This window comes from Macaca thibetana, chromosome 9, assembly GCF_024542745.1.
Source record: "Macaca thibetana thibetana isolate TM-01 chromosome 9, ASM2454274v1, whole genome shotgun sequence".
NCBI classification, from domain to species: Eukaryota; Metazoa; Chordata; class Mammalia; order Primates; family Cercopithecidae; genus Macaca; species Macaca thibetana.
In genome coordinates, this window is record NC_065586.1 from 72208714 (window position 1) to 72280802 (window position 72089).

Sequence of the window (72089 nt, forward strand, 5' to 3'; positions counted from 1 at the left end):
GACTCCTCCGTCTCAAAAAAAAAAAAAAAAAAAAAAAAAAAAGAGAAAGAAACAACTCCTGACTGCAAGCAAGTGGTCTGGCATCATTAGCCAGGCATTGGCATCCTCCTCTTGAATATACAAGTTTTACACAACATCAGGTAAGGCCACTCTGAGATCATGGTGGATCAAATAGGACCTCTCCAAAATTACATCTGAACATGAATATTGTACAAACCACAAACATCCCTTTCTATATTAGATTTATCTACATGCCCAACATAAAATTAACCCCACTTCCTAATAGCATTCCATCTAGAGTAAAGCCTCACTTCCCTAAGCCCCAAAATCACATAGGTCAAGCCCAAATCATGTCTAATGTTATCTCCAATGCTTTTTAACCTTTCTAACACTTTCATACTGAGATGCTCCACAGTGGCCCATGGAGTGTGCCCCCTCGCTAAAAAAGTAATAAACTCAACTTGTTCAGTTCCAGACCTGTTCATCTGGGGTTTTTCGACAGGAATGTCATGTACCTCCACTCCAATCCTGTTATTACTTGTCTCAGATCATCGAAGAGCAGCTCCCCTGGCATAACTTTCTTGGTCCTCCCAATAATCGCTGATGTCTACCAAGCATTTATCACTTGCCAGGCACTTCATATGGATTAACTCATTTGATCCCCACAATGACCCTGTGAGTAGATAGATTGAGTACCAAATTTACAGAAGGACAAAGGCACAATACAACTAAGTGACTTAGTGAGTAGTCTAAGTCAGCTGGTTGGTGGATACAGGGCTCTAACCACCACAGCACACCGCTTCCTTCCATGGCATTCGTCTGCCACACTATGCTTTTCCACTTCACTGAATAGCCTGTGGTCACTGTGTCATCAGCCAACATTGAAGGACACTAGAAACTAGACTAAACAGCACCGGTAAATCACTGCTGGATTTCCTGTAAGATGTGGGAGAATGCTGACCCACAGGAGGAAACAAAAGTTCTCTCAGATCTCAGTATCGGAAATCACTTCTAAGCTTCTTGTGAGCAATCAGAGATTTCTCACCTAATGGAGGCATTAATCATCTAACTCGCAGTTTTTCAACTTGATTTTAAGAAAAGTATGACATGATTTTAACTTGACTACACCTCATCAGAAAGATATTCCCTATGCACTTTTCTTTCAATGTTACTAATGTGGTCAAGGGAGCATTCCTGCTTGGTTGGTATTATAGTAATATGACTAATTAATTCTATATCTTCCTTTATAACAAAGAAAGAGGGAGTTTGAGGCACAAAGCTTTGGAAGGCACTAATTAATATCTAGAGAGATTTCAATAACTTAGTTTATTATATTTTAGCTATTTTTGTAATTACCTTCCAACTATAGACAACTCTACAGGCTTTCCATTTACAAGTGATACAAGTTTCTTTTTAAAATAAATTTATTTGAGTAAAAATTTGAGGACATTTAAAGAAAAATGTTAAGTCAATAGTAGTACAGGTGGTAGGACACCAAACAAGGAAACAAAAACGACGAAGGTGTTTTGGGAAACCCTGACTTCATTTCTTGTGTTGGATGCTGGAAGAAGGAGAGTTTAATTCATGGTCGTTGATCTCAAGAGCACAGGTCCTTGAATTTGGGAGTGCATGCATTTTACCTTCTAATCGCATTCCTGGCTTTATCATCCGTCGTCTCCTCCTCCACTTTCCCCTCTGCAGTCTTATCTTGCTACCCCTATATTTTTTCAGGAAAAACAAAACAGAAAACAAAACAAAACAGGGGTGTGGTGTGGTGGGAGATGGCACAACAAGGAAGTAAAAGTGACCAGGGCTACCCACTGGCCCAGGGAGGTGTGCTAAGCTCACGGAAAGCCCGGAGGGTCTGACTGCCTCTGATCCTAGGAAGTTTTAATTCTTCAAGCTGGGCAGTAACCGGGTTTCTAAAACTGCTTGGATTCTTTGGCCCTCCTGCGTCCCGGCTTCGGGTCACCATGACAGCGTGAAACGTGGGAGTGAATTAAGTAAGGAGGAAAAGTAAGGAGGAGCTGCCAGAGATGCGCTCCTCCTCCGCCTTTCTGGCTGTGCTGCACCTTGACCTTCAGTCCTCCTCCCTTCTCTTTCCGCCCCCTCGTGATGGGGAAGTTCTTGGGGACCTCACGGAGGCCCGGGGGCGGGGATAGAGGACAGGGATGGAGACTGGCCCCGAGATTGGGAGGGGGGTGGGCAGCGCTGGAGAATAACGCCCAGGAGCCGGGGCAGCGCAGCTACACACTCCCTGGAAAGCCCAGCCGTCTGGAAAAGCTGGGTTTGGATTCGCCCCTCTTTGAAGAGTTCTCAGGAAGTTTGGGGGAGGGGCGAGCTGCGCACCAGCTCTACCGGCGTCGGGCGCTGAGGGTGAGAAGGGACCCCAAGCAGCAGCAGGTCTCAGTGCTTGTCATATTCCTGCCCACGGGTGGGCTCCGGGCGCGCCCGGCAGGGTCCTGGGGGCGCAGGCAAGGGGCCGTAGGCAGAGTGCGCGGGCCAGCATGGAGGGGCTGGTCTTCCTCAACGCCCTGGCCACTCGGCTGCTGTTCGTGCTGCACTCGCTGGTCGGGGTCTGGCGAGTGACCGAGGTGAAGAAGGAGTCGTGGTACTGGCTGCTCGCGCTGCTCAACCTCTTGCTCTTCCTGGAGACTGCGCTCACCCTGAGGTTCAAGCGCGGCAGAGGCTACAAATGGTGAGAGTGCCCCGGGAAAGCGAGGGCTCACGGGGCCCTAAGGTATTGTCCCCCACCGCACTCGCGGGCAGCCCTAGAGTCCATCTTCCCGCAACCCGCAGATTCTACTAGAATTTGGACCCCATTTGTCCTCGCTGGGAGCTTGGAAGGCACGAGATGCTTGCGCATCTCTTGGGCACGCCAGGGCTACCCAAGGGTCTCAGTGCAACACTGGGAAGGCTCGATCCGTGAGCCTAAGCAAGAGTCACCCAGTCTCAGGTTTGGAAACTTGGAAGATCAGTAAAGGGAGGAAGCGCTGGTCTGTTTTGCTGAATGTGCCCCCCAAATAGGGGAGTCATGGGACAAGGAGGTTGCCATGTAGTGTGCCTTCTGAAACTGGGGTGTGTGAGTGTGCGCGGGTTACTCTGCGTGCGTGCACGTGTGGGAATGTCCTTCGCTGGGCATCAGCGACCTTCGCAAGAGCTGAGCACACGGGCCACCCTCCTAAGACGAGAAGACCCTCGCTGCGCATCTGGGGTTTCATCCGCTTCCCTTCCCTCCAGCCGCAGGCGTTGCGCTCTCTCTGGCACAGCGCCAGCTTCAGGTGTCTGGGTTTGGTGGCTTTGGGGCTTGGCTAACGGCCTGCCTATCTTGCCAGGAACGGGTTGTAACGCTGGTGAAGGGACCAGCAGGTAGTAGTTCAGTCTTAACCTCTGTGTACAAGAACTACACGCCACGTGTGGTGCTCATTTTCTCCCCAAAAGGCTTGAATGACAATCAAATAATTGAGAAAAAGATTCTCTTGCCATTGACGAAGAGCCTCTCCTAACCCCCAGAGGAATCCGTCTAGAAGTTCATCCAGAACTTCTGCAAGTTAGGCCTCTTTCTGTATTAATTCTTAAAATGGGATGTGTTTTCATATGTATCAATACATTAAAAATACCTCATGCTATGAGAAAGGAGAAAATGGTATTAGGCAATTTGCAAATTACATACACAATGGCATTATAGTCATCGTATTCAAAAAATGAAACAACCGCTCTACAGTTTTACATATTAAACTACAAAATGCTTTGTATTTCCTGACAGTTCATGGAAGAAAACATGTTGCCTCTGAAGATGATGTGAATCTTGCTTATATTTTCTACTGTTGAAAAATTTCTAGAATTATCAATGCTCAAATTATTCAAGAACAATTCTAATTTAATACAACCAAGATGGGAATGTGACTACTCTTGCCTCCACTTCCCCACCCCCATGAAGAATTTATTAAGCATGAGACATTTGAGGTACTTTCCAGTGTGCCTTTTGGAAATCTCAAAGAAAAATGGTGTTAGCTTCCCAAATAAGCCTCAGGGTTAAAGAAACAAAAGGGGAGAAAAGTGTTTGTTCACTCAGCAGGTCATATAACATTGATTTAACTTTGACTGAGTAGGTTTAACAAACCAGAGTGGAAATATCTTTGGTCACAGAAAGATGAAGTCTGAGGCTGAAAACTGTTCCATGGAAAATAGTCTTGCCACCAACCACCAGAGATTCTAGGAGACCTTCAACCTCAGAAGAGAGGCTTGCTCTCTCCCTCCACGAGCAGACCAGAGGCCTTAACTTGCATTAAGTCAAATACTCCTGTTGTGTATAAATCCTATACAAATGGAACTTTACCTTCATTTCTATATCTTTGTTTACTGCTGATTGGGACTGACATGTAACTTACAACTGAGAGAGGAAAAATGGTTGGGATAAAAATGAGTGATGGTCAGTAAGTCAAGTAATGCAGGAAACTGGGGATATACTAGTGTTTAGAATATGCACCTCAAAATCAGACAGATAATGGGGTAAAATCTGGGTTTTCCTACTTGCTGTCAGACCTTGAGCAGGCTACTTAGTGTCTCAGCCTCAATTTCTTACCTGTGAATACTTACCTCATGGGCAATTAGAGAATTATATGAAATAATATATGTTGATTGGTGATGAATAAAAAAGCAATGATCTTTTCTAGATCCAAAGATTTTTCTTTATTTTCTTCTTATTAAAAATATTCTTGTATCAACTAGACACATTTTAGGTCTGCACATGTCAGACAAATTTACTTGAGCGACTAGCCAATACACTATTGGTTCCAGGCAAAAATGTTGAAAAAAAAAATTCTCACCTTTATTTCGGAAGAACAGACCCATTATATATACTGTGCATTATAACACTAATTCAAGGAAAATCTTGCTGACATAGTATCTACTATGCCATATTTGAAATAAGCAAATTTGAAAATAAGTAAAGAAAAAGGTTGATTGATTTGACTTAGTGTAAAATTGCAGCAACAAATGAGTCTTAGTAAATGGTCTAAAAAGGAATATGATTAGTAATGTTTTATTCTGTTGATGTTACCAAATACAACCGAGTATACAAATATGTTCATTCTTGTGGTAGACAAAGCCCACACACTATTCTGTCATAAATATGAGAGAAAAAAATCAGAACATGGGCTGCTAAAACATGTAGGAAATTATCTTTAAAACAATACGGTAACAATGAAAAAGGGCTAGATTTGGGGAACATTCCCTTTCTAGGTGAAGTATTCTGGTAAAGCAAGGTATAATTTTTGGTTTTGAGTGTTAAGAAAAAATTTCCATTAGAAAATCTAGGCTGATGGAATTAAATAGAGATGAAGCAAACACTATGACAACATCTATACCTCTATATAGAAAAATATTAATATGCATTAATCTATATAGATACATAGATAAACCTTTGTTCCATTGCTCTTATAGTCTTATATTTTGGAATCTACCCTATAGAACCAAAGGTACCCATATGTGAAGACATGAGCAAAAATATTAATATCCATCTTGTTTGTGGAAAGTAAAGCTGAAAGCATACTGATTATCCATCAAAGGAATAGTTAAGAATTGTGAAATATTCATACTATAGGCTATTTTACTGACATTAAAAATAATGAGCTAGATGTTAACCACTAAACTCGAAGAATGTCCATGATATATTATCAAGACACTAAAGTTATAGAGTTGTGTATATTATGGTTACATTTTTTTAAAATGTAAAAGAATTGCCCTTTGTATCGGTTGAAAGCATTGTTTCTACAAGTTGAAGTGAGGAGTGAAGGAGAAGGAGGAGGAGAAAGAGAAGGGGAAAAGGAAAAAAAAAACCTTTCGTATTGAAAATAAATAAAGAAGAATAGATTAGAATAGATTGAGTGATTGAATAAACCTGAATGATAGACATACACACACACACACACACACACACACACACACACACACACACACACACACGGTGGAAAAGTTCTTTTCTTTGAAAATCAGATCCATGAACCTCCTTTGGACTACTCTGGGCTACTTTGAATATTGTCCTTTTAATTTAAATTTACACTTGGACCCAAACGAGTCCAATCTATAGAAATCGTGGAACAATGAATAGATCTATAGAGAAAAATGTGAACTAAATATTTTGAAACATAGCAAACATATGACACTTATCCAGAGAATGTTTCTTTAGCTATCCTTTGGAAAGGAAACATGGAACTGGAATTGCTGAGCTCAGCTGTCCAGGGACAAGCAACATTACATCAACACTACTAACTCGCCAGTTGGAGACGTTTAATTTGTTGGAATCCTATAGAATAGAGAAGGTGAGCCAACAACACGTCCCCCGTTAAGCTAAAAAAATGTGTGCTCCTGGAGTTTGCTTTTTTTCCACCTAATATTTATCTGTTTCACCTGCGTATTTAATTACATTTCTGTAAGATGAAAATGAATATCACTTGGCTTAAGCTTTTCTTGATTTGATTTTCTATTGTCTGGGCAACAATCCAATGGATCTGTGAATTACCATTTAGGTAAAGTCAAAGAAAAGGCAACATTTCAGCTGCTTTCCAGCCAATAAAATATTCCTCAGGGATAGAAAAAAATTACTAAGATTGTGACAAGTTTGAAGCCTGTTCACTCGAAAGCAGGCATTATCTGAGAATAAGTAGAAAGCTAAGTTGAACTTACTGGCAAAAGTATACAATTTTAGGCACTGGAGCTTTCTTCCCCAGATAAATCCAAGGAAAATATCATTTGTGAGTTAATAAATAATAGCTCACCTATTTGATCACATTGCTTTGTTATCTCTCATTTCCTTTTACTTTATTAGGTTCAATCAGACAAGTATTTCTGAATTGCTTAATAAGCAAGCATGATATAGTACTATGCTAAACACTGCGTGACCAGACCAAAAAAAAAAAAAAAAAAAAAAAAAACAGAAAACAAACACGGTTGACATTTTAAAAGGTAGCATTTTGATAAAGTGCTCAAATGTGCTGCAATGAGAATAATTATGAATATTTAGCATTTCCTATGTTCCAGAACCTTCCAAGTGTTCCACACAGATGATCCCATTTCATCCTTTCAGTATCTGGTTTATTTTGTTTCTCTGTTTTCTCCCATTTTTAGATGAGGAAACTGAGGTACAGACTTATTAAGTCATCTCTTTTGGGACCAGTTAGTTGTCAGTTGAGAGAGAAGAGTGAAAACTCCAGGTTCCCAGTCTTACTCACTCCAGCAGTTCAAAGGAGAAAGGATGTGCTGCTGAATACTGGGTCGGGAACAGGAAACTTGACAGCATTTGAGCTGTCGCAGGAAGAATGGGTGAAAGCTGTATCTGGAGAGAGGTGTGCGAAGGCCATGTAGACACAGAATCTCCTGGGTGGGCAGGTGAATTAGGCAACCTTGAGCAGGTTTCTCTAGAGAGGGCACAGTGTTTACACTCTTCTTTCAACAACAATGTACGGAACATCTACTACATTGTGTCAAGTACTGACAATATGGAAGTGAATAAACAGGCAAAATTTTGCCCTCGCAAACCTCACGTTTTAGTCAAGGGGCTCAGAAAATAAAGATGTAAGTAATTAATAAACAGATGAATGAATAGGTAACAGAAAATTGAACAAATGAGTGATCAGAACTCTGAAGGCCTCAGTGGTTTGGGTGACAGAGTGAGGGGGGTGTGCAGGGGAAGGTGCCACTGGATGGTCAGAGAGTCCTAACTGGGGATGTGACCTTTGAGCTTAGGCCTTCGAGAAGAGAGGGCGCCAGCCAGGCATGAGGAGGATAAGAAAAAGGGACAATCTTCATGAGCCTTCAAATATTTCTGACATACCCTCAAATGACCGATTAATACTGTTTTTCTATTCTTCCCTTTTTCTTATTATTCCAGTGTCCTTAGACTCCATGTTAAAAACTCTTCTGAATTTCTTTAACTTTACATACCTCATGTTAAACACTGTGCATTAGATATTGTCTGGATGGCTCACAGCTGAAAACAGAAAAGACAAGTTAGGAAACAGAAAGGATTCTATCCTAAACTGATCTCAAATTCAAACCAATTTTGTAAAAAGCTCACTGAAATCTGTTTAGATCATTCAATTGCATTTGAAAAGTTCAGCAGTGAAATTGAAAACCTAGACTCAACAGATGCATACTGTGTGAAATTTGATCTTGATTTATAAGTTTTGAGCAATGCGGAAGAACTCTGTATGATGTAATTCTGTAGTATGTGATAATATGTACTTTCCTCCATCAAAAATGTTTATGAAAATGCCAGAGAGAAGGTTTGGAAATAAAATTCTTCCTTCCCCATTCCCCACTGCAATCTTTTTGGACCCCAGAGAGGATGACATAGAGGGATTTGAAAGGAGACCCTGTGACTTCCATATGGCCAACTTGGGCACTGGAAATTCTCTCAGAAGATAAACAATTTCTCTCCCTCTTCACACTTCATGTCCAACTTTCCTGAAATCTCTCTTTAGCTTTTTAGTGTATCTGAGGGTTTATACTACAGGCATACCTCATTTTACTGTGCTTTGCATATAGTGCTTTTTTTTTAAGGTTTGTTGTAGCCTTGATGGGAGCAAGTCTTGACACTGTTTTTCCAACATGTGTGTTCACTCTGTGCCTCTGTGTCAGCATTTTCTTTTTAGCAATAAAACATTTTTATTTATTTATTTATTTATTTATTTATTTATTTATTTATTGAGATGTAGTCTCACTCTGTCACCAGGCTGGAGTGCAGTGGCATGATCTTGGCTCACTGCAACCTCCGCCTCCCGGGTTCAAGCCATTCCCCTGCCTCAGCTTCCCGAGTAGCTGGGACTACAGGTGCACACCACCACGCCTGGTTAATTTTTTGTATTTTAGTAGAGACGGGGTTTCACCATGTTGGCCAGGATGGTCTCGATCTCCTGACCTCGTGAGCAGCCCACCTCAGCCTCCCAGAGTGCTGGGATTACAGGCAGGAGCCACCACACCGGGCCAGTATGTACATTTTTTAAGACATGATACTGTTGCACACTTAATAGACTAGAGTATAGTGTAAATATAATTTTTATATGGACTGGGAAACCAAAAATGTTGTGTGATCTGCTTTATTGAGATATCTGAAACCAAAGTATGCTTGTATTTGTTATCTTCCTGTATGTTTGTGGGAATGTGTGTTTTATATCCTGAGTCTTGAACTCACTGCAGAAGGATGACTTAAATGTGTATCATTTTGGGAAGCACACACTGAATGTTATTAGCAAATGGCTTTGCTTTTAGTAATCCAAGTCATGGTTTAGGAAGAAGAGTCTTCTTCAAAAATTAGTACCGTGCATTACTCCCAAGAGGTCGTATTTCCTTCTTTTGCCTCACAGAAGACTTCAGACCAATGTAATAATTATGTCTGCAAGTAGAATGGGAGCTCCAAGAAATGGAACCACTGAATGATTGCCATGCTTTCTTTATGATCATGTTCAACTGAGACACTTAGAACTGAAAATTAAGGTTACTGATATATTTTTTTTCACTTCTTGTACTTGACTGGAAAAAAAACAAAGTATAAATTAGCATGGGCAGCTCCTATAAGCCAGCATAAATATATTCCTACTTTTAAATTTCATGCATTTCTTCTCATGGCAGTGACATTATGCATACAGCATCAGGACAAATCTGAATAGCTTAACTTTTTTCCAACAGTGGAAAATTCACATTTACGTCAAGGTTTATTCTCCCTCTGTGTATATTCCCCACTACTCTGGAAATTCCTATAAAGTCTTGGTACTAGGACAATTAGGCCTTCAGTATATAAAATGTTTTGTTAAAAATAACAGTTTCTTTCCCTTTTTTTAAAAACTAAATTTTTAATGTAGGCACTTAATGAAATGTGCTTTTTTGGAAAGTCATATTGAAATCATATTAAGAATATAAGGCTTGTTAATGTAACATGCCAGGGTGAACGCAAATTTTGTTACTTTTCTCTGAATATAAACCTATTACCTATAGTTATTTAAGGAGATGGGTTCATTTTATCTTTGTTTTGTCTGACTTACCTCAAAGAGGTCGATAATGTACAACTGACTTAATGTTATCCACTTATTAGAATAAAAATCAATCACCCTTAAGCACATAAAGAGGTCCTCTAACATCAGTGCTGCTGTAGCCCTGGATGAGGGGGTGGTGCTGTTCCTGTAGTGTTCCTTTGCTTTCTTATTTCCCAGATTGAGCTTCCTGTCCCATACACATTTTAATCTACCTGAAATAGCCTCAAAATAAATTAGCTGGTGCCATTCTCAGACAGTCTTCGAATACTAGTGGTGATGATGGTGATGAAGGTGATGATGGTGATGATGATAATGGAGGTAGTACCACTTATCAATTATTGGGTACTGACAATGCTACAGCCTGCTTTCTTTCCCTTGTCTCATGTAATCCTTACATTGACTCTATAAATTAGTTGCCATCTTAATTACCATTTTAGGGTGAGTACACTAATGCACACCAACACTAAATCATTTATCCAAGGTCACAACTGATAATAATAGATAATGAAAACAATTCCTAGCATCTGGTGAGCACTCACATTTATTGAGCCAGGCATTGGCATTGCACGCATCAACTCATCCAATCCTCACAATAGCCCTGGTAGTGTCTTTACGCCTCTGTTTGCAGATGGGGAAGCTACAGCTTAGAGGTCTGGAGAAGGATTCTTCTTCCCAGGATTGAAAGCTTGGTAATCCTGTGTTAAGTCTTCCCCTTACTCCATCAACCTATTTCTTACTTTTTGTATTCAGTAACTACATTACTACGTAATTTTTAGGGTCAAGGATTGCCTGTAGTAGAGAAAGCGTCAAGTTTTGTTGGTGGTGTTTTTTTTCTGTTTTTGTTTTGTTTTGTTTTAATTATGTAGGTAAAACTCAAGTCACCTGCTAAAGGAAGACTGCAATGATTTTGCTTAGAACACAATGTAGGGAAGTCCACACTACATACAAGAGTGTCTGGCTCAGATGCACTCTTGCACAAGCAGACATTCTTGTAAAACCAAAACAGGATGTAAAAGGAAGAAAAGGGGGAAAATTCTAGACTATTTTAACTTTTGTCCTAAAAAGCCAATCTCCTCTACAGAACAGAAATAAGTACTACTGTCTTTACTTAGAATGAAATAAACTAAAGCCTTACACAAAGAACAATTATAATGCATTTTATTTTCTCAGAGAGCATTAAAGTTCCTGTAGTTGGCAGCAATATAAGTTCATTTGTTCATTAAATAAGCATTTATTGTACCAGATGCTGTGGTGGTGGTTTTATAAAAAATAGAATATATATATATAGTTATATGAAAACAATATAAAATGACATTTAGAGAACCAAATAATTTTTCACAAATTAAGTCAGAGAGTGTGGAAAGCCTGCAGAATCAGGATACAATCAGTAAGGTAGGCTTGTTGACAAGGAACATTGCAGAGGTAAATGATTTCTGAGGTACTGGTGGTTATGAGTGCAGAAAAGAAAGATGTGCTTTTCAGGTTGAAAGAGTATCATGATGGTGATAGTTAGGATTTCAATTGGAACAATTCATTTAGGAGGATGCCATGATTTTCTTTTGTTCTAAAATATTTTATGAGAAAGATAGTATGTAGATCCTCAAATGAACTCATATTAACTAGTTTAGTAATAGTGAAACATATTGCTGGAGTTTGTGAACAACTTCAGTTGTAATAAAGCTTGTGCTTGCTTTAGGCCTACTCTTGGAAAATTTTAGACTGAGTGAAGTATATGGGGTACTAATTTTGCTATCAGTTTATATCATTATTTGGGAATATGACTTTATTTTTTTAAATTGCAACAACAAACAATGAAAATTATAATTAAGAGTCACATTCAGCAGTATCTTCTCTTTACAAAACCTAAATGTAGACAATCTTCAAGGGCTTTGGAAATACAAAGAAAGATTTCATTGCAATGGATTTTCTCAACCCATTTGAAATTCCTCCTTGTCTCTTCTGTCATTATTTGTCTGGTGTCCTTAAGATCACTGAATAAACAAACCTATCAACTGATCTTGGCACTTTTTTCTTTTTTTTTTGAGACGGAGTCTTGCTCTGTCTCCCAGGCTGGAGTGCAGTAGCATGATCTCGGCTCACTGCAAGCTCCGCCTCCCGGGTTGACGCCGTTCTCCTGCCTCAGCCGCTCCAGTAGCTGGGACTACAGGTGCCTGCCACCACGCCTGGCTAATTTTTTTTTTTTTTTTTTTTTATTTTTAGTAGAGATGGGGTTTCACCGTGTTAGTCAGGATGTTCTTGATCTCCTGACCCTGTGATCCATCAGCCTCGGCCTCCCAAAGTGCTGTGATTACAGGCGTGACACACCATGTCCGGCCTGATCTTGGCACCTTTTAAAACATTCTCATTTATATTCAGTTTTCCATTTTGGGGGGAATTCTCGTTAGCTCTTGGCCATTTAGTTGTGGCTTACTTGCCAGGGGACAGGCACTTGCAAAGGGCTTTGGGAAGGGAGGTGGTGATGAGGGACATGCTAGTCAAGAAGATTAATGGGTGGTGGCTGGGGTCACACTGGTGACTTCCCAGGCATTCAGAGGCTTTGTGTTCTGCAAAAGCACTGGGTTCACTTTGAGGAACTGAAGAGAGGTAGAGGAAATACTGAGGTTGTTATATTGGTCATCATATTCCCCTTACACACTAACAGAACGCCCTTGCCAAGCAGCCTTGATGGAAATCGTACATGTTAAGGCCGACTTAGACAAGTGAGTCTACACGTAAGAAGGACAAACAACCTTTGCATTGTTAGACAGGTTTAGGGACTTACAAAAGAATATCATGACCTAGTTTTCTGATTTCCATGAAAATAAATTTTTATAAATTGCTCCAGAAATTTTACTGAGAACATGCAAAATCTCACTTAACATGAGATTTTGAAACTTGGGTCTAGTATTCTTACAATTTCACTCTGTTTTTGTAGAGGAGAAAATATTGAGAAATGAAATACAAATAAAATCTGGATTCAATTAAAGTACATTTTGAATATTATTTTTGCTTCACTTAAATATTATCCATTTTCAGATATATACATATGATGAGAAGACAGAGAAAAACTAAACAAGGTAGTGATATGGCTGATTTTTCTTCCATAGGCTTATTTATATTGTTGTTTCTTTATAAAAATGAGTGGATGATATTTTTTCAATAAGAAAACATTAATAATTGTCATTTTTAGGAAGAGGAAAATGGAATCCTAATTCTAGACTAATGGTGAGTCAAAGTAAATAAAATTTACTACAGGGCTAAATTGCTAAATGTCATGACATATCATTTTGTAGAAAACATTATAATTTGTTGAAATGACAACTTTGTACGGTAAATAATATTTTACTTTTGGATGAAATGAACTGACAAAAGCAATGAGTAAAGCTTTTCAAGAGCTTGGAGCAGTGTCTAATATGTAGCAAGACCTATATATACACACATATACCTATATATTTCATAGACAAATAAAACAAAACAAATGAATTTTTAGATAAACAAGTAAATATATAAAGAAAAATTCCTTTGAGATGATGCTCCTGTTTGTGTACTTGGGAGAGAATTGGTAGGTAGGCTAAGAGCTATGGAATTAAAACAAAAAACACAACTTCATGGAAAAGAAAGATTTTAAGAGGGTTTTATATGAAAAAATAGTTGAACAACGTAATTTGGCATTAAAGAATTCATGTTGGACAACTTTGGTATTCTGACAGGTAATTGGGATTGTAATAAATCTGAGTTTCTAAGGGCAGATAGCTCACTGGTAATAGGGTATTGTCCATTTGTAAAAATTTTTCACTTGGACATGTGTTAGTCATTGAATCATATACTTATCAGCTTTTTATCAGTCCAATATATTGTATGTTTATAAACAGTTATCCAGAAACCTGATATAAATGATTTGTGAGTTGGCCAGACCTTTCCATGGTATTAGTCGTCATACAAGGTACTCCATATCTCTTTACTCTTGATGCCGTCAAGACAAAGACTAAAATAAAATCTGGTTTATTAATTTTTAAACTTCACACTCTTCTTCGTTCTAAAAATGAATTGCACTGACAATACATGATCAAGAATACTGCAAACCCTCAAAATAATAATTAGTGGCAATGATATCACGCTAAAATATTACGTTTTTCATAGGAGCAGAACATATAAAATTAGTTTTCGTCTGTAAAATTTCCAATAAAAATCAGTTTATGATGATATTTCAAGAAGAAATTTTTAGTCAAACCAGCAACAGAGTGTCAAAAAAGTAGAAACTGTAAATCAACCAGAGCCTTATCAAATCGCTAAATGTTTGTGGCAAGCTCATCATATGCCAGATACTCTGGAAGGAGCAGAGAGTATACGGCCAGCCCTTCATATATGCAGGCTCCACACCTGCGTATTCAACCAACTGCAGATCAAAAATATTTGGGGAAAAAAAAATACAACAATGTGACACTAAAACATAATACAAATAAAAAACAATACAGTACAGCAATTATCTACATACCATTTACACCTATATCAGGTATTATAAGTAATGTAGAGATGATTTAAAGTATAGGGAGGATGTGCATAGGTTTTACGCAAATACTACACTATCTTATATAAAGAAGTTAGGCATTCATAGTGTTTGCTACCTGCGGGGTTTCTAGAACCAATCTCTCCCAGATACTGAGAGATGACTGCAATTTTGAGCAGACAGACCCAGTTCTGGTGCTTGCATTATTTAGAATTGCTTGGAGTCAACACTTAAATGATATCAAATACACACACATCTACATATGCACATATGTAATTATAAATATTGAAAATTTAAGACCCAGAAGTGACCAGAGAGGGCTAATTTAGACTTAAGGAATAAGGAAAGTTTTCTGAAGTCCCATATAACTGATATGTGGTAGAGGTTGAGAGATAAAAGACTACAAATAGGGTGCAGTGTATATTGCTCGGGTGATGGGTGCACCAAAATCTCACAAATCACCACTAAATAACTTACTCCACTAAATAACTTACTCATGTAACCAAACACCACCTGTACCCCAATAACTTATGGAAAATAAAAAATAATTTAAAAAATAAAAATAAAGTTTAAAAAAGTAGGAGAGGCGGGTATTTCTAAAGAGAGAAATACGTGTGTGAGGGCTTCAGTTAGGATAGCACTTTGGTTTTTTTTGAGAACTGGAAGAAGAACACTGTTACATGAACACAGTTGGAAGAATGGCAAGCAACGGAGCCCAAGAGGTGGGCAGGGCCCTGAGTGGGCAGCATCTTGTAGGTCGTGATGGGTAAATGCTCCATGCAAACCATGGCAGTGTGACAGTAATTGCCTCAACATTGATTGTGAAGTTAGGCATAACGATGTTTGTATTCAACAGTACAAAGAAAAGGGCCCTTGATTCAAGGAGTTTTATATAGGTTTAGTTTTTTTGTTGTTTTTTTTGTTTGTTTTTGCTTTTTTTTGAGACAGAGTCTCGCTCTATTGCCCAGGTTGGAGTGTGGTGGTGTGATCTTAGCTCACTGCAACCTTCACCTCCTGGGTTCAAGCAATTCTCCTGCCTCAGCCTACAGAGTACCTGGGATTACAGGTGCAAGTCACCATGCCCGACTAATTTTTGTATTTTTAGTAGAGATGGGGGTTCACCATGTTGGTCAGGCTGGTCTCGAACTCCTGACCTCAAGTGATTCACCCCCCTTGGCCTCCCAGAGTTCTGGGACTACAGGCATGAGCCAGTGTGCACGACCTTATACAGGTTTAGTTTTGAGAATCATGGTTTAAAAATATGTCATTATAAATTATATGAAGAAAGAGTGTCCTAATTGGCTGTCCTCTAAGAGTCCTTCATAAGCATAAGTAACAAATATGTAGCCATGAGTACATTTTCAGAGCTGAGTCTAGGGAAAGCAGCAAGTACATTTGTTGAGCACCTAAGGTGTCAATCTCATGGCACACATTGTCTTATTTAATCCTCATAACCACACTATGAGATGGGTATTGTTTTCTCCGTCTTACAGATGAGGACATTCAGTTTCAGGGAAGGTTGTGAATTTCCAAAGATGAGTGCATGGAAAAGGCAGGATTCAAATTTGGGTCTTCTAAGTTTCTGAAATTTATACTGGGTCTTACTAACATATAATATTTCAAGGGTCATAGCTAGAAGAGCTTATTTGATACCAGACCTCTTGAAATGAAAGATCCTTATAGATATCAATAGTCTTTATTCACTTTATTTGTTCAGTCCTTCCTTCCTTTATAAATTCAGGCATTCAAATATTTAGGCATTTGCTTAATAAGCATTAATTTGAGACTTAGTAAGACACTATGATTCCACTGGGGAGAAGAGAAAATGAAGGAGTGGGAAGAGGAAAGAGATATAAAGATATATAAGACTAAGGACCTTTCTTCATGGAACTTATGTTAGGAAAGCAAAATCTAATATACAGGTAACTATAAAACAGTACAGCATGTGTTGGGCCACAAGAGAAATACAGGTTAAGATTAATTCCTGCTGTGCCTTTCAAATACGAGTAGAATGTTGGTGGATAGATGTGCAAGAGAAAGCTTATTTATTCCAAAATATATTTATTCCAAAATAAAATTTATTCCAAAAAGCTTATTCCAAAATTAATTCTTGGGCCCTCAATATGATTCCTTTTTCCTAACCCCTTTCTTCATTAGGTCAAATAATCTAATAAAGAGGATTGAAGTGAGAGGAACTTTCCAAAGCATTTTGTTTGTTTTATTTAACATACACAGTCGGTTGTAACTACTGAGTTGCTCAACTTGATAGGATGTGGTAAGGGAAGAGGAAGGAAAAGTGGAGATAAGACCAGATAATGAAGTCTTCGAATATCAGATTATGGAGTTTAGATTTTCTATTAGGCAACACAAAACATCTTGAATCTTGAAGTTTGTTTGTTTATATAACCAGTTTCCCAGTTAGAGGAAATACGTTGAAACAGGATAGTACTTTTTTCCAATTATAGAAATAAATCTTATGCATAGAAGATGTTAAGGGTGTTGTTTGTTTTATTTTTAACCTTTTTCAAGAGCTATTATATGTTCAGGCTATGGTTTCCCTAGATTATTATTGTTACATTATTGTTAGGGAGGGGTTAGTCTCAAAATTAATCCCAAGAGACTCAACAAAATTGCAATCCAGCCAACATTTGATGTCTCCAAACAAAAATATGCATATTCCTACTGTCCCTCTGACCTAGAATTCACTTTCTTTCCCAGTTTCACAAGGGAAATACTATCTCCTGATGTTTCCTTTGATATGTGAGGTCAAAAAGTTAATTGTTCTTTTCTTTTTAAGAGCATGCTAAACATGGGCTTTTGATATCTCTCTACAGCTTCACCATCCTCCAAGACAGATTTTAATAATATCATGACCCATAACCTTTTGTTTCGAAATTGGTTTTCGCAGGAAATCAAAGGTGGGGGAGTATCTATATTAAATATTGATTTTTTAAGAGACCTCTCTTTCTCTTGCCCTTTCTCCCTTCCTTTCTCTAGAAGTTGAAAAAATTTATTAGTGAAAGAATTAATAGCCTTTAAAAATATCATTCTAAATTTTCTCTTTTCATTTCACTTTTCTCTCCTGAATTATAATAACATAGTTTGGGTAACATTTCATCTCAAACAATTCTACTTGTTGAGCAATTAACATTTCTATTTTCTAGGTCATTTCAAACTATTGCTGTGTATTAAAAGCATTTTAATACAATTATAGTGACATAACTTTGACTTTGAGATGTTCTGTAATGCAAGAGTCCTCTAAAATAAAGTTCAATTTGTTTTGTTTGCTTGTTTGTTTGTTTTTTCTTGAGACGGCATCTTGCTCTGTTGCCTAAGCTGGAGTGCAGTAGCCAATCTCAGCCCACTGCAACCTCTCTGCCTTCTGGGTTCAAGCAATTCTCCTGCCTCAGCCACCCAAATAGGTGGGATTACAGGCCCACACTACCATGCCTGGTTATTTTTTTTGTATTTTTAGTAGAGACAGGGTTTCACTATGTTGGTCAGGCTGGTCTCGGACTCCTGACCTCAAGTGATCCACCTGCCTCGGCCTCCCAAAGTACTGGGATTACAGGCCTGAGCCACTGTGCCCGGACCAATTTGAAGAAATAAATTTGGAAAGTATGTTATTTTTCTTATTTCAGCATTTTAAGGAAACATTTATGTTGTACCATGTCTGATAATAATACTAGTAATATCTACCTATTATTGATTTCCCACCACTGCCAGGCACTGCTTTACAGGAAGTAAAATAAAAAACTCTGTGAGATGAATGTAACTGCTGAATTGTGCCCCCTTCCAGATTTCTAGATTTAAGTCCTAATCCCAAATGTGACAATATTTGGAGATTAATTTGGTCATTAAGGTTAAATAAGTCATAAAGATAGGGTCCTAATCCAATAAAACTGAAGGCTTTATAAGAAGAGGAAGAGACAGATATCTGAGGACACGTGGAGAAGGCACTGTCTACGTGTCAGGAAGGGAGCCCTCACCAGAATCCCACTCTTCTGGCCCCTTAACCTCAGACTTCCAGCCTCCAGAGCTACTGAGAAAATTAATGTCTGTAGTTTAAGTCACGTAGTCTATGGTATTTTTGTACAGCAGCCTGCGTTGGCTGATATAGTGACATTTTTGTGGATTAGGAAACAAACTGAGAGGTCAGTGCCAAAACCAGCATTTAAACCTGAGTGTGCTGGATCACAAAAGTCCACTCTTCAGATTCCTCTCTGAATTTTGAATGAGAAAACAGTGAATATAGATATCTTTAAAAAATACCAAAGGCTTACACTGTTGGTTGTTTGTGTTTTTATTTTATAGGTTTAGCAAATCACGCACAAAGCCTATGGGTTACTCTCATTCTTAGTCCTTATCATCTGATTTTTGTGTTCTAGCACCATGTTATTGTTTGAGCTCTCAGAATTCCAGGTTAATGTTGAAAAATGTAGCCAAATCTTGAAATTGTAATGTCTAATAAATCCAACATTTACTGCTGCTGTGTTTGCTTTTTGTAAAACATATTAAATACAAAATACCCAGTGTAGTGCCTGAAACTAATTGGCAGTGTCCCATTAAACCATATCAAAATTAATGTCTATTAATTGGATTAGAAATTCAGTGAGAATGACAGCTGCTAGTGCCTTTTACAGTTACTTTGTTTCTTTGTAATCCATATGGCGGAAATCACATAATGCTTTTTCCTTCATTGAAATAAACACTTGAGATAAAAAGGTTCGACTCAATGTGGTCAGAGTATGTGCATTTGTTTTTCATTCTTCCTCTTAATTTTTTTTTGAAAAATTAGCTTAAATTAGCTAAACTATTTTTTCTTCTCTCTTTTCACAGGTTTTCGCCAGCCATATTTTTATATCTGATTAGCATCGTTCCATCATTATGGCTTCTTGAATTGCACCATGAGACCCAGGTACCTCTTTTTGGAAAGTAGGAATTGACATATTCAGCAATAAGCTACTTTCACAGTATGATCCAATTTATCTCAGGAATTCACTTTTCTAAGTAACTGGAGTTATCAAGAATTGAATAAATAAGAGGCTATCAGCAAAAGGAAGTGAATCCATGATTTGCCAATAAAAGCCCCAATAAAAAATATTACATTTTTGTAAGATTTAGGATTATACAGTGAATTAACATTTTGTGTTAGAGATCTTATTACTAAGACTTCCCCTGGCCCCCACCCTATAGGTAGGGGCCTACAGGTAGAGTTTACCTGGGGGTGTGGAAATTTGATTTCAATCCTTCCAGCTTCAGTGAGTTTCTATGTTGTGCTAAGAATGGGCACGCCTCAATGATCTGGCATTCTGTAAAGTGACACTTAGGAATTTCAAAAACAGAAACAAAACCCTTATCTGTACTCAGCTATATAAATACAATTAAACTTATAGGAGCCATTTAAAATAGTCTGTTTTAAAATGAAGGTTATACAGATTACAGGAGATTAATTTTTGGGAGTCCCACGGGCTGCCTTAGTAAAAAAGAAATTCTTTTCTAGAGCCCTGAAACTAAGATTAAAGGAGAGGAGTCGTAGGACCCACCATGTGGAAGGTGGGTTTATATGTGTTAGAAGATCACATTGTCCTAAAAATAAAATAGTAGCTTCCGGCCGGGCGCGGTGGCTCATGCCTATAATCCCAGCACTTTGGGAGGCCGAGGCGGGCGGATCACGAAGTCAAGAGATGGAGACCATCCTGGCCAACATGGTGAAACCCTTTATCTACTAAAAATACAAGAATTATCTGGGCCTGGTGGCGCACACGTGTAGCTTCAGGTACTCGGGAGGCTGAGGCAGGAGAATCGTTTGAACCTGGGAGGTGGAGGTTGCAGTGAGCCGAGATTTCATAACTGTACTCCAGCTCTGGCAACAGAGCAAAACTCCGTCTCAAAAAAAAAAAAAAAAAAAAAAGTAGCTTCCAATAAGAATCCCTAATTTATTACAGATATTTTTAAAACAGTTATTTTCTACACAGACAGCTCTAATAAGCAGTCTCTAGGTTGGGTGCAGTCATATACTGCTGTTGATGTTCCTGTTCAACGCTGGGGAGGCCAAATTACTAAAGTCCATCAGATTCCAGCTTTGACTTCATAGTTCAGGTTACAGGACTACGTTACAGAGAAATGTAGTTATGACCTAGTAATATTTCGGCACCTTCACTGATAAAATACTTTTAAAAAGATCTGCGAGAATTTGGACTTACATAGATTTCTTTGTTATAATTGGTCATTTTATAGCAAGGTTAAGCCTCCAATATGTAACCCTATCTGCCTCCAATGTATAACTTTATCTGTAAAAGGCTTGCTCCAAATTATAGGCACACAAAGGGGAATTTAGTTCTGTGGACTACTTTTGAAGAATTCCACAAGCAAGTACCAAGAATGTAGGGATAAAGAAAACATTTTTCTCCCTTCAATCTCCTGCTAAAAATCACTAAAGTCATATAGACTATTCCTATGTCTGTAGCAAAAGTGTTTTTGTAACTGTATATTTTTGGTTCAAGTTATCGTAGCTTTTTAAAACTATACTGTAAAGAGTTAGGGGACTGTTTCAATCTCTACTACTTACTACTTTCAAGGGTATGAAAATAAGCTCTAGTGATTTGAATCAATTGTTTCTTTCACATCCAATTCTATGACATGGCTATCATACACAATAACTATTCATTTCCCTAAATGCTTTTATAATATAAATTTGTTGCACAATTAATTGATATACAGGTCAAATCCCATTACAACAAATAACGTGCAACCAAAAGCTCCCTTTTTAATAAAAAAAAGATTTTGGAGCCCCAAGCAGTAGCTCTCTAATTTTCATACTACAAAAGAAATTGAACCTTTAGTAGTAATGGATTTGACTCATTTTGACACTGAATTAAAATGAATGCCCAGAGATTGAATTGGGCAGACTGAGCAGAAATGAAAGTAGAAAAATAGTAAGAGAGAAAGAAAGCATTGGAATTGCAGTTAAAGGAAGAAGAAATGGCAGAATAAAGGGAGTTACAGCAATTCTTCTAGTGTACTCATTTAGAACATTTTGGGAGTGATAATAATCACTTTTCTTCAGGTAGTCTCCTGTACTTTCACAAATGTTTTCACATATATGGACCCAACAACTACAGAAGTTAGGCATGATGCGTACATTTCTATTTGAAAGACGAGGATCCTGAGGCTCAGACAGGTTAAGTAATTTTCCTAAGTTGATACAGTAAATACACAGTAATGCTGGGGCCTAGAACCTAACGGATATCTAGTCCATTAAACCATATTGCCCTTCTCAGCTATCTGTTCTGTATTTTAGAGGCGTTTGCATCAGAATTATCTGAGTTGTTCATTGTAGAAAAGAGCAGTTTAATTTTCTTTCACATTTTCCCTTTACTCTATATACTATATGTTCTAACCCATGACTTGGCGTTAGGAAAACATCCTGACCTATTTCATGAGACATTTCTCCTAGATGACTAATTTCTTACCTTCATTGCTGAATCTGGTTGGGTCTACATGTATGGGAACAAAACGTTCATGACAATGATCGTGACCTTAGCTCTCAGGTCCATTTAAGAAGTGACAAGATTAAAGTAATGGAAACATTCTGGTCTTCTTGTTGTCACAATTTCTTGGACACAGAGGAATATTTTTGAAGCTAATAAGAGTTTAATAGACACAGCCTATTAAAAAAAAAAGGCATGTTGATACCCCGATAATCTATGTGAACTCACCTATACAAGGCAGAATGTAAACAGTATAATCCCCAAAACAATACAAGTCAGGCTAGGTTTTAAGAGTGAAGTCACTTGTTCATTGCAGTCCCAATGTAGAGGCCACTTGGAGGAAAATCTTATCAATCTGTGACAAATAGAGTAACAGGAGTGGAGAGCAACTCAGATAAGTCTTAATACCATAATATGGACTATGAAGCTATTTGCTTCCACGTTATCTTCTACTGCACTAAAGCATGGCCTTTTTTCTTAAATAAAAAGATGTTTATGTATTTTTAGTTTTAAGAATGTCAAAAACATATTAAGGTCACCATTTTTAATACATAGTCTGTTTTCATGCCTACAGAATGGTCCAAATGTTTTTCCTCTGGAAATAAAGTCACCAACATGCTTTGCAATGAAAATTTGTTGCTTGGTTAAAGATTTAATTTTTATCTTCATTAGCTGTTTTTGGAGCCTTAGCTGCACACATATACACACACACACAAAGTGTGCAAACAACTGTATTTTTGCCCCTACGGATATGGCATATGGCCATTTTTCTTAATTATTCTTGTCATTTCAACCATAATACTAGTTGTTTGGATAGAGGGTAGAAAAAACAGCTTCTTGCAGACTTTCTTTTCTGCATTTTCAAGTAGCTTATAGAGTAGTCGATTATGTATCCAGAATGATTAAGAAAAATACACTTTTTACAGCTTTAATTTTTTTAAAAAATAAGTCCTCTCTAAATACAAATGTGTGATCGTGGATGTATGGTGGTTGTAGTGGTGGTGGTGGTGAATGTGTGTGTGTGTTTCAAAATATGTTAGCACTGCAGATGTTTGAAAAACCTTCAACTTTTTTTTAAGCCAGTTTGTAAAATATGCATTGGGTACAGCTACATTTTCAAGTGTCACCCCTTTCTTCTCTTATATAATTTTTCCTTCTCTTACCTCGGATTCCCAGCATACGGTGGATAAATATCATGCACAATTCACTTGCAGAAATTCTCATACAAAATGAAGAAACAAAAAAGGAAAAATGCCACTTTTTATGTCTATTGTTGAATTTTCCATAAACCTAAATTGGCTCTTACACTGTCACTAAAATGTATGTTTTGGTGCTAATTTTTTAGGTTGTTTCAGTGCTTGACAGGATTAAAAATGATTGTATTATTTACTTAAGCAATATGATATTTTAGATAAAGAGGCTTCTGGATAAGAAACAAACTCTTAAAATACTATATACACACACATATACACAAACAGACACACACTGTGGAATACCACACAGCTATAAAAATAGCTAAATCATGTCCTTTGCAGTAACATGAATGAAGCTGGAGGCTAGTATTCTAAGCAAACTGACACGGGAACAGAAAACCAGATACCACGTGTTCTCACTTATAAGTGGGAGCTAAAAACTGAATACACATGGACACAAAGATGGGAGCAACAGACACTGGAGACTACTTGAGAGGGGAAGGATGGAGGGAAGTGTGAATTGGAAGGCTGCTTCTCAGGTACTCTGCTCACTACCTGGGTGATGGAATTCTTTATACACCAAGCCTCAACAACATGCAATTTACCCATGCACGTGAACCCCAAAACCTAAAATAAAAGTACAAAAAGAAAAAAAAAATCACCATAATTTCCTTGACCAGGATCATATATGTTTTATTGTTGTCACTGGTTATTTGTTTGGTTTTAAATTCTTGCAGGGTTTAAGAAAGGAATCTCAGTTACCAATCTATAAATTCTACAGCTCTCTGCAATGACTCAGTATTTGCATCCTCATCGACCTAAGGAAAAATAAGATTTTGTATAGTTGACACTCTTTTCATATAGATTAAAAAGTGGATTTCCATCTCAGGCCTATATTCTGATTTTTGGAAATGTTTATGTATATGCTGTATAAACTTTGCATATCTGCTCATAATCTCTTGAACAGATTGAACTCTATATACTATATATTATGAGACATACTGTATGTTTTGAGCTCTACCATATTGTGCTAATTTTTTGCCACAATTGCCTTCCCCGACCCCATTCTTAGTATTGCAGTATCCAGGCTGAAGGAACATCACAGAATATCAGCAGAAAAGAAGTCTTCAATCAAACATTGACATCCAATGAACAAATCAGTAGAGCTGATGATCTCATTGAGACGGTGAGAGCTTTTCCACTGTACATTAAAGGGTCTAGCAAATGGTGGACTTGGTATAATCCTCAATTACCTGCTATACACCTCTCCCAGCTAATTCTTTTCAGAAGAAAGTTATCCATTATTTGGCTCATGAATTCACAAAATAATTATATTTTTAAATTATTAAACATATTTAATATGCATAAATATATACATTGATACATTATGTATAAATAGATACATTTAACGTGCCTCATTAAGGAACACTTAAAGAGGATAATGTGTGCACAATGAGAGACATATACATTTATGAAGCAATGATATAATTAAAAAATTGGGATATGATAATTTTAAGACTTTCTTTTTTAGAGGAATATTAGATTCACAGCAAAAATTGAGAGGAAGGTACAGAGATTTCCCATATACTCTGTATTCATGTACAGCCTCCTCATTCATCAATACCCTGCACCACAGTGGTGCATTTGTTAAAACTGATAAACCTACATGACATTGTTGTGGATGCCAATAAAAATGGCATTTTGTTTTTAATTTCAAATTTCACTTATTCTTTGCTGGTATATAGGAAAGAGATTGACTTTTGTATATCAACCTTTTATCCCACAACCCTGCTATAAACGTTTACTAGTTCCAGGAGGTTATTTATTTTTTTTTTTTTTTTGCCAGTTCTTTGGGATTTTCTACCTAAACAATTATGTCAACTGTGAACAGAGACAGTTTTATTTCTTTTATTTTATTTCTTCCCTATACGTTTTATTTTATTTTCTTGTCTTATTGAATTAGCTAGGGCCTCCACCATATGTATTTTGTAGCTGTTTATTAATAAAATAGAGAAGATTTCCGGCCAAAACAGAATCCCTTTCTTTTTCTTCATAAGGCTGTTATTTGGCAAACTGACCATGACCTGTTTAAAAAGGAAAAGGCCCCTATCACTGAAACGTATTTTCAATAATGAGATGCACTATTAGTTCTGTGAGGTTTAGTGGAATGAACCTTGGGTTCTAATTCAAGCTCCAATCACAATTTATTTACATCAGTCTGGACAAATCACTTAGGTTCTCTCTCAGTTTTTCATCTGACAATCAAAATTATTAATATTTACTAGTATGCTTTCTGTATACATTAAATATGATGTATGTAAAGTTTCATAGTACTGATATAAGAAAGAGTACAAATGGAAGATTATTCATTTTCATGTCTGGCTTCAATCAGGATAGCATTATGCCTCATCTTTTATCCTCCCTTGTGCATTTGATATCAGCAAGTGATGGAGAGGGATAAATGAATTTTGCACAAACAGTTAAGTCACTTCCATAAGTAAGTTGGAATCATTATCCACTGGAGACCTAAGTCCTTGTAGGGGCAATAGTACACTTTGAGACTTATTTAGAAGGTAATTGGGCAAGAGTTGTCATCCAGAATACATTGGTGGGATGTAAGTTTTTCTAGGTCTAAGAATAATGGCAGAGTAAAATTTGCTTTGGCTTATGGATTATTGAATAATATGTACTCAGAATAAAAATAATTTTATAGTTATTCTCTTTCTTTACATTTAGGTAATCGATAAACATTATTACATTTTTATGTTTAGCTATAATAGAGTTTTAAAGCAAAAAGAAAGGGAAGATTTGTACAATGCTAAAAATATTTCAAGATTAGTAAATTCAGATTTTAAAATCTATTAAAAATATAGGAAGTTTTTGTGCTATTAATATGGATTTTGTAAAACTTTGCTATGTGTTATTTTTTGTTACACAGTGTAATAAAATGAGACGTGATCTTTAAAACATTGTAAAATTGGTTATTTAAATACCATATGGTATAATCCCACTTTTAAGTTTAAGGCTTAAATTACTTGCTAGTTATAGGCACCCCCATCTTAAGGACCACAGTAGCTCTTTATTTTTTCCAGAGTGTTCAGCTGAAAGGCATTTTACTTTCTTTAGCAAGTAAAGAATAACTCCTGAAAATGACTGTCTACAAAAGCAAACTCTTGATTGAAATCATGGTGAAGAAAATATTTCTTTCTCAGGTGGTGGCTCATAATCCTTCTGTCTGTATGACACTTCTGTTAAACAGGCCAAAGTATTTGTGAATAACTTATCTACAGTTTGTGAGAAAGTTTGGACATTGGGACTCCATCAAACATTCCTGTTAATGCTAATAATTGGAAGATGGCTTTTACCCATTGGAGTCGGGATCACTCGAGATCAACTCTCTCAACTTCTTCTTATGTTTGTGGGGACAGCGGCTGACATACTGGAATTCACAAGTGAGACCCTAGAAGAACAAAATGTGAGGTGAGCATTCCTTGCAACAAAAACACCTTGTGTTCAGGGTCAAGACCATGCACCTGTCTCTTGGTTCTGTGACTTGTATATCACATGAATTCGAATTTTTAGTATATTTTATATGCAATGTTAGGATCAGAGAATTTGCTGCTATTTGCATATTAGAAACCAGCACAGTCTTTATGCTTTTTGACAAATACATAAAGGAGATTTCTGCCAGAGAAAGAGACACATAATATTCTCTGTGGGCGAGAACAGAAAGGCTCTGCATGTTTTCATGATACAGGTTAGATAGAGTCATGGTTCTCTGAAAACCTGAAGTGGAATGACCATCCCTAGCCCCTCTTTTCCACTCCTAAGTGTGAGAAGCATAGCCAATCATAAACACAGCACAGTTACAGTTTAAGAGAGCACTGAGAGAAGACATGGAGAAGTCTCTTCCTATCCATTTGGGGATTTGCATTCTCTGGTGTAAATGGAGAATGGGGCAGAGGTTTTATCTTACTAAATTTTATTTTTAGTCAGTTTTGTTCAAAGTGCCCAAAGGCTTTCTGGTGTAGAGGCCTATAAATTAAAACTTATTGAGTTGGTACTTTTATTTTTGCCACAAGCAAATAAACTCAGAATCCATGATCACATCTGTTTACAGAACGACTTCCTTACCATTAGGGATTTAAGTCTCAATGCCTGAATATACTTTAAGCTTGGGTTGTTTTGCACTATGCCACAAAAATAAATTGGAATGAGGCTGGCTTTTAATGCTACAGTTTACTTTATGCTGTGCTTCTCAAACAACAAAACATAAAGCTCAACAAAATACACTAACTTACCAAGTAAATTTAATATCCCAATTATAGCACAAATTATATTTATAACCATGAGCTACCTTTACAAGATAATTTCCTGTTTCATTTATACTAATTTTTCTCATAGCTAATATATTAAGTTGACATATTTTTTAAAAAAATCCAATCTAAATTGATTCATTATCGTCATAGTGTTGATTTTAGTTCTGTAGTTTTAATGTCTTAAGTATGGTCAATACTTTACATTGTAAAATGTATTTTCAAATAAAATACAATGTTGTTACAAGAAAAACTTCAAGAAATCATGACAGAGCATATAAAAGTGACAGGGACATCACAAAACAAACATAATTAACTCCACCTATGTAGAAATAAACATGTACATGCAAAACATTTAGGGAGATGGGAGAAAACATAGAGTAGTAAAAGAGGTAGTAAGGAGGGATATGTTTTGTGGGGCCAGTCATAAAATTATAAGAAATGCCTAACTCAGTTATCTTAATGGACTGTTGGTAGTCCCATCCAGAAGTGACACCAAGGAGCAATTTATAGATCTGTGTTTTCCAATAAAGGTTGAATATTAAATAATTTTGTGAATAAAAGTAGATTTGCCCAGCAAAACAAACAAAAAACCCAAATAAACAAAAAAATACCCCCAAATCTTGAAAACCATAAGGGATTTTTTCACTCACCCAGTACTGATTTGTTATCTAATGTGTCAAGCACTGAGCTAGGCAGAGATTGGGGAACAAATTGTGAGCAAGTATTAGTAGAAGGACACACAGGCCTATCTCAATTAAGACTATTTCAATTCAGCAAGAATTTAGGAGCACTTGATGTTTCAAGACACCATAAATACCCCCAATTTCTTCTATCACCTACAAATTACTCTTAATGCTTCATAAATATATATTTTTATCATTTTAAACTTGTATCATATCCTAGGAAAGCTGATGTTTAATGGAGCCCAATAAATTATGTCATAGTTTTTAATGGTTACTGCTTTTAAAATTTGTTTTCAATTTTCATTGTCTCAGTTTGAAGTCATTTTCATTTTTAATATTACCACATTGTGACGGTAGCCTTCTGTAATTCCCATTCAAGTCCTATGTGCCTCTATTACTCAAATATCCACTCTCCCAAAAACCCTCCCAAAGTGAAAGCCCAAGAAGAATATAAAATTTTTCTCTCTCCTAGAAATTAGCTTCCATGTTCTGATTTCTTGTTTTGGTTCTCACCTATACTGCAAGAATTGACACTGCAAATATCTATCTTTTCAAGGAAGAAGACCTTTAATCCTTTCCCACTGGGACATAAGCCTTCCCTTTTAGGCTCAAGAGGATAATTATGAAGAATATTCTTAATACATAAGTAAAAGATATTTATATCTAATAGAAGAAGGGATCACTTCATTGTAGTCTACTCAGCATTGCCTATTATTATGACATTTCACTTTTTCTAATGTTTTAATCCATAGTTTGGGCTGATAGATTTAGGAGAAAGCCTACAATGATATCTACATCACAAAAATGTCTAAATCTCTTCCCCGTTTTCTAGCTAATATGTCAAATTCTATTTTTTATTAAATAAATTTCCTTCCTTTGGCTCACATTAAAGTTCATCTACCTAAGTTTTATGCATTTACATAGATTTGTAAAGCTTCTGACTGCATTTTTTTCTTAACAGCTTTATGAAGTTATGGTTTAAATAACACAAATTTCAACTGTAATTCTATAGTTTAATGATATTTAGTAATTATAGATTTGTTTATCCATAACCACAATCCAGGTTTAGAACATTCCCATCACTCCCAAAAGATTCCTGTGGCTGTTTGCAGTCAATCTTCACTCTTAACAGGCAACCACTGATATACTTTATGTCTCTGTGGATTTCTCTTTCTTAGAAATTTCATGGAAATTGAATTATAAAATGTGTACTCTTTTATGTGTGGCTTTTTTATGTAACATAATGTTTCTGGGATTCATCCATGTTGTTTCATGTTTAGCTCCTCTTTAGTTGCTAGTGTTCCATTAAACGCATATACCACATTTTGTTTATTCATTCAGTAGTAGATGTACATGTGGATAACTTCCAGCTTTTTGATACTAAGAATGATGTTGCAAAGAGGATTCACTGACAATCTTTTGCCTGGCTATGTTTTCATTTCTCTTTGGTAGACACCTAAGAGTGGAATGGCTGGTTATATGCTAAGTATAGCTTTAATTTTTTAATAATCTGCTGAGATGTTTCTAAAGTGACTGTATTAATTTATATTCCCACCCGCAATGTATGAGGATTCCATTTTCTCTACATCCTTATCAACAATTGTTTTCCCCCCAGTCTTTTTTATTATACCCTTCTGATGGATGTAGAGTGGTATCTCACCAGGACATTAATTTGCAGTTCTTTAACAACTAATGTTGCTGAGCATCTTTTCATTGGAATATTAGCTATTCATATCTCTTCTTTGGTGATGTGTCTGTATATTTTTCTTCATTTTTTATTGGATTGCCTTTTTATTATTGAGTTGTAAAAATTCTTTATATATCCTTGATACAAGTCCTTTATCAAATGTCTAAATATAAATATTTCTTCCCTGTGTTCAGCTTGTTTTTAAATTTTTTAATGTTATCTTTTGAAAAACACATTTTTAAAATTTTAAAGAAGTTCAAATCTATCAATATTTTCTTTCACATTTTTGGTGTGATATCTAGGAACTATTTTCCCAACCCTAAATGAGAAATATAATTTCTTTTGTTTTCTTATTGATATGGTTTGGCTGTGTCCCCACCCAAATCTCATCTTGAATTGTAACTCCCACAATTCCCAGGTGTTGTGGGAGGAACCCGGTGGGAGGTGATTGAATTATGGGAACAGGTCTTTCCTGCACTGTTCTTGTGATAGTGAATGAGTCTCACAAGATCTGATGGTTTAAAAGTGGGAGTTTCCCTGCACAAGCTGTCTTTGCCTGCTGTCAGTCACTAAGATGTGACTTGCTCCTTCTTGCCTTCCCCCATGACTGTGAAGGCTCCCCAGTCATGTGGAACTGTAAGTCCATTAAACTCTTTTTCCTGTACAAATTACCCAGTGCCGGGTATGTCTTTATCAGCAGCATGAAAATGGACTCGTACACTTATGGAATGTTTTAGTTCTCTTACATTTGTTTCTATTATCTGTTTTTACATAATTTTTGTGTACAGTGGGAGGTAAGGTTCCAAGTTTATTTTTTATTTTTGGCACTGCCCCATTCCAGCTGGGACTAATTTTCCCAGTACCATTTGTTGAAAGGATTCTTTCTTTATTATATTGCCTTAGCATCGTTGTCAAAAAATCAATGGATCACAGATGTAAAGCTTTTTCTCTGGACTTTCTGTTGTGTTCCATTGTTTTATATATTTGTCATTATACCAATACCACACTATCATGATTATATAGCTATAGTGAGTTTTGAAATTGAATATTGTAAGTCTTCCAGAATTGTTCTTTTAAAATTTGTTTTAGCTGTTGTAGGTGCTTTACATTTTTATATAATTGTTAAAATTCTCCTTTCAAGTTGTAGAAAGGGTAAAAAAGTTTTTAGAAAACTTACTATGCTCTTGGTAGAGAATGAATTGAATCTAAAGATCAATTTGGGAAGAATTGTCATCTTAACAATATTAAATTTTCCAATCTGTGAACACAAAATATCTCATCCTTTGTTTAGATATTCCTTAATTTCTCTCAGCAATGTTTTGTAATTTTCAGTGTGCAAGGCTTGTATTGCTTTTCTTAACTATTTCCTAAGTTTTTATTCTTTTTGATGCTCTTACTAGTGGAATTATTTTTTTAATTTTACTTTCACATTTTTCATTGCTATAATAGAAACACAGTTTACTTTATATGATGATCTACTACCACAGCCATGCTCAACTTGCTAATTAGTTTTATCCCTTAAGTTTTCTCCTTACAAGATCATGCTGCTTGTGAACAGACTGTTTTGATTCTTTCTAATCCGTATGCCTTTAATTTATTTTTCTTGCCTTATTGCACTGAAAAAAACTTCTTTCAATGTCAAATAGAAGTAGTAAGAGTAGACATTTCAATCTCAAAAGATAAGCATTCTGTCTTGCTATATTAAAGATGATATTAGTTGTGGGTTTTGTATAGATGTCCTTTACCAGTTTGAAGAAATTTCCTTTTATTTCTAGATTATTAGGAATTATTTTTTGGTGTGTGTTAAATTTTGTTAAATACTTTTCCTGCTTTTATTAAGATAATTAAGTGTTGGTTGTCTTTTATTCTATTAAAACAATATATTACACTAATTAATTTTCAGATGTTAAACCAACTTTGACATTTTTTCTCTTTTGATACAGGGTCTTGCCCTTTAGCCCAGGCCCAGGTACCACCCAGTGTGGTCACCACTGCATTGACCTCCTGGGCTCAAGTGATCTTCCTAGCTCAGCCTCCCAAGTAGCTGGGACCACAGGCACATGCCACACCTGGCTAATTTATTTTATGTTTTGTAGAGATAGGATCTCCGTATGTTTCCCTGCTTTTGAACGCCTGGTCTCAGTACCCCCGCCTAAGCCTCTCAAAGTGCTAGGATTATAGGTGTGAGCCACTGTGCCCAGTCTGTAATACTTTTTACATGTTATTGGATTCAGTTTGCTAACATTTGCTTATGAGTCATATTGATCTATAGTATTCTTTTCTAATGATATCTTTTTCTGTCTTTGATAATGCTGACTTCATCAAATACCTCAAGAAGTATTCCTTCTTTATTTTCTGAAAGATTTTACATAGGTTTGGTCTTATTTCTTCTTTAAATATTTTATAGAATTCACCTAGGGAGCCACCTGGACCAAGGTTATTTTGTGGGAAGATTTTTTAAATTATAAATTTAATATCATTACTTTATATAGGTCTATTTAGATATTCTATTTCCTCTTAAATCAGTTTTGGTTACATTTTCCTTTCTAGGAATTTTTCTATTTTGTCTAAGTTGTAGATTTTTGTCATAAAATTGTCCATAATATCTACTATATATGTGTTAATTTCTGTGGACTGAGTTGTGGTACCCTCCTTTTTCATTCTTGAGTTTAGCAATTTCTGCCTTCTCTCTTATTTTTTTAGGGGGTGAGGGGAGGCGCTGATGTTTACTTTTTTGGTTTGATCAGGTTTATTGATTTTGTTGATATTTAAACATAACCAGCCTTTGGTTTTATTGATTTTCTCTATTGTTATTCTGTTTTCCACCTCATGGGTTTCTGTTCTGATGTTTAATTTTTCCTTCCTTATGCTTGCTTTGGATTTAATTTGCTCTTCTTTTTTTTTCTAATTTCTTCAGATGGAAACTTTGATTACTGACCTTTCATATTTTCTACTATATTTGAGACCTTTCATCTTTTCTACTATAGACATTTAAAGTATGAATTTTCCTGTAAGCACTGCTTTGCCAGCTCCCCATAAATTTGATATGTCTTTTTTTGTTGCTTAATGCAGTTCAAAATATTTTCCAATTTATTCTGGCATTCTTTTTATATGGGTTGTTTAGAAGTTGGCTGTTTAACTTCTAAATATATGGGGATCCCTTAGACTATTTGTTGTTGTTGTTTTCTGCTTTAATTCTACTTTCATCTGAGGATCTACTTTAAATTGTTTCAGTATTTTTAAATTTATGGAGACTTACTTTATGGTCTATTATATGGCCTATCTGGAGATCCATGTGTACTTGAGAAGAATGTGTCTTTACTTGGTGTTGGGTGGAGTGTTCTATAAAATGTTAGTTACATCACTTTGGTTGATAGCGTTGTTCAAGTCTTCTGCATCCTTACTGATTTTGTGTCTAGTTGTTCTATTGATTCCTGAAAGTAGAACACTGAAATCTTTCATTCTAATTGTTGGAATGTCTGTTTCTCTTTCAAATACTGTCAGTTTTTGCTTAATATATTTTGGGGCTGTGTATGTAGGTGTGCAAAATTGAATTGTTAACATCTTTCCAATGTAGTAACATTTTGTCATGAATGATCACTTTTTCTTTAGTAATATTTCTTTTCTGAAAGTCAATTTTGTCTCCTACAAATATAGGCACTCCAGCTTTCTTATGTTGGCATAGGGATATCTTTTCTTATTCTTTTACTTTCAAATTATATGTATATATGTATCTACATTCTGTCCCTTATAAACAGCTTACAGTTGGATCCTGCATTTTCCTCCCCAGTTAAGTACAGTTTTTGTCTTTTGATTTAAGTTTACATTAGTTTACTAGGGCTATTATAGCAAAATACCACAAATATGGTGGCTTAAAACAACAGAAATTTCTTCTCTCACAGTTCCAGATGCTAGGAATCCAAAATCAAGGTGCTGGTTCCTATTGGAGGCTCTGAAGAAAAATCTGCTTCATGTTTCTCCCTAGTTTCTGGTGGCTGCTAGCAACTCTTGGTGTCCTGTTGTTTGTTGATATATCACTCCAATTTCTCCCTTTCTTCACATGGCATTCACCCCAGTGTGTCTGTCTGTGTCTCCAAATTTTCCTTTTTTTATAAAGACACTAGTCATTGGATTAGGGCCAACCCTAATCCATATGACCTCATCTTAACTTGATTACATCTGCAAAGACCCTATTTCTAAACAAGGTCACAGTCTGAGACTCGGGTAGACATGGAATTTTAAGGGACACTATTGAAGCTGGTACACTGTGTTTAGACCATTAATATTTAATGTAATTATCGATATGATTAGATTTATAGCTGCCATTTTACTATTTGTTTTTTTTCTATGTCTCACATCCTTTTTATTTCTGTGTTACTCCTTTACTGTTTTGTTTTTCTGGTGGGGGTGGTTGTATGAGCATTTTTAAGTCAATGATGTTAATTTCTGTATACATTTTTTGAATTATTTTATTAGTAGATGCTCTAGGGATTAAAATATACATTTAAAAATTTTACACTCTATTATAGGGTAAAATTAACTTAATTCTGATAAAGCCTAACAATATGGCTCCATTTGGTCATAGCACTGTTGCCCCACTTGCTCCATTACTGATAACTCTGTTTCCTCCTCTTCCTTTTTGCTATTGTTTTTATAAATATATTATATCTTTGTATGTTATAAATCGAATAATCCAGTGTTATAATTAGTGTTCTATATAATCTTTTAATGTTTTAAAAAGATATTAGAAAATGTCTGTATAACTGTATATTTATATGTTCCTTTTAATTTCCCATACATTTATCATTTTCATGCACTTCATTTCTCCATGTGTATTTCAGTTACTATGTGGTGTAATTTCCTTTCAACCTGAAAGACTTTATTTAGTGTTTCTCCTAAGGCAAATCTGTAGTAAAAAATACTCCAAGTTTTTTTTTTTAATCTGAAAATGTTCTTATTTTGCCTTCATGTTTAAAGGATAGTTTTGCTATATAAAGAATTATTGGTTGACAGGGTTTTCATATATATATAATTTGAGGAAAAACATAGTTTACGGGTGTAAGAAGATCAACAAAACCATATAATAAGTAAAAACAAAGATCCACCATTTTACATATATACACATATATATAATTTCACTGTCTACTGGCCTTCATTGTTTCTGATCAGTGTTAGCCATTATAGTTGACCTTCAAACAACATGAGTATGAACTGTGTGGGTCAATTTATATGCAGATTTTTAAAAAATAAAACTTACATTGGGTGTGCCTGCCTCTCTGGCCTCTCCTTTCACCACCTCCACCTCCTTCACCTCTTCCACCCCAGAGATAGCAAGACCAGCCAGCCTCTCTTCTTCTTCCTCCTTCTCAGCCAACTCAATGTGAAGATAATGAAGATGCAGAGCTTTATGATGATTCAGTTCTACTAATGAATAGTAAATACATTTCCTCTTCCTTATGACTTTCTAAATAACATTTTCTTTTCTGTAGCTTACTTTATTATAAAAATATAGTGTGTAGGGAGGCCGAGGCGGGCGGATCACAAGGTCAGGAGATCGAGACCACTGTGAAACCCCGTCTCTACTAAAAATACAAAAAATTAGCCGGGCGCGGTGGCGGCTACTCAGGAGGCTGAGGCAGGAGAATGGCGGGAACCCGGGAGGCGGAGAATGGCGGGAACCCGGGAGGCGGAGCTTGCAGTGAGCCGAGATCGCGCCACTGCACTCCAGCCTGGGCAACAGCGTGAGACTCCGTCTCAAAAAAAAAAAAAAAAAAAAAAAAAAATATATATATATATATATATATATATATATATAGTGTGTAATACATGTAACATATAAAATATGTGTTAATTGACTGTTTATGTTATTGATATTACTTCCAGTCAGCAGTATGCTATTAGTAGTTAAGTTTTGGAAAAGTCAAAATTATACAGAGATTTTCAACTGTGTGTGGGGAGGTCAGTTCTCCTAACTAACCCCCACTTTGCTCGAAGGTCAACTGTACTTATTTGTTGTTACTCTGTACATCATGACTCAATTTTCTCTTGATGTTTTCTTTTCCTCTTTCGCTTTTTATAGTTTGAGATATGTCTAAGTGTGGATATTTGCTTCTACTTATTCTAGGGCTTTATTGATCTTCTTATACCTGTAATTATGTTTTTCCTCAAGATTTTCAGCCACTATTTCTCTAAATATTTTCTCCTCTCTTTTATATCTTTCTTATTCTGGGTTTCCTATTAAAAATATATATGACTGACTGTTCCACGGGTCTCTGAAGCTCTGCTGTTTTTTCTTCAATCTTTTTTCACTCTGTGTCTTTCAGATTAGATAATTTTTATTGATCTATCTTCTAGGTCACTGATTCTTTTTTTCTGCCATGTCAAATCCAGATGTAGAGTCCAATTGTAGAGGTTATTGAAATTTTCACTTTAGTTTGCATATTTTCAATTCTAGAGTTTCTATTTAATCATTTTCATAGTTTCTGTATCTTTATTTACTCACTTGTTGAGTCATTGCCATGAGACTTTTCTTTAACCAATCAAACTTAGTTTTCTTTCATTCTTTGAACATATTTATAATAGTTGCTTTGAAATATTTTTCTGCTAACTCCAATGTCTGGACCTCAGTAGAGACAGTTTCTACTGTTGTGTTTTCCCTCTTAATTGTAAGTTAGATGTTTCTGGATTTTTTTCTTTTATTTATCACATACTTCCTTTGTTGAGAACTGGGCATTTTGGATAATATATTCTAACAGTATGTTATCTTCAGGCTCCCCACCACTGCCACCAGCTGAGGCTTCTCATTTTGTTGCATCTGTTTTCTTAATTGGAGGAATGTATCTCTCCTTGGATTGTAGTCACTGATGTCTCAGATTTTTAAAAAATACCTAGTTTTATTTTTAGTTCGACATCTTAGTGGTCACACCTATAGCTACGTTTTTGGTCAGTCAATAACTTGGGCAGATTGGAATCAAATACTGTGAGCCCTTATGACTTCCATTCTTTGATGATCTGTGCATGGAGCAGATAGCACATTTACAGTTCAAGATGTTTTCATGTCTGCCTCAGCTTTTGATTCCCACTGGGCCCTCTTTGGCCTTCCCTGAACACGCCTGCAGTTTTTCAGTCAGCCAGGCCTACAGGAGTACTCATCTAGCCCTTCTATAGCTCTCATTTTAAGAATCTCTCTATTAAATTTAAAGTTAGTTCATTACACTCCAAATGGGATTGCAGTCTCAAAGTAACAAGCTACATATTTTTAAAATATTTCCAATCAAATTTGTTACTTCTATTGACCACACCACTGAGTGTGAGATTTCATACTCCACTCCGAAGCCGTCACTGGTAAAATTACCACTTTAACTGGTCAATATGGTGTTAGCATTCCCACAACTTGAATTAACTTAGTTTTTTTTTTCTGACTATAAGTCCCTAATTTATCTTTTCATACAGCATTTACGTTAAGAAACTTGATATCATAAATTCTGTTTCTGCCTCTTTGAAATGTAAATTTCCCAGCCTCTTGCCGGTTTGCAAACCAACAATATCTTTCTCAAGGACCTGGGAGCCATCTATTTAAAATGCAGTCTTAAAGAAAGATGGAGCCCCTATCTCCCAGCCTCTGTGAGAGTGTAGGATCCTAACTTTGAAAAGTGCCAATTACCAAACACAAGTGGCCTAATCAAATTGACCAACCTCCATCCTAACATTCTCCAGTACTTTTCCAGTAGGTCACCCCAGTTCTTGAAAACTCTCCTACTTTTTGTTTTAGCAGAGTTGAGTTTAATCTTTCTCTTGTATTTCAATAGTCTTGAATAAATTCTTCCTCATCTGTTTAACTTCATTCAGTACAGTTAAAAGAAAAAAAAAATAGCCAAGCTGGGGATAGGGGAATGAGTATCTGTGGGTAAGAATCCTTCAGATTCTCACTGTTCTTACCTGAAGCTTGGTCAACTTTTCATGAATAAATGTTACTTAATTTGTTGTTTGACTTTGGTTGATTTTCAGAGCCCTGATGGTTGTTTTTTGACAATTTTTTAATATTATACATGCTTGTTGGGGAAATTATTTGCTGACCTTTTCATTTCACTACAGCCACCTTCCAACATTTTCACAAGTCAGAATTTCAACATCATTGCCACGGAGAGTTCCCTGGCCATTTACACCTTTGGAGATCACTTTGTGCAGTCTTTTTTTCCCCCCAACACATTAATAAATCATGTATTAAAAAGAATTCTATTCTCACAGCATTACTAACATTTCCCTGTGAATACTTGACCATACAAAGGAAACTCTTCTTATGTTTACATTGTGTTTTACTTTTATTTTGCAGAGTTGAGGCTAATCTGTCTTTCACCTGGAAGAAATGGTGAAATATTTCTTCTAGGATAGGTTAATACTTCATTTTTTTCTTCCTTTCTATCATTTTTTCCTTTTCTGATGGTATTTGTCATTTTCTTTAAAAAAAAAAAAAAACTAGATGAATTCTATCTGCTGATTGTCTCTTTTCTACAGGAATATTTACACTTCCAAAAAGAAATAGCCCCTACAAAGGACATGAACTCATCCTTTTTTATGGCTGCATAGTATTCCGTGGTGTATATGTGCCACATTTTCTTCATCCAGTCTGTCATTGATGGACATTTGGGTTGGTTCCAAGTCTTTGCTATTGTGAATAGTGCTGCAATAAACATACATGTGCACGTGTCTTTATAGCAGCATGATTTATAATCCTCTGGGGGTATGCCCACTAATGGGATGGCTGGGTCAAATGGTATTTCTAGTTCTAGATCCTTGAGGAATTGCCACACTGTCTTCCACAATGGTTGAACTAGTTTACAGTCAACTGGAAACCATGATTCTCAGCAAACTATTGCAAGAACAGAAAACCAAACACCACATGTTCTCACTCATAGGTGGGAATTGAACAATGAGAACACTTGGACACAGGAAGGAGAACATCATACACCGAGGCCTGTCATGGGGTGGGGGGAGGGAGGAGGGATAGCATTAGGAGATATACCTAATGTAAATGATGAGTTAATGGGTGCAGCACACCAACGTGGCACATGTATGCATATGTAACTAACCTGCACATTGTGCACATGTACCCTAGAACTTAAAGTATAATAAAATTTTTTTTAGAAAAAGAAATAGCTAAGCAAATTGGCAAAATATGACTTTTTATTTTTATTTTTAACCACCAGATTGGGTGTGCTGATACACCAAATGCCAGTCTTTTATCTTACTAGTTTTTCAAATAGAAAAGTGATACTAATGTTAATAATTAAACTTCCCAAGTTTTTTTGTCTCTCTCTGAATCAAGTTCATTGTCTCCTTACATGCTTCTCAGTTGACATTTGTGAAGGCAGATTATACACATGGGACAGTGGTGAATAAATCCACCCAAAATTCCTTTGCAGATCTTGAGTGTTTGCCATTAATCTCCATGATTTATTTACATTCTAACATTTAACCTTCCTGAGAATTTTTACTGTCTGATCTAATAATTCATATTTGCCTGCTTTAAAAATTTTCTGACCTACTTTTCCAAAATTGTGTTTGATAATTTTACTAGTATGTTTTTCAACACCCACATTCTTCCATATTTTGTGTGTGCATAGATAATATATGCATATGCAAAAATGTGCATTCATTATTGCATGGTTAAAGTTGAATTTATGTAGGGCTAGGGTTAGTATATCATTTATCCCTATTTTGTAGGATGATGAATAATATACAAAGATTTTAAGAAGCATACTGACATACTAGTAAAATTACTACTGCTACAATTATGTAATGTTTATTTATCACTTGTTGTGTGCTAAGAAGTCTTAAATGCTTTAATTCAGTAAGTTATTTTGCATTTACATTCACACTATGATGTAAATATTCTTATTATCACCATTTTATAAGCAAAAACATGTCAGGAGAGGCAAATAAAGTCTCAAGATGACATGAAACCAAAAATAACTAATTTGTAGTGATCTACCATAATAGCTTGTGTCACATGCTGTTCTAAGAGCTTTATATGTTTAACATGCTTAAATAATATGCTGAATAAAGTTATTATATAATCCAATTATTATTATTGTCTTCCTCATAATGTAAATGGGTAAACTAAAGCATACAGATGTTAAACTAGTTACTCATATTCATATAACTAATAACTGATCAATCTGGAATTAGAGTCTCACATCCTATTTCTTTAATGAGAGTTGGAGTTGGTGTTAGAACTCTGGTCACTTGGCACCACAGCCCCCTGCTTTGCCACTGCTTTCTACTGCCTTGCAGGCAAATTGCACATAGTTTTTGGAAGAATTATTGAAGTTTGGGATTAGATGAAACTTCAAAAGATGTTGTGAAAAATTTCGTTTGCATCTGTTGAAAAAACCTCGCCAAAATATCCTCAACAACTTTTTCTGCAAGCTCTGTTGAAAAATTACACTAATAGAAGAAATACTAACCCCAAGTGGCAACTTGTTCTATTTTGAGGTAATATTATTAGAAACTACTTTCCTCTATTAGGATGAAATTTGAATTCTCACAGTTGCAACTGAAATCCTTTGAGCCTGAATTGGCCATCTCAAGTCAAAAGAAATGTTTCATTCCTTTTCCACATTATAGTCCTTAAACATAGGAAATAAAACTTCTAAGGAATTTTCTCTAGTTTTCAGTTTCTTGAACTATCTCACATAGATCATGACTCTGAATTCTTTACCATTCTGGTTCTTCCCCTTTGGTACAAGAAACTTTATAAATGTTTCTTCTAATACATTAAGCACCACACATAATATTTCAGGTATGTTCTGAACCTTGTAGAATAGAGCAGAGCTAAAAGTTTCCATTTCATTCATGGAAATAATATAATGTAATGATCAAAGGAGTAAATGCTGAAATCAGCTGTCTAGTTTTGATTTCTGCTCTCAACATTCATAACTACATTATTTTGGACACATTTCCTCAACTCTCTTTTACCTCCTTGATAAAATAACAAGATAACAATTGTGTCTACTTTGTTGAGCTGGTATGAGAATTAAGTATGAACACAGAGTTAAGCATTTAGAAAACTGCCTGGCATGGATGTCTGAAATCAGAAACTGTCCATAATATTATTTAAAAATTCAGGCACTTATTGAAGATCTGTTGTGTATAGACATTGACCGTGTAAAGAGAGAAAAGTTATAGTCTGCATTCCCAAGGCATTTCCACTTAAAATTTTAGGCTTTATATTTCTTGTGAAGCAACCTATGAGTTTATTTGATTTTGGTAAATCATAAATCATGTCATACTGTGGACTCATAATTAGATAATAGTAAGGGAAAATCTTTGAGCCCTGTTTTATGGCTACTGCTGTGAAATGCTATCTCTTCTTTCCAATTCTATTCTAATCTAGGTCATCTAGTTACCTCTTTTGGAATCCTGATTGTGTCTTCCAGGGTACTGGTTTTCTATCCACGCTCCATGCCATATGTGCATATGAGAAGCCTTCCATCAATGTCAACCAAGTCATGATAAAATGTGAAGTAGAAAAGAATCAAAAGCACAGCCTTCAGCAACCCATTGGAGAGTCCCCCTGTGGGGAGCCATTTACACAGGAATCTACCTAACAGTATTCACACCTGGAATATTTGTTAATTTTGTTAATGAGAACACTATGGGAGACTTTTTCAGAAGCCTTGTTTTAATCTGAATGTCTGTCATCGATTTACATAACATTACCTGCTTGGTAATCCTAACTATATTTTTTTCAAAGGAAGAACTAAGTTTAGTTGAGTGCAATTTTTCTCAGAGAACCTGTGCTGATGCTTCGTAATAACTGTCTTCTTCTAAAAGGGCTCTCAGAAATCTTTCAAAGAATCATCTATATAATCTAACCAGAGATTAATGGTAAATGTGCCTTTTGTACTTTTAGACATATTTCTGTTTCATTTTGAAAGTTGAGACTTTATTTTTTTATCACCAACCTTGTCTCCACCATTAACTGCCAAGACAGATAATGATGGTTTAGAAATCTCATTTACAAATTCTCTCAGAGTTTTGAGATTTAATTTTGCATTTAATGCCTCTACACTTGAAGCATTTAAAGATATCCCTTACAATCACCTCATTTCTTTTGGTTTCAATTACTCATTTTTAATGCTTTTCAGACCTCTTCAATCTGAAAATCTCTTTTGACAGAAGATGGAAACAAAATCTATTATTATGCCACCAAGCTCAAATTGATGACTTCCTTTCTATCTTTGCTAAAAATAAATGTGACCCTTTTTAATATCCTTTGCATTTCTGTAACCTCTATTCTTTCTGATTTTAGCCTTCATGACCATTTTCCTAGGTCTAAGACATTTCTATATTTGTCTGAATATAGACCCTTCTTTAGTGCATTTAACCATTCCTTCCACAAATATATGTTGTATCCATCAAGCCCTGTTCTAGGCACTAAGGATACAGTGGTGAATGAAACAGGCTTATTACTTGCCTTACGTCCTCCTATCTGGTATAAATCTTTGTTTATTGGATTTATCTCCTTACCTTTTTCCTGTCTAATGACAATTTTCTTTCAATGTTGAGCTTTTAGTGTTTAAGCATCATTTAGCTCTTATGAAATGTCTTTTCAATTAGATCCCTGGTTTCTTAGAATAATTATTAATTCCCCTGCTGACATTCCTTGAAATCAGTCATTTGAATATCCATGTCAATATCTATATTTTCCTCCCTATCATTTCTCTCCCATAATATTTCCATAATTTTATAAAACTAAAGACAGCAATATGGGACCAAAGGTTTTGTCATAATTCATGCATATGTTGGGTTTTAAGTCTCAGATTACTTATTTTTCACTTCTTCATTATTCCATTATTATCAGGTAAGGATTTTTTTCCTTGATATATTAAATCACCAAGATATTTTGGCCACAAGAGGTTTATTAGGAATATACTAAAAACATGGGCTGAGAAGATTTTTCTCTTCTGCGTGTGATCATACTTTTTATTACAAATTTAAAATTTTGTCTGTATTCTAGGAATAGCCCTGCACTAGTCTATGCCATCCTTGTTATATGGACTTGGAGCATGCTGCAGTTTCCACTTGACCTGGCAGGTAAGTATCCTGATGTTTGTGCAAAAAACCAGAAAATTACACCTCTTGATTATCAATTATACTAGAACTAAGAAGGCAAGTGAAAGGATTATCATGTCTATATCCCAGTGTTAGTTCTAGTTCAGCTTAGAAGGAAAGTAGATTGAAACTTAGTAAGCCAAGAAGAGTGGATCCACTGTGGTACATGGTAAGCTTAAGATAGCAGAGCAGATAATTGCACAGCATTATATTTACTTCAAACAACAGTTCCATCAGTTATGATTTATAAGACTTCCTGCAAACCAGGTGATACCTCTGTGTCTCACCTTTCTTTCATCCATGAAATAGGGATGATAATCATAGTCACTATGATTGAAGATTCTTGTCATGACTCAGTAATATACACTTTGCTTAGCAAGTTGCTGCCATAAATGTTTTATCTCTTATTATTTATAAGAAGTAATTTTCATTCTTTTTCCAGACCCATGTATTAGAACTTCAGAAGGCATAGGAGCAGTTAAAATTGTCCTCATTGGTGGTCCTTGGAATCCCATTGGTCTTATTTTAATAAAAACATAAATCCCTAAGATTTTGCAAGAAGTAATCTCTTTCCCAGGCATTTCATACTAGCAATAATCTAGGGCTTCATTGTCCAACAGGGGACCACCAACCACACATGGCTCTTTAAACTGAAATTAATTAAAAATGTAAAACATGAAAAGTCCAATTCCTCAGTCATACTAGCCACATTTCAACTGTGCAGTTGCCACAAATGGCTACCATATTGGACAGCAGTAATATGGGACACTTCTACCATCACAGAAAGTTCAATTGAGCATTGTTGATCTGGAGTCATCTGAAAACTTCTTGGAACCCTAGAATTTTGATTTGAGAATTCTCCTGGATGTCACTTTACTACAAAGAAATTCTAGAAATTAATAATTACATTTTCCTTAGCCCAACTTGTTTATTTATGACACCTTACTTGCTGGCCTCAGGATTAGAATTAATCCTTAGGACAGGGATATTTAACTTTTTTCTCCTTTTTTGGTTCACTTTTGTAGACTCAGAGGTCTGAGGCCATTTTAAACATAGCATCCACTTGTTCAAATTATTAACAATTTGAAATAGATGGGAAAACTTGCTGTAGCTTTTAAGGAATACCAAAAATGGAATCACTTATTAATAATTACAAACAAATCTATGCTAATAACACACACACACACACACACACACACACACACACACACAGATTTTTGTCATAATGAGCCCTGAAAGGTATGGTCTGGACTCATTGGTCCAGTTGGTATCCACTTATAGAATATTAGGTGCCATCACATTAGATATTGAGTTAATACCTTTAGAAGGTCCTTTGGGAGCCATTTCCTGGCCCTCATTTCTTAGGAAAGGCTACCATTGATATAACCTTGGTTTCTCTTTTGTCTTTCACCCTGCCAATCCTCACCCTCCCATATCTTGTGGTTTGTTGCCTTGCTAAGAAAATTTGTATTTAAGAAGGACATTTTGTAAACTTTCAGGGGTGATAATGTTATGCAGCTGTTTGAAAAACAAAGACCAAATGTTACTTCTGACTAAATCATTATTGTATTTTCCAACAAATAGTACATTATGTTTATCCATATCAAAGCAGCTTCATAATATTTGCAGGCTCCAGTAGACGATGGCATTCTTTGTTTGAAAACTCCAAATGGAAGGCTTCATTATTATAAAAGGATTATTTTCTGCCCTTGACCCTGAATTAAATTTACATTTGAGAAATTAAGACAAAAGGTTCTTCTGTTGATTGGACCTCCTTTTGTTTAACTGGAAAATCAGTAATTATATCCAGTCTTTCTTGTAAACTGTGAAACAAAGCACAAGGAATTAAGACAAAATAAAATAACAATGGCATTTATTCAGGTTTTTTTCCTCCATCATTTGAAAAATATGTTTAATATGAATTAAGTTTGAATTTGAATATAAGCACTTGAATTTTCACAGCACAGTTTGCACACATGCTTGAGTGTGTAAACCAACAAACAGGTAGATCCTAAAAAGAGTATATAGAATGATCAGAGCCACGTACACTTTGCTCCGTTTCTCAAGCTTATCGATCAAGCAAATCATTCGTGATCCTAACGGGAAGATCACGTGGACAGGGAAAAAGTGGACAGGAGGCAGGGCTGTTATTCTAATGGAAACAAAATGAGCCAATGAATAGGGACCCCTCTCCTCACTGATATGATTGTTATCCCAGTTTTCAAAGGAAGAAACTGTGGCCCGGGAAGGCTTAGTGACCCCGCCAGCAACTCACTGCTGGAAAATGAGGCAGTCATGCTCTCTGACTTGAGGCTGTGAGCATGTAACTGTGAGTCTTCCTTACACTGTGGATCCCAGGATCACAATGGCAGCTTCCTTTATTTTTTATTCCCCCCCTGTGGTGCAGCTTCAGCCTCACAAGGAGCTTGAGCTATGAGCACTTGTAACCATGCCTGGCTCCTAGAATCTATTTCATGTGGTGCTTTGCCCAGGTTGAGGACTAGATGATCTTACATTTTCTATTTGGATGCAAGTCACAGGGCAAGGTGTTTTCACTTGTTCCACTCAGAATTAAATCACGGGATCATTCCATTTCATTTCCATTCTGTATTCACAGAATTATTACTAGCACAGTCCCCATTGTTAATGACTTGTCCCCATGTCATTGTCTTATATGTCTACACTTCCAAGAGAGATAGTAACTAGTCTGTCTGTGTTTTCAGTACAGAACGTCGTTTGCCCCGTGTCTGTGACAGAGAGGGGATTCCCCAGCCTGTTCTTTTGCCAGTACAGTGCGGATCTGTGGAACATCGGAATCAGCGTCTTCATACAAGATGGCCCCTTCCTTGTGGTGCGTCTCATACTGATGACCTATTTCAAAGTGATCAATCAGATGCTGGTGTTCTTTGCAGTGAAGAACTTCCTCGTGGTGGTGTTGCAACTCTACCGCTTGGTGGTGCTGGCATTGGCAGTCCGTGCTTCATTGAGAAGTCAGTCAGAAGGCCCGAAAGGAGAACATGGTTGCCGGGGACAGACCTCTGAGAGTGGGTCCTCTCCGCGGGACTGGCAGAGCGAGTCTAAGGAGGGCCTGGCTATTCCTTTGCGGGGCTCCCCAGTCACTGACGATTCCCAACCCACCCCTTAGTTATTGATTGACAGGGGTCTGCGGCTAGAACCTGACTCCCTGGTTCTTCTTATAGGGAGGATCCTCCTTCTCCCCCAGCCTTGGCATATAATAATTTTCAAAAGAACAGCATAAAAAGGTGATCTTAAACCAAAGCTGAGGAATTTTCTTTTTTCAACTGAATAGAAGGAACTTTGATTAGTGACTATTGCTACAACTTCTGTGTGATGGTATCAGATGTTATAGTTGTTCAACGACTAAGTGATTTGTTTGTCTTGAACTGTTTGAAAAGCTGTGGAAGGGGTTACAGTGACATGCCCTCGAAAGATTTAGTGCAGACGAACTGTCGCGGCTGTTACCTGAAAATAGAGAAGCTTTGAACTTTGGCTCCATTGTCAGACTATTTCGTCTGATCTTTTCTGCAATGTCCCTCTGACATCAAAAAATGTACATTCAGTGAATGCAGAACAAATGAAGGGAAAAGTGCCTTTAAAATTACCTCACTGTGGGCTGGAAGCAGCGAAAATCTCTGCCCAGCTTCCGTATCATAGAGAGCCTTATTCATCGCTGCACAGGCCTTTCCAGGAAAATCATTTTTCTGGGCTGATGTTGCATTCTGCCATGGCGCATATGCTCTTACAGAGATTTTATTGCTTTTGGCTTGGGTGCTACAAAATTCACAGCAAGTCATTTTGGTTACATATCTACTGGTTGCAAGGCAGGAAATACTGGTGAAATGCTAGCAAAGTCACAATTTCTACTCTGGACATGATTTGCACTGTTCGTCAGTATTTTTCTGAACCCTACTTTACCATTTTCTATATTGCCAAGCTGAATCACGTGGGCTGATGCAGGGAAGCTCTGAAGCGGTGAATAAAGGTGTTTCGGGCCCTGTAAGTGTTACCATGGTTTCTGGTGTCTGCTAGCAGTAGCGAACAAAGCTGCAGCTTCTCTGAACCGCCACTATTGGAGGTGGCCTTTGGTCTCAGGGAACATGGTGATGGAGGCTTGCATCAGCCCCACCCAGGGCCAACAGCCCTTGTGGAGTGACGGGAGTCGGAATGTGCTACCCCGTTGTGGGAATCAGGCAATTCGCTTTATTTTCTTGTATTAAGACTTCATTTTCCCAGTATTGAAATAGCCATACTTTTCCTTTACATACCTCTATACTTTCCAGATGGAGGTGATTCAGAACCTTTTAAAGTGATTTTTGCTTTTAAAGATACAGTGTGAAAATTTGCTCGGGTGTATAGCAGTAATTACATGATGCAAGCAGTTCCAAAACTGTTCTTTTAGGTTCAAAACCTAATTCCCCCGGATTAGTATACTCGAGAATTCAAAGGGACATTTAAGGTGGGGTATGCTCTTAATTTGGTATAACAACCAGTTGGGACAATTTTATCTGTAACTCTCTGGGTGAGATGATACCTATTAGAAATATTTTCTACAAACTTTTATACACAAATTCTGTTTTTATACAGAGTCATGCATATTTTCTCGTAAATGGCTTCTTCAGCGCCATTGTCATATGTTTTTATTTCTTTCTTCCTTGTGCTTCTAATTTTAACAATATAATCACTATAAAATGACACATGGAACTAATGGAATACATTTATGATTTTCCATAATAATTTTATGAAAGTTAAGATCAAGAAATTATATGTATATGAAGTAAAGCACTTGACAACTTTTAAGGGCATGTTATTTAAAGTGCTCAGCAGTTGAAAGCAAAATAATAACTGCTATTTATAAAAATGCCTCAGCAGAATCTGTTTTTATGTTGACTGCTTTATGTTGAATATTTTCTTCCACAACATGTATGTGCTGCTTATTATTGCAGATTTGCTCATGGCATACTTTTCATGTTTTAATTTTTTTCTTCCAGCAAAACAAACACTGAGGCCCTAAAAATAGATAAAGTATAAAGTAGTACGGCTGTTGCAAGGATATTTTTAAATGCTTTCAAATCTCAGACTTGGCTTGGCTTCGTGAATGAGTTTCTAGTGTTTAAATTAAAGTATTTTGTAATTAGCACTCCTCGTGGGCTTGAGAAATAAAAAGCCTGTCCAAAGTCTAGCTTTATTTAGAGGGTCAGGAAGTCAAAGAGCACCCAGGACCATCTTGGCAAATAATAGTGGCAAAAATAGACCCAGGTTCTGCAAGGTTTTCCAGGAAAATCTGCTTGGGGCAGCATTTGTTAACCTAGCTGCCAGTACTCCCACTCTCTTAGACTGGCTGCTTTTATAGTAGGAAAAAACAATCTGCATTTGCTTAGTTTATTTGAAAGAAAGCTCTAAACCTAGGTTATATATTAGCCATTCCTAAGACTCCTGATTAAATATTATAAATTTATTCAGTTAATTGTCGTTTTTAATGTAGACTGCTAAATACTGTAATGTTTCAAAACATCGAAGTGTTTGTTATAAAGTGGCTAGAACATCCATTACCTCCCACGTGTGGACACCATGGGACTTGTTTACATTTTATTTGTAATAAGATAACTGACTCACAACACCTGTATAATGTGATGCAAGCCATCCTCTCTATCATAACCCCTCCCCCAGACACACAGCAGGTCAGTCCCCGACCCCTGAAGAAAGTGGCTTATTTGAGGTTGTTGGTGCTGTTATTATTATTGCCATAGTTGTTATTTAATGCTTGATTAAAGCTCAGTCAAATGTCCTTCCTAAAAACATGTCATTCCACTTGTGAAAGAAAACACAATGTGCATGTTTCAATGATACTGTGCGTAAACACACCTCACCATCATCTTGTGGGTTTCCTTTGCCCTTATTGGACGACTCTCAGAGGACATGACTTGACATAGTAATAGTAGTAAACTATCCTTATCTTTGATTATTCTTTTAATTTGTATTTGAGCTGTTTCAACAGCATAATAAACTAAAATTTTGAATTGGCCAATAATATTCTTTATAATCTTCCAGTGAAGAGTCTGATACAAATTTTCTCTTGGCTGTGTTGTAGTTCCACTAACAAATAGCACTTCAGGCCTCATAGAACCATATAGATATGGCCAAGGAATATCAGGGTTCACTATTATAATACTAATTGCTAACTCATTAAACTCATTATTTAATTGAACATTTTCAAAGCTCTGGAAAGGCATGCATTTGTAGGTGCACATGCTTTAAGATTTCTATGCATCTTTCAGAGTTGAATGTAATAATGTTTGGCATTTGATTCTTGATAATTCTTAACCAACTTTTCCTGTTAAAAGAGAGAAAGAATTGCAAATGTCAGGCATCTGTCCACTGTAGCCCTCCTCCAATGCCAAGAAAGAGGGATGGTGACGTATACTACAGCGACGCAAATGAAAAACCAAACAGTCTTGAATTACAAGAAAAAAAGGGAATTGTTATTCTTTTTTCTAATTTCAGACTGCTTTTTACTTACTGGACATTCTGATTTGCTCTCAGAAACATCTGATTTGGGGTTAAACTAGGCAGCTGGAGGATGTTTACAGCTTTGAGGCTTCAAATAAGTTTCCATATGCAGGGAGTAACTTTAAACAATGTTTGAATAATTAACTGCTATGGTCTTGTATTTTATGTGTATCTATTTCATCCTCTGACTCTTTCTTACTAGAATACCATTTAAGAATATTTTCTCTGCAGTATTCATATTTATACTATTTTGCTATGAGTGGCCTTTGTATTTTATTATATGCATTAAATAGTGTGTGCACAACTTTACCTTAATGTGGATTTTTTTTGCTGGTTTTTCATGTCTTTGTTCTCTACTGCAATTCATTTCCTTTATGGTTTTTAAGCTCTGGTTTAAAAAATAAAACTGATCTATTTAGAATATGATTAAAGTGGCATTTCAAACCAGTGAGGAAAGGCTGACCAATTTTACAAATGATGTTGGGAAATTTTGCAATCCATCTGGAAAAAATAAAGTTAGATTTTTATCTCCTGCAATATATAGAAATAAATTCCAGATGGATTAAAGATGTAAATGTAAAATGAAAACTATAAATATTAGAAGAAAATATGCAGTCTGTCTTTAGCCTGTGGGGGATGGGAACGATCTTCTGAAACAAGACATGAAACTCAGAAGCTACAGAAGAATTGACAGATTTTTCCTACATAAAAGCTTAATGTTTCTCAGTGGCAAAAGCTATCATAAATACATCACTCTTATTTTCTTTTCTGGAGAAAGGAGTCAGAGAAATCAGACAAGAGAAATGAGAGGTATAGAAATTGGAAAGAAGGAGCCAAATTTATCATTTATTCATAGAAGACTGAGTCTCGAACATCCAAGGAAAACATATTAAACCTAGGAAACTTAAGGATAATCTGAAATCACACACAAAAATCAATAGCTTTTCTACATACAAAATCACATAGAATATATACTTGAAGAAGATATTTCCTTTGCAATATAAACTAAATCTATAAAATACATAGGAATAAACTTGGGAAATGTATAAGATCTATGTGAAGAAAACTTAAAAATGATTGTGAGGGCCATACATGAATAATTTAACAAAAAGAAAGACATTATTTTATGGGGATTGGTAAGAAGCCTTGATTTTTTTTTTTTTAAAGTTTCGATTTTCCCTAAATTGATCTATAAATAGATCAAGTAGTACAATCTTCATCATGCTATCAACAAGATATTAATTTTTTTGTGACTGCCCAAGTTGATTCTAAAGATTTCATGATAAAATAAGCATGAAAGAATAGTTAGAAAATACCAAAAGAAAGTTGAAAAATGAGAGAGATATTTCAATATATTTACATATATTATACAACTACAATAACCAAGAGAATTTGGTTCTGAAATATGAATAAGCAGGCCAAAAAGCTGAACAGAATAAGTTTAATAAATAGACTGAGCTACACAAGGGATTCTGATATATGATAAATCATGGGTGGGGTAAAATATTATAAATGGTTTAGGTTTTGGAAAATATTAAATTAGATCCTTACCTCAATCCTTATGTCTAAAACATTTCCAGGTAGATTAAATAACTAAACATTTAAAATAAAATAAGCACAGAAAACTTTGTTTTTATAATTGCGATGGTGAGAATGCTTTTTGAGCATGATATGAAATGAGACACCATAGAAGAGTCATAAATTTCAGCTCATAAAATTAAAAATTTTAGCATTGCAAAAATACCATAAGCAAATTCAAATGTTGAACAATGAACTGAGTTAATTTGTTTGCAAGAAATATAACAATGCATTAGTTTTCTTAATGAACAAACCGTTCTTACAAATAAGAAAAAAAAAATCACTGAAAAAATGAGCAAAAGACATAAGTGTATGATTAACTGCAAAAGGAATAGTTGAAGAAATGCAAATCAAACCACAATGAAATACCATTTTTCAAATGCAGACTCAACTGCAGGGTAACCGTTTTTCACTTAGTTGGTTGGCAAAGACCCAAAAGTTCTTTAGAATGCTGTATTAGAGGGCAACAAGGAAAGTAGGCATTCTTATTCATAGTTAGTGAGGGTGTAAATTGGTACAACTCCTCTGTAAGACAATTTGGCAACAGCAGTCAGAAAAAAACACATTTATCATCTGACCTAGCAACTCCACTTCTAAGAACGTATCCTGTAGCTATGTGTGTGCAAAAATGTGGGTATAAGACTGTTCAGTATGTTCTATAGTTGCAGCATAATGTCCATCAATAGAGTCATGGTTAAATAATGTAACCTCTATACTACATAATACCATGTTATTTTTTAAAAGAATGAAGTAGAGCCATAGCATTGATGTTGATAGGAAACAATAGCTTAAATATTCTGTTAAGTAAAAATAAGGATACGAAACAAGTTAGTATGTTACTCTTTTTGTAAATGTTATCCACACCTTCACAAGTGGCTAATAAACACGAAATGATGTTCAAGTTTCTAATGATCGTGGATATTCCCTCCTTTTTAAAACTATTCTTATATATTTGATAGCTTGAATTTTTAAAATTATGCATTATTTTGTAATGTGAAAAGTAATTATAACAAAGGAAACCTCACCTACTTGTGAGCTTGACTTCAGCCTACTGCCATGTACAGATGCTTTGATATCATTTTGCAAATAAAGTAAAAGCACATCATTTACTTCCACCCAAGAAAATAAAGACCTTCTCATTATAACTAAGGATGATCTTGAGAAGTTTTAGACAAATCAAGGCCTTAAACCATATCAAATTCTGCTTGCCTTATGAAGTGTCTAAAACTAGGGAAATGAAATAATGAATAGATACAGAAGAGCACAGAAAAATCAAACTGACCAAAAAGATGCACTGGGTCTTTCTTGATGAGTACTATGGAGACTACTTTGAAGCTGCCAGTCTAACACTTCCACACTCCTGACATTCATGGAGTCACCAACACAAACCATCAAGAAATTTCACTTTGATTGACACAGTCATGCTGGTTTCCCCAGAAGAGATTGAGAAGTGAAGGAACCCTGACAGAGAAAACTTCAGAAAGAATCTGCATCTGTTTCCATGTCTGTATTCACAGCCCATCTAATTTGTGTGTGTAAGCTTTTATGATTTTTGCCAAGTATTTACTAAATTTATCACTGATTGTGGTAAGTGATCAAATGGATCATATGCAAATCTGATCGACTTATTGAGGAAAACAAACATTTCTAAACCAGCCATATGTCAAATATCGTATAGTCTTTGTATCCAAACTAAGAATTTTGGGCAAGGAAAATTGGATCTACAAGACAAAATATGTTTTCTCTATGGATGCTGGTGTTCAGCTTCTGCCAAATGCATAGCTGAAGAATTCAGATGGTTGTGGCTCTGGGATCTTGGGGGTTGTTTCTACCTTCTGGCAAAGAATATTTCTCTCTATTATGCAAGAGTCCCCATATGACCTAAGTGGCAGCGAACAGGTGGGTCAAATGCTATAATTATTTCATTGGATCTTTTGGTTTCAACTAATTCCTGTAACTAGTGATTTTTATTGGTATCTCTAACCCCAAACTCTTTTCTTTCCTGGACTCTATGCCTGGATTTCCATCTCCTCTGGATATTCTGCAAGTATTACAGACTCAATTATATATATTTAATTATATGTTTTATATATATAATTATACATATATATAATTATACAAATATATATATAAAATTATATATGTCTTACCACACTCAACCCCTGATCTACTCCTTTCCTGTGTTCCAAACAATGACTAGTAGCATCTCCAGCCACTAAGGCACCCACGCCAAAACCAGATGTTTCCTAGGTCCTTGCTTCTTTTTTCTTATACCTTCTTCCTAAGTAATCCCTAAATTCTGTCAGTTATGCGGCTTATACTTCCTCTCAATCTTTATCCTACATTCTGTATTCCAAGTACTACTATCTTAATTTGGTATCACATCATTTGTTCCCTCAGTGATTGCAATTATTTCCCAACTGGTCTTCCAACCTCCTGGTTTAATCCTCCGTAGTAATCTTCCAAACTGCATTCAGTGCTGGCTGTTCTAAAATGCACATTTGATCACATCTCTTCTCTTCAAAACACTTTCATGATGCCTCACTGCCCATAAGATCAAACCTAAAGTCCCTCTAAAATAACTCAAGAACTTTCACAATTTGCCCCTAACCTAATTCTTCAACTTTGTCTCCCATTACTGCAGTCTGCTCCCCAACACATATAACTGCCACCGTTAGACCATAATAAACTACTTGTATTCCCCTAAACATGCCATTATCCTTTACATTGCTGTGTTTACAAGCATAATTCTTTTTTCAGTGATGCCACCACTCCATTACTGATGGCCTAATTTCTCCATCCAGAGTTGATAGCTAGGGAAGAAAGAACAATCCCAGAAGCAAAAATTGTTCTACACCCTCTGGGAACTCCAGGTGAGTGAGTGTAGACATCCCCTGTCCTGACAGCAAAGACGTCCTTCAGTCCTGGGTCTCCAATTTGTAGGTTTCCTTTGAAGCAGCAATCCTAAGGATGCCAGGTAAGGCAATGTGGATATCGAGCTATAGCATTGATCACTTACCATGAACCTTGACTAGAGTCTGCAAGAGAAGCAACAGGCCAACTGTCTCCAGAAGTTTTATCCTATCTTGAATCTGGCTGAACTATGCAATTTAATCTGCGTTTACTAATCCAACAGCTTATAAATATATTATAAATATATTGTCTTATCCCTTCCCCTTCCAGAGATTCTCCTTTCTAGCAATATCTCCAACTCACTATTTACCATCTCTTTGGCAAAATCCCTCATAAAAGGTTCCGAAAGTTTATGAAAAATATTACACCCTCCTACTTCCAGAACTGAATGTCTCCCCTCTATTACTGTGCATTTATAGCACTCATACTTGTCTTGTCTCTATCCCTGTGCTTATCATAATGTATTGGAATTATTCGCCGCTATGTCTGTCTCTCCCATCAGACTGTGAGCTATCTGAGGGTGCAGGTAATGTTTTATACTCTGCTGTAATAACCACAGAACTCCAGATGCATTGAAATTTTGTCTATTCCCAGAATTCACCAGCCTTCTTTCTGTCTCTGGGACTTCATATTTGCGGGTGTTTCTTCCTGAGATGCCCCTATCCCACCCCAATCCCACCCTAGAGAAGCTCCTTCTCATTTTGATTCCAGATGGAATGCAAAGTCCTCCTAGGGGCTGACACACATAGTGGTCACCTCCACTCCTATGGTTGTATGAGAACCATCATCTCCTGGTTCCTCATTATTGGCTCCTTCTATCTGCATGGGTCTATTTATTCCTTTACTTTCTAAATTTACAAGCCCTATCTTGTTCATTTGGGCTCATCTGTCTCTCCGTGACTCCACTCTTATAAATGCCCTATTAAATCTGCATTTCCAACCTTGTTCTAAGCTTCTCTTCAACACTTCCATGCAGAAGCACTTCTGGCACTTCCAACTTAATGTGCTCACAATTGGATTCAAAACGTCTCCTCCCCCACATCTGTTTCTCTTCCTAATCTCTCAATTTCTCTTAATGGAACCATTAGCTATTCAGTCATTTGGGCTCAGACTAAGGAGTTATCTTTGATTCTCAAAGTCATTTGCTGCATCCTATACTCTGTTTCATATAATAAATACAGTTTTGTTGCTTTCTCTGATTATATAAAGTCATATGTGATCAATGTAATTTCAAACATACAAAAGGATAAAATACATACAGAGGGTAAAACATACAGAGGGCAAAAATCACATGAACTCCCACCTTATTACAATTCATTATTAACACTTTAAAGGTTATTCTTTTGTGAACCTTTAAGATAGATAGATAGATAGATAGATAGATAGATAGATAGATAGATATAAATGGAATAATACACTAGTTCATTCTTTAAAAATTAAAAAAAAAACTCAAAAGAGCTCCCAAAACTTTGGCTTAAGTTAAGAATATATTTTGAACAACTTAAGCTCTCAATCTTTTCAGTATCACCTCTATGAAGGCATATATAACCTCACTTGGAGAAATGAGAGATTTTTCAGGCCTTTTGTGAATTTGAAGCCTAGACCAAATGGTGCCCCTGTGGTAAACTCTGGAATTGAAATCTCATTTTATTATTTTTTCTGTAATCCACGGAGACTCTCAGGGTACATGAGGAATAATATTTTTGCTCTATGAATGATCAATGACGTCAACAAATATCTTTTAATATTTATCATATACAAACCACTGCTAGCTATGTGAGGGATACACAAATGAATAAGACATTTTACTTGCTTCAGAGAAAATTTTTATATCAGTGGTCTTTAAAAAATGTTGCTATAGCCTCCATAAACATCGCTCCCTGACACCTATCTTCTTGCCTGTGAAGGGCTCATTTTGGTTCTTTATGAGTTTTGTGTGGAACCTGAAGTCCCTAGCCTTGCTCCAACATGCGCTTTGAAATACAAGAGGAAATGCAAAAAAGGAAGTAGATCTTAGAGGACTGATTTAAAAGAAATGAGAGTTGTTTGTTTTCTGAAAACACACCTTTGTAGCTTGATGGCCCTTGATCACTGTGGGATGGGCACCATAGGATCCCCCAAACATGGCAAGAGCTCATCTTAGACTTACAGTGGTTTTGGCTATGATCTGCTGTCTTCTTTTCAAAGGATGCAACCCTTCTGGAGAGGTTTCTGTCTGAACTCAGCCACATTTCTGTGCTTAAAGTGGTAAAGCACCATTCATGTGAAAGCCCCACAGAAGACTTAAAAGCACTTTACAGGCCTTCAGAATAATTTAAAGTGTATCCCTCGTAGATATCCAGGGCAGAAGATGCTCATTTGTCACATGTCAAAAAGCACTGAGGTTTATTTTTACAGAATCACTGGCTAACAGGAATACTTGGGGCCATTACTCTCTAGCAACTTTAATTACAGCAACACAATGTTAGAAGGAAGATATACTTGGCCCATACTTGAGGATTATAATCTCTTTTCTTAACTCTTTCAAATCCTTTTTGAAAGATTTAAAATAATATTTAGTGATAGTGATAAATGGCTTAAAAGCCATAGAGAAAATGCTAGTCTGGGAAACATGTCAGTCATTTTTAAGAACAGATGTCCACCACCACTTCTCTCTTTTGGGAAGGAGCCCATTAAGCTTTGTGCTGCTGAATCAGATATGACAAAAAAGTTCATTCAGTCTGGTTTATTTTGGCTTGGGAGTCAACATCATGAGAGGCAATGGCTGATATTTCTGGATCTGCTGTTGCTTCTACTTTAGAGACTGTTGAATCAGACTTGATTGAACTTGCAGATATCTCTGGTTCTGCTGCACACACATGCTGCTTCATAGCCTGAGAGCTGGTGATCTATATAGCATCTTGAAAATGTGTGTTTTAAAATTGCTCACCTACCTGCACAGATGTAAAATCAGCACCGACCAAAATAAGCTCACCCTTGAATTTCTGCATTCTATGTTCTTCCATAGAAGACTAAACATCCAGGCACTGATCCATTTATTACACCATGGCATCTCTGGGGTGACAGACACATTTATCAAAGTTCCAGTCCCTCGAAAGGGATAACGTTCAGGAAATATTTGAGCAGCTATCACAAAATTCACCCTCATCTTATGGCTTTTCTAAAACTTAATAAAAATCCTCTTTTCAATTAGAATCTTCCAAAAACTATAGGCCTTGTTTCTCCAACTTCTTGGAAAAGCTAAAGCAAACATTGACTATCATAACTTCTATTTTTTCAGCTTCAAGTCCCTCAAAAATGCTGTTTCACTTAGTGTCATGCTGTGGACTTCCTTTCAGGGGTTGCCTGTACAAGGATTTTACTTATAGACTCTGCCCTTTATTTGTACTTTGAGTCACATACTCCTGGAGCCTTTGGGATCTCCTTATCTTCTTGAAAGCAAAGAAATGAAAGCTGAGAGAAGGGTCAGCCTAGTTGTAGTCTAGGGATGGCATACTCAAGATCAGAATTAACTGTACATAAAAGCAAAATACAAACAAAATCTACAACAAAACAAAAAGTTAAGCATCTTTAGTTTTCTGCTAATAGCACGTAATATCTATAATATCCTTGAAACAATTTTACTTGCCCACCATTTCAAAGTTTATACATTTTCACATCTTTATCTCAATCTTGACAGCCACTCTGGAGGCAAGTCCTAAAAAGACAAATGAGGAAATGAGCACTCAGAGAGGTCAACAGACTTATAAAAGGTCAAGTCTTTGGGTCCAAGGGATTCAAGTCCAAAGATTCAGCTCCCAAGGTAGGAATGCATTATGAAAGGACTTTGTTCCAACACGGGGCAGTAGTGACAACAAATCAACTTAAAAATCTAAGTAGATATACTTTTCCCATTGGTCTGTAATTTTCTACACTTAGCTTTAACCAGTAAAATAGTCTCACTGTCCCTGGAAGTGGGTACAAACCCACCTCCATAAAATGACAACTCCATTTCTCAGCATAATCAGAATGGGATTGAATTACCACTCTTTCTTTGGGCCCTGAGCTGGTTTGTTGCCAACAGGGTCCATTTCCAGAAGTATTCTAACACTCATCGAAAATGAGAAAAGTCATTTGACTACCTCTTCCCACAGAGAAATTTAAGTTGTGCACATTCATTCAAAGAAAAGCAATTGCCTTTGTTTCTGTGGTACTAGAATTATTTATGTCAGAGTGTTTTCTTTTGATTGGCTTCTCTTCTGTATTCAGTAGAGCTGGAAAAAAGAACACTCATTTTTCCTCCTTCCTGCACTGACACCCTTACTACATTTTCCAAAACAATTAAAAGAATACAAGAAAGGCACCATGGCAGGGAATCTGTAGGGTTGTATGACAGAAGACCCTTCAAGTTTCTATGACACAGGTTTCCCCCTTCCTTTCTCTCCCTAACTCTTCCTCTTTGCATGCAAGCACTTTAGGTCATGGGATATTAATCTACAGCAAGTAAAAGTGAAACTAAAATGGCATCTTCCTTTCTTTTCTTTCTTTGACTTCTTCATCTGAATAAATTAAAACCTACTCTAAACTGACTTTGTCTATATTTCATGAAAATAAGTTCTTAAGTACTCATTAAATGCCCAGTGCTGCTGATGTCACCTCATCTTGTCTTCTGCTTCCTTAACTTTTTGTTCCTCAACTTCTCCTAGATACCTCTTGTCAGAGAGGTATAATTCTTTTGTAAAACCTGAAATGGTAACCTTGGAAAGTCTGAATTGCATCCAAAAAGAATTCATGACTGTGTGGGGGTGACTTTGACTTTCATGAAAATGAATGCTCCAAAACCATCAATTTTAGAAAATAATTCATTACACATTTTTTATGGTGAAGAGGGGGGATAAAAATGTCTTACATAAAAGCACTTCTTGTATGCGTATCCTGCGTGACCTATCTCTTATGAAAGAAAATGTTAGGACAGTCAGCTATTTGGAAACATTGTACGTGTAAGCTTTTATGCTGACTTTCAGTGAGAACAAGGTGAATCATGAATACTTAATTTTTTTTTCCCCATAGTTCTGCTCAAATCCTAGTTTAATTGTTTCAGAGTATGCCCCTGGGAGACTCTGTATGTAATATGGATTTGGGTGTTAGAACTTCCAAGAATTGTCTAGCTTAGGGGCCAGTGGGAATGTAGCTCCCTGGAATTTTTATCTTAGTCCTCCTTTCGTTCATCATTTGGGCAGATACTTTCATGTTTCTTTCTCTCTCAAGGTAAAAGAACACTTACAACTAGCCCCAGCATTTTGAAGGTTAACAAAATACCTTCGAAGATTTTTTTCTTGATTTTGAACAATTACAGTGAAGTACAGAGTATAAGATTCATGTATCTAACATCCAGGTTTAACAACTCTAATATTTTGTCACATTTGCTTCAGATGTTTTAAAATATGAATGCTTAAAGATAACGGAGATCAACTGAAAATCCTCTTTGTACTTCTATTCAGTTGTATTCCTCTTTCTCCCTGCCTGGAGACACACATTTTCACAAATTTGGTATGTATTCTCACAGTCTACATTTTGATATCTTTTATTACTTATATTTAAACAACATGTAATACTTGAGACAATAAATTCTAGTGACCCACCTAGTTGTCACCAATCCCCTTTTCTCTTCTGTCCTATCAGAACTTTGGTCTGTGGCCTAGTGAGTCCTAGTCATCCCCGCTCCCAGGTTCTTCTGTCATTAGCTAAAAAGCCAAACGGTAGGTAGAGAAGGACATGGCCAAGTTTTGGTCAAGGAGCCATAAGTAATTTAAAAGGTAGGACTTCTAGTAAAACCATAATTTTCTTGGTAAGATGGGGCAGATTTAGATTCAGTTTCATCTTGTGTCTCTCCCTCTTTAGATCTGAGCATGGATGCAATATTTGTCACAAGAGTTTTCGTCTTGTGATCCTGAGGATGAATGCATAGAAGAAAGTAAAATAAGCCATGATCCTTACAAAAGGGACTCTGGTGGCAGGTTTGCGCCTATACGAAAATAAATTTTTGAGTCCCTTTAGCAAAAGTGGACTAATTACACTTTATCATCCTTTGTTCATCTTTTGGACCACCAGACCGGGTAAATTTTATTCCCCTCCTTGCTTTGTGGGGACACAGTTGATGGCAGCTGGGAGCCAACTTCAGCTGGATCACCTTTAGCTGAAATCTTACATGAGAAAATTACAACACCCTGTTTGGTTGAACCACTGTTGTTAAATTTCTTTAAATGCAGCCAGATACAATCCTAACTGGTATTGTATTATTTTGCTGTAATGATTTGTATAAAAATGAGGTTGCCTTAACAAGTTGTTCTGCAACTTACTTTTTCCACTCAATATTATGTTTGACCTTTATCTACCTTGACATGTATCTAGCTCATTTAAAATTCTCTTATTCTATTCATTTCTTCTTAAGAGATACTTAGATTGCATCTAAGTTTTACCATTACCAATGCTATTGCTCTGTGTAGCCCTGCACACTCACATGCACAAGGATTTCTTTAGGATGTATGTTGGATGTGGACTCAGATGAATCTTTTTAAGATTCTTAACTTGGTTCCAAGCAGTTTTAGAAATAGAATTATTTATGAATTTTGAGGCAGATGGGTAATAGTAATCTCCAGGACTCTAAACTATTCTATTCACCTATTCTTATTTTCTTACAGTATTTGTTAAGTCTCTGACAAAACTAGAAGCAAAAATCAGAAAAACAAAATCCAGAAACAGCAGTACCTGAGTAAGAAACATCTATTTCCACCAGCTTTATGGCAGTTTCTTCTGTTAGTTCCCTTCTGGAAGCGAAATTCTACACCAAGATTTCCCAACCTTTCAGGGTTTCTCAACCTTGACACTATTAACATTTTGGGCCAGATCATTCTTTGTTATGGGGGCTGCTGTGTGCACTCTAAGATGTTTTACAGCCTCTCTGACCTCCACTCACTAAATACCAGTTTTACATCTCTCCTCAGTTGTGACATTTAACAATGACTCCAGGCACTGCCAAATACCTTTGAGGCAGAAGGAGAGGGGGACACAAAATCACCCAAGGATAAGAACTGTTGATCTACAGTAGCTAATCTTGTGGTATTTTGGGCCAAAATAAACAGAGAATCCCACAAAGGCAATGAGACACCATGCAATTTTTAAAAATGGTCATTTTAAGCCCATTAAAAAATGCTACTGTAGTACTTGGTTTGAGGAAATCTATATTTCCAACCTTTAAGATGAGGGAATTAATTTAGGATAGTTATAAAACCTTTGTAAAATAAAAACATAAAAATAATAATTGCATTTAGTTTACGTGGGAATTTTTCTTAGGATGATACATATGCTTACCTCTTTAATCTTCACAACTCACTTATGACATAGGTATTATCTTATATCCATTTTATAGATGAGAAAATCGAGCTACAAGAAGGTTAAAGCTTGCTTTTCAACGAAATTCTCTTTAATTTTCATGACAAGTCTTTAAGGTATATGCTATTACCACCATTTCATAGATGAATAAATTGAAAGAGAGATTAAGAAACCTAACGAATATCCCATAGTGTTAAACTGTGAGTCTGTATTCAATCTGCATTAATATGGATACATTCATGAATGTGATACAAATTAAAACTGGTACCTACTTATCAATGCTATTTTGCCTTGGAGATGTGGATCCCTTAAGAGGAATTTAATTACCTTTTAGTAAGTATAGAAGAACGAGATCTTATAATTTGTCATAGAACGTTATGCTTATGTCTAAGTTTACAAATTTCAACTTTCTTAATCTTTCTCCTCCCCAACCCCCACAATCTTTCAAGTAAGTATTTAAAAAATAAGGCAGCTAAACAGATGTGTAAAGCTAACAAAACATAATAAAACGTGGTGTAGGAGCATAAAGTGGATTCAGAAATGATGAGAAAAACTCTGACTATAAGAATCTATAAAAATAATGGCAAACCAAATCCAGCAGCACATCAGAAAGCTTATCCACCAAGATCAAGTTGGCTTCATCCCTGAGATGCAAGGCTGGTTCAATATACACAAATCAATAAATGTAATCTATCACATAAACAGAACCAATGATAAAAACCACATGATTATCTCAATAGATGCAGAAAAAACCTTCGATAAAATTCAACACCCCTTCATGCTAACAACTCTCAAAAAACTAGGTATTGATGCAACGTATCTCAAAATAAGAAGAGCTATATGTATATACGTACGTGTGTGTGTATGTATATACACCCACAGCCAATATCACAGTGAACAGGCAGAAACTGGATGCATTCCCTTTGAAAACTGGCACAAGACAGAGATGCCCTCTCTCACCACTTCTATTCAACATAGTATTGGAAAATCTTGCCAGAGCAATCAGGCAAGAGAAAGAAAGAGAAGGTATTTACATAGGAAGAGAGAAAGTCAAATTGTCTCTGTTTGCAGATGACATGATTGCATATTTAGAAAAACCCATTGTCTCAGCCAAAAATCTCCTTAAGCTTATAAGCAACTTCAGCAAAGTCTCAGGATACAAAATCAATGTGCAAAAATCACAGGCATTCCTATACACCAATAATAGACAACCAGAAAGCCAAATCATGGGTGAACTCTCATTCACAACTGCTACAAAGAGAAAAAAATAGCTAGGAATACAACTTACAAGGAATTTGAAGGACCTCTTCAAGGAGAACAACAGACCACTGCTCAAGGAAATAAGAGAGGACACAAACAAATGGAAACACGTTCCATGCTCATGAATAGGAAGAATCAATATTGTGAAAATGGCCATACTGCCCAAAGTAATTTATAGACTCAATGCTATACCCATCAAGCTACCATTGATTTCCTTCACAGAATTAGAAAAAAACTACTTTAAACTTCATTTGACACCAAAAAAGAGACTGTATAGCCAATACAATCCTAAGCAAAAAGAACAAAGCTGGAGGCATCACGCTACCTGACTTCAAAATATACTACAAGGCTACAGTAACCAAAACAGCATGGTACTGATACCAAAACAGACATATAGACCAATGGAACAAAACAGAGGCCTCGGAAATAACGCCACACATCTACAACCATCTGATCTTTGACAAACCTGACAAAAGCAAGCAATGGGGAAAGAATTTCCTATTTAATCAATGCTGTTGGGAAAACTGGCTAGCCATATGCAGAAAACTGAAACAGGACCCCTTCCTTACACCTTATACAAAAATCAACTCAAGATGAATTAAAGGCTTAAACATAAGACCTAAAATCTTGAAAATCCTAGAAGGAAACTTAGGCAATACCATTCAGGACATAGGCATGGGCAAAGACTTCATGACTCAAACACCAAAACCCATGGCAGCAAAAGCCAAAATTGACAAATGGGATCTAATTAAACTAAAGAGCTTCTGCATAGCAAAAGAAACTATCATCAGAGTGAACAGGCAACCTATAGAATGGGAGAAATTTTTGCAATCTGTCCATCTGACAAGGGGTAATATCCAGAATCTATAAGGAACTTAAACAAAGTAACAAGAAAAAAACAAACGGCCGGGCACGGTGGCTCAAGCCTGTAATCCCAGCACTTTGGGAGGCCGAGACGGGCGGATCACGAGGTCAGGAGATCGAGACCATCCTGTCTAACACGGTGAAACCCCGTCTCTACTAAAAAAAAAATACAAAAAAAAAAAACGAGCCGGGCGAGGTGGCGGGCGCCTGTAGTCCCAGCTACTCGGGAGGCTGAGGCAGGAGAATGGCGTGAACCCGAGAGGCGGAGCTTGCAGTGAGCTGAGATCCGGCCACTGCACTCCAGCCTGGGCGACAAAGCAAGACTCTGTCTCAAAAAAAAAAAAAAAAAGAAAAAGAAAAAAACAAACAACCCCATCAAAAAGTGGGTGAAGGGTATGAACAGACACTTCTCAAAAGAAGACATTTATGTGGCCAACAAACATATGAAAAAAAGCTCATCATCACTGGTCATTAGAGAAATACAAATCAAAACCACAATGAAATATCATCTCACACCAGTAAGAATGGTGATCATGAAAATGTCAAGAAACAACAGAGGCTGGAGAGGATGTGGAGAAATAGGAAAGCTTTTACAGTGTTGATGAGAGTGTAAATTAGTTCAACCATTGTGGAAGACAGTGTGGCAATTCCTCATTAGGATCTAAAACCAGAAATACTATTTGACCCAGCAATCCCATTACTGGGTATATACCCAAAGGATTATACATCATTCTACTATAAAGACACATGCACATGTATGTTTATTGCAGCACTATTCACAATAGAAAGACTTGGAATAAACCCAAATGCCCATCAATGATAGACAGGATAAAGAAAATGTGGCACATATACACCATGGAATATTATGTAGCCATAAAAAAGGATGAGTTCATGTCCTTTGCAGGGACATGGATGAAGCTGGAAACTATAATTCTCAGCAAACTAACACAGGAACAGAAAACCAAACACCACATGTTCTCACTCCTAAGTGGGAGTTGAACAACGAGAACATATGGACACAGGGAGGGGAACATCACACACTGGTGTGTCGGGGGGTGGGGGACTAGGGGAGGGATAGCATTAGGAGAAATACCTAATGTAGACGACGCGTTGATGGGTGCAGCAAACCACCATGGTACGTGTAAACCTATGTAACAAACCTGCATGTTCTGCACGTGTATCCCAGAATTGAAAGTATAATAATAATAATAAGGACCTATACACTGCTAGGAGAAGGCTGCATATTAGAATTGTTTTCTCTCACTGCCAGCATATAAAGGGAAACCTGGTCAATTACACAATTCCCACGGTCCATCATATATATATTATGTATATATATAATGTATAATATATGTATATATTATATAAATGAATATATAATACATGTGTATATATAATATATATGTGTGCGTATATATTAAAAACCCATTACTCAGAAGGGGTATACTAGTGTTCTTAGCACTAAGACAGACAGGATCCCTCTCCCTGGGCCTGGAGACGTTTATTGAACAGCACTCTTAACATCATTCATACAATAAATCCAGCGATGAGTTTCATGAGATGACGGGAGGTTGTAGGGTCACTTGTGGAAAGCACGTTTATTAATGGTGAGGTGCCCTTTTTTGGGCTGATTTACTTCTCTCACGAATACTTCTAAAGTAATCAAAATGTCAAATTAACAAGAACTTTACACATTATCCTGACATCTTTTTTTTCTGATTCTCTGGAATCTCCATTAAACTCCATTTGACACTCTATAAATCTCATGACAAGTTTACTCATTTTTGACTATACTTCCTTTTTCAGGCTTTACAAAACTCCTGATTGTGCCTGGTTTCCTGAAATGACAGTATTGAACCATCGTAGGGTCACGGTGGTTTCTGCTACTAACTTAATAGCGATTTATGTAACTTTATTTCCCCAGTTTGCTCGATTGCTTATATTCTGTAAGGCTCAGGGCACTTTATAAATTAATCATTTTTAAAAAGCCTGTGATAATAGTTGCAAAACCAGCAAAACCCGCAGTGGGCAGATTTCACTTTCTGTTCCAAATTGCTGGCACAGGTCTATTAGCAACCAGGACAATGGTGAGGATTATAATGGCTGTTTTTTGCATTACCCTTTTAAAAGAAAATTCGGCAGAGTCAGTCCCACTGAAACTTCTAGTTCCTGTTGTAATTCAGAAAGTACTGATATTTATTGTTATTATTATTATTATCATTATCATTACAAATAGTGAAAGTAGGGATGCATAAGTAAAGTCTGCCTTAGGGGCAGCCCGAAGCTATATTCCAGCAAGTTACTGTGCTACAGTATTATGAGAATTTTTATCCATCATCAATAAAAAATGAGCATAGCAGTTATTATGGCAGTTGCCACAGTCAAGACTGTTTCTGCTATTACATCTCCTAGTAAAAGGGTGATACACTGTCCATTATATGATGGCAACTCATCCACCTTTCCAATATTAAAGTATAATGTACAATCTTTACATGGATTCTTCCCTCGTGAAGTCACATTTCCATGAACTTGGGGGCAAGGACACAACGAGGATAAATTAACTGTGGGCCGAAAGTAAAGTAAATTACATTTCTTTATAAACCAATAGCACAGAGATACCGCCATTTCTTTTTTGGAAAGGAATGCAGTTAAAATAAAATTGATAAAATAATATTTTACCGTGCAGGCCTATGCCCACCAGTGGTGGAATTATGCCAGACCAACACCCTTGATGCTCCACTGGGCACACTGGAATCACAAAAGGAGCACGAACATCTCTATGCCCCGGGCTTTCCAGCACCAGGCCCATGAATATGCTGTCTGAGCTAACTGGACACTGTGGTCATCTTTCTGGCAGCATGATGGTTGGACTTAGATTATCAGAATAAGGATGTCCTCATTCTCATAATCTGCTTTTTCTGCTTTTTTTTTCTTCCCCTACAGCCTATTTCATTTCATCTTTTCTTTCAGAGACAGGGTCTTACTCTGTCACTCATACTGGAGTGCAGTGACTTGATCATAGCTCACTGCAATCTTGAATTCCTGGATTCAAGTGATCCTCCCTCCTCAGCCTTCCAAGCAGCTAAGACTATAGTGTGCACCACCATGCCTGGCTGCTAAAAATAATAATAATAATAATAAGATTAAATATGGTGTCTTGCTACATTGCTCAAGCTGGTTTTGAACTCTTGGTCTCAAGTGATCAGCCTCCAGAGCCTCAAGTAATCATGCTGGGATTATAGGCATGAGACACTGTGCCTAGTTCTTGTCCTATTTCACATTTTTTTTTTTTTTTACCGCACCACTCTTGCTTATGGTGATCAAAGTGACAGAAAAACTCATGGGTAACTCACTAAAGAATATGTATGGGGAAGTTTAAAATGCCCAAGATTTAGAAAAGAAGACCCCAGTTCAAATACTGCTTCTTCAACTTCTTAGGGCAAATTTATTTTCTTTCTTATTTTAGAGAGTTTGTAGGGGTCTAACCAGCTCAAAATGTTTTTCACTTTTATGGGAAGCTAGCTGTCTTCTTTGCTACTTACCCATAGCAAACTGGACTTTACCAATCAGATTTTCTCCCCCAGGCAAGGTTAATAAAAGGTAAGCTGTGGACCGGGCATGGTGGCTCATGCCTATAATCCCAGCACTTTGGAAGACCGAGGCAGGTGGATCACCTGTGGTCAGGAGTTCAAGACCAGCCTGGCCAACGTGGTGAAACCCCGTCTTTACTAAAAATACAAAAAAAAAAAAAAAATGGCCGGGCATGGTGACAGGCACCTGTAATCCCAGCTACTCGGGAGACTGAGGCAGGGGAATCACTTGTACCTGGGAGGCAGAGGTTGCAGTGAGCCAATGAGCCAAGATTGCACCATTGTACTCCAGCTTGGGCAAGAAGAGTGAAACTCCATCTTAAAAAAAAAAAAAAAGTGACCTATGAAAAGCTGCATTCTTCCACATGCATAAAGGAACAGAAAAAGTTAATTTGCAGGGAGAAAACAATGTGGTAGAAAGGAAGAGAAAAGCAAATATGAGAAAGGGAAACTGAGTCGATGCATTCCTAAGCTATCTTGGGGTAGGAGAGAGAATCAACTTGTCAGCTTTCTTACCTCACCACTCCATTTAAGTCCTGCCTGTGGCTTGGCTATCCACCTGCTCTCTGATTCTGTGAGATAGCCAATGTTATATTGCTGGAGTTCTTTCTATTGCTTTTCTAGATTTTGTGAGTTTTTATTACCTGCAATCACGAGAGTTCTAAGACACTCTTTGAAGTCTTGGTTTTCAATGGACTAACAATTTCTGAGCCACTGAAATTATAAATAGGTCATGGTGTCTAGTGAGGGGAAAGTGAGTTCATGGACAATGATGTGCCATTGTTAACCACTTACAAGCTCATACATGTGGTCAACAAATGTTTACTGGGCATCAACTACCTGTCTGACACTGCCTTAGATGTGTGAATAGAGCACTAAACAAAACAAAGTCATTGCCAAATGGAATTCACATTCTGGGGTAGGGAAATATAAAGTAAAACTTTTAAAAACAAGTAAATATATCATATGACAGGTGGCAAAAGGAAGCAAAAAATAACATAAAGGCGACATGGAGTGTTGGAGGAGAGGTGTTGTTATTTCAGGTAGATTGGGTAGAGAAAGTCTCAGTAATGCAATGGCATGTGAGACCTGAAGGAAATTAGGGAGCGAGATGGGACCCTTTGGAGAACAATGAACAGGGAAAGAAAGTACAAAAGTCTTGAGGAAGGAGTGGACATGGCATATTTGAGGAACAGAAAGACCAGAGTGACATACTAGAAGATAAATTATAGAAGGGGTTGGTATAAAGACTTTTACTCCAGATGAGATGGGAAGCTGTTGGAGGCTTCTGAGCAGAAATGTGACATGATTTGACTTCCATTTTAGAAATACTGTTGGGGTGCTGTGTTAAGAATACAGTAGAGGGGAATGGGTGCAATGGCTCATGCCTGTAATTCTAGCACTTTGGGAGGCCGAGGTGGAAGGATTGTTTGAGTGCAGGATTTGAGACCAACATGGCCAACACAGCGAGACCCTGTCTCTATGAAAACTTTTAAAAATTAGCCAGGTGTACAGGCTTGTAGTCCTAGTTACTTGGGAGGCTGAAGTAGGAGGATCACTTGGGCCCAGGAGTCTGAGGTTACAGTGAACCATGATGGTGCCACTGCACTTCAGCCTAGGTAACAGAGTGAGACCTTGCCTCAAGAAAAAAAATATATATACAGTAGAGGGGAAAGGAGAAGCAAGGAAGGCAGTTAGGAAGCCCCTGTGATGGTTTAGCTGAGAGATGGTCATGACTTGGACAAGAATCATGGTTAAAGAAAGATACAAAAATGCCAGGTTCTCCTGAAATGTTAAGGGAGAAGCTGTAAGGTTTGCTGATGGTTTAGAGATGAGTGCGAGAGAAGACGGGAGTCAACAAAGAGTAAAAGTCTGGGCCAAACAGAAAGATGGAGCTGTCATTGGTGAGATTGAGAAGATGATAGAAGTGGCAGTTATTTAAGTGGGGAAATTTAAGAGTTTTGTATTGGATATGGTAAATTTCAAACAACTACTAGACATGTAAGTAGAAAAGTCCCTTAAGAATTTGGATATACGAATCTGGAGGCTTGGAGAGAGCTCTAGACCGGAGATCTAGTTTACATTCCTGTCTTTCTCATTCAGAGGAGCATCCCATTTGGGGCTGCTAGAAGATCAATTTTTTTTTAGTCAGTGAGATTAAGAATTAAGGAGATTACAGATGGTGTAATACTCTAAGATCAAAGTGTTTGGAAGGGAAGCAAGAGAATTTTTAAAAGCCTGGCTGACTTTCTTAGCTTTCTGTAATTAGTTTGGGTCAACATATATTTTATCTTTGAACAAAATACCATTGGCAGTAAAACATCTCATATCTACAAATAAATTTATTAGAAACACTTGGAATTTCTGAGTCAGAAAATATATAGAGAGATTACTGTGCTAATAATTAACAAATTATTCTTTCATGCATAAATTGTTGGATGAGCATATCGATGGTTGAATATTTATTAAGCACTGATCTTGTGCTGTTGAGCATAGCCTAATAAAGGCTAAGGCTAATAAAAATCAGTCTTTCATAAATAAATTAAAATAAAATTAATTAATTGATTAATTAAATTAGATTAAAAATTAATTTCTGCCTTCAATGGTTTTATAGGAAAGAGCCTAAAATCTGGCATATTACCAAGGTCAATTCACGGCAAACTTGCAAAATCTGTCTTCGGTTCTTTTCTACCACCATATTGAAAATTTAACTTATCCCACAGCCCATCCACTTTCCCAAACAACCTGTAAACCAGAAAGGTTGTGTAGGAGGGTAGACCTTGAAAATTCACACAAATAAAAAGATCTTACTGCCAGTACATCTCAAATATTGGAATACAGCTGAGAACCATGAAGGCAATGCAGTTTGGTATAAAGAACACCGAAATAGAGCTGACTTCTTAATCCTACCCAGCATGTTACTTATCAACTGTGTCTTGTATGATATATTAATACTTACAATAAGTGTATAAGGAATACTTCAATGCCTCATTGATGCAAGACAGTCAGTGATTATCTTACACCAAAGTCTCAGGCACTTCTATCTTCAGTCCTTCAGACCTTCCTCAGTACTTCACATAGCTTTATTTTTTAATCCTCACTTTAGTGGGGTTTTATGTACGCAACCTCCAAATATTTTAATGTATAATTGTCACATGTGGCACTTGTGAACCAAGAAAACATTAATTGGACACCTATTGTGTGCCAGGTACACACTGGTGACACAAAGAACAAAATGCAGACATTCTCTTCAAGCAGAGAGGAGAAACCACGGAAATCTAATGTGTTATGGAAATTTCAAAGGTGTATCTTTGCATGAGATATTATGAGAATCCAGAAAAAGGCAATTATCAACCCAGGAGGGACAGCAAGTCTTCCTTGGCAAGTATTAGAGGACAAGTAGGAGTTTATTAGGCCAAGAGAAAAGAAGGTTATAGGTAGCAAAAAAGATCATTTCAGTTACATGGAGAATAACAAAGAACAATGAGTCAGTTGCATAAGATTATGTGCTGTTGGAATATAAATTTAAAGGTAGGAAGTCATGAGAGTTGCAACTGGGGATAAATCAGAATCAAGTCATGGGGGATTCTGATAACTTAATTCTGCTCTTGCTATGGAGTCATTCTTCCCTAAGCCAACTCAGATCCTTTTGTGGGGGAATGGAAATACGACAGGATAAATAACTAAGTAGATGACTTTACATGACTACAAAAGTTTCTTCTTTTATGTTTTCCAGATGCCTGGGGAGAAATGATGCAAAAGGCAAGAAAATAAATATTATGGAAATTTATTACTTAAGATATTGCTTGTTGTATATAAGTCATCAGAAATAATAATACATGCTACAAACATCTTTTAAGTGATTATTGGAGATTACAACCAAAAAGCATAAATTTTATGTCAATAACCTTTGGGGTCCCTTATAACAGTTTTAAAATTCTGTAATTATGGCAGTGCTTTGAATTTTATTTCTGAGGAATTGCTAGAGGGGAAATAACTCTAAAGAAGGAATTAAGAACTCAGTCTCGGCTTGTGTTACAATATCTTTCTGTTGTTAGGACTCACTTTATAGCAAACAATGAGGCTGCTTACCAAGGGTTTCTCAGAAATTATTTCAAATTTCAAGAAAGTACAATATAGGAATTGAGGAGATTAGTCTGCTAAAAAGCTTATAAGAAAGATACAAAATGTGAAATTATTGACTTAAGTAAACTAAACTTACTATAGGTAAATGAGGATAGATATATATGTAATATATAAATTATATCTCATTAGTGCTTTTATGATGTGTGTCTGATTTTATGGCTAAAAAATGTATCCATTAACACACACATGTCTGGTCCTGGTACATTTTCGTTTTAAAAATTATTTCTCAAATCTTCTCATTATTGACATTGCTGACTAGTGCTATTTGAAAACTCTTTGTAGTCCAGGTTACTTATCATCATGTTGGATAAAAATAGGCAAATGGCATATGCTCCCTTTTAAGAAATACAGTTCTTGGCTTCATCTAACCTAATTAACTGGCTAGAGTAGTCATCCATAAAAGCAGAAGCTAACACGTCAGGGCCCATTAGCATTGCCCCATGAAGTTGATCTCCTTACCTGGTTGATTTCTCTCTTTCCAAGCCTAAGAATCCTAACATATACTATGTGGTAAGTCACATTCAAATTTCCTTTTAACATTGATCCTGTAAGTAGTTAGATTAGGTTGCTAAAAGGTTAAATAATGGGCTGAAATCCTAGGCAGTTTTTCTGATACTGTTTCTTTGGGTTCATGCCTTGCCCCAGTTAGTTCTATCAATATTAAGAAGGAAGTTAGTTCCATCAAAATTAAGAAGGCAGACAACCAGTAGTAGGTATAGGTATACATTCTCTTATAGAAAGTACACTGTAACTTAAAAAAAAAAATCTAACACTAAATTTGAAATGTTTGTTTTATGGAACACTAATTCC

The 72089-nt window shown here is 36.5% G+C and overlaps 1 protein-coding gene across 1 annotated transcript; it reads left to right on the forward strand.

Annotated features, from left to right (window-relative positions):
* The first annotated feature begins 2095 nt into the window (after positions 1 to 2095).
* On the forward strand, positions 2096 to 49858 carry TMEM26 (transmembrane protein 26). The gene is made up of 6 exons (XM_050803064.1): positions 2096 to 2698; positions 19378 to 19456; positions 24297 to 24410; positions 26484 to 26704; positions 42935 to 43011; positions 45753 to 49858. The coding sequence occupies exons 1-6, from the start codon at positions 2508 to 2510 to the stop codon at positions 46172 to 46174; spliced, it is 1104 nt and encodes a 367-aa protein (XP_050659021.1). The 5' UTR covers positions 2096 to 2507; the 3' UTR covers positions 46175 to 49858.
* Positions 49859 to 72089: the final 22231 nt, after the last annotated feature.

Coding starts and splice junctions, on each gene's coding strand:
- TMEM26 (XM_050803064.1), top strand. CDS start 2,508: ATGGAGGGGCTGGTCTTCCTCAACGCCCTGGCCACTCGGCTGCTGTTC. Junction 19,457..24,296: donor AATTGCACCATGAGACCCAG/GTACCTCTTTTT, acceptor CCCCATTCTTAG/TATTGCAGTATCCAGGCTGA. Junction 26,705..42,934: donor CTAGAAGAACAAAATGTGAG/GTGAGCATTCCT, acceptor TCTGTATTCTAG/GAATAGCCCTGCACTAGTCT.